The 72089-nt window shown below is 37.0% G+C and overlaps 1 protein-coding gene and 2 long non-coding RNA genes across 3 annotated transcripts; 1 reads left to right on the forward strand and 2 right to left on the reverse strand.

The window, feature by feature from the left end:
- The first annotated feature begins 691 nt into the window (after positions 1–691).
- LOC107796818 (uncharacterized) lies at positions 692–1507 on the forward strand. Its single transcript, XR_012705251.1, has 2 exons — positions 692–907; positions 1033–1507. It is a non-coding gene; the product is annotated as an uncharacterized LOC107796818 (long non-coding RNA).
- Positions 1508–32144: 30637 nt separating this feature from the next.
- Positions 32145–33225, reverse strand: LOC107821510 (uncharacterized). The gene is made up of 2 exons (XR_001656154.2): positions 32545–33225; positions 32145–32436 (listed from the first exon to the last, which is right to left on the reverse strand). It is a non-coding gene; the product is annotated as an uncharacterized LOC107821510 (long non-coding RNA).
- Positions 33226–41836: 8611 nt separating this feature from the next.
- Positions 41837–46550, reverse strand: LOC107821516 (receptor protein-tyrosine kinase CEPR2). The gene is made up of 3 exons (XM_016647951.2): positions 46156–46550; positions 42617–45284; positions 41837–42491 (listed from the first exon to the last, which is right to left on the reverse strand). The coding sequence occupies exons 2-3, from the start codon at positions 45204–45206 to the stop codon at positions 42118–42120; spliced, it is 2964 nt and encodes a 987-aa protein (XP_016503437.1). The 5' UTR covers positions 45207–45284; positions 46156–46550; the 3' UTR covers positions 41837–42117.
- Between the last annotated feature and the right edge of the window lie 25539 nt (positions 46551–72089).

Consider the following 72089-nt stretch of genomic DNA (forward strand, 5'->3'; position numbering starts at 1 on the left):
CTTAAAGTGAACTTGAGATATTATTATTTTGAGCCTTTTCTCAGCATAAATCATTTCAAATTTAGAAAGCACCAAGAGCAGTGGAGAAAATAGCTGAAGTTGATCTTTCTAGAAAACATCGACATCTATTATACTCTATTCTTTAACTTATTGTTGCAATTAATGGCTAAGTTCAATGTATTGATTATGGAACTTTCGCACGGCCAATAAATCTGAGAAGGAGAGAGATTTGCATATGTACATTACGTTGACAGTAAGGTCACTTGCTTTTGTTAATTGGGGAAAGTCTGCAATTGGAATATACTCTATTCTTTTAACTTATTGTTGCAATTAATGGCCAAGTTTAAGTATTGATTATGTAACTTTCGCATGGCCAATAAATATGAGAAGGAGAGAGAGATTTGCATATGTACAGTACGTTGACAACAAGGTCACTTGCTTTTGTTAATTGGGGAAAGTTTTGGTCTTCGCAATTGGATTATAGTATTTCAGGTACGCGTGACGTGTGAATGTGGCAAATGCTACGCAAGTGCAGGAGTTCTCGCCTCCTTTCGAGGTGGGGAGTTCTCGGAGGGAGAGAGCCGAGGGTCTATCGGAAACAGGTTCTCTGTCCTAGGATAGGGGTAAGGTATGCGTACAAACTACCCTCCCCATACTCCACTAATGAGATTATACTGGGTTGTTGTTGTTGTTGTTGTTATAATTAGTTACTACTACTAGTGATTAATTTAAACAAATTACGGATAAGTATCTTAGTCTATAAATTCAGCTTTTCATGATCAAGAGTGGAAATCACACCATTCTTCTACTCTTAGTTTAATTTGTGTGAAGTGAACCATGGCAGGAGGAGGACGTCCAACACTCATGCTCACTTTTTTCTTGATTGCTCTCTTTGTTATCACTACTGGTTGATATCTTTATATTCTTAAATACATACATATATATTACTATCATTTTATGCTAGTATATATATACTTACGTATTATTCTAGCTAGTACAAATATTTATTAGTATGTTTATGTGATTTTGCAGTTAATCTGACGAAGATGGAAGTGATGGCATTACGAGAAATACCGCAGCAGATTGCAGTGATAAAGAGAAATATGTTTTCACTAACAGGTGCATGTACAGATCATTGCAATAAAGATAGTGATTGCAGTGAAAGTTATTACTGTCGCCAATGTGTATATGGAGTAGTCTTTGCATATGGCGTATGCCTCTGACCATCTTACTACTTCTGGTCAATTAAGGTTATTATTGGACTATCCTTGGAACTTGAAATTACCCAACCATATATATATGGTTTGCTGAAAATAGCTGTTAAAACGCATGTTTGTGTGTCCTTTAAGCATTCCTTATGTTAGTTGTTTCTACTACTTGTTTTTCAACTTTGTATAATAAAAGTGACCAATCAGTTTTCTAGAAGAAAGCTACTATGATTGGTCACATTTGTGAGTTTGGCTTGTGACTGTATCTACTATGAAATGCATTAATTAGCTTGATCTAATTTTTATCCCCCCCTTCTTCATGTGTTCTTTTGGCCGCCAATATACTGATTTGGGGGTTATGCCTAACTAAACCCTGAAGGTGAGACTCAGTTCCCAGATTCAATTTAAACTGTCAATATATATTGTGGTTTTTGTTTCTACTACCACTTGTTTTTCAACTTTGTATAATAAAAGGCTAAAAAAGTGACCAATCAGTTCTCTAGAAGAAAACTACTAGTACATCATTTGAAAAGTATAACTTGAAAAATAGAGATAATCTTTCGTCCATATATATAATATATATCTCTTACAGTAATTTCGTGGTAGTGATTTCTTAAAAAACATAAAACATGCATTTTTTTTAAAGTCTTTCTTTTAGTTTTTCCTTTTTCTTATTCCGATGCAACAGTACAATATTTCAGGAGTGCATCATTTTCATTATCTCATTATGATGCTAGAATTCTTAATCTAAGAAATCCTTTACACTGACTCAGAATTCGTTCTTAACAATAATTCAAGGGATGCAAGGAGGTCACTGCCGTATCCCAGGATCTTTCAAAAGGGCAATTTCTTCTATGAACAGAATATTACGTTCTAGGTTTTAACTTCTAAGTGCTTGGAAAAATATGAGAAGAATTAATGGATTCAATTTAAGGGAATAGATTATAGATTAGTAACAGAGAGCTTCATTAATTGATTCATTATGACATATTAAGTGTTTGTGAATAATGGGAAGAACAAAACATTTAAGGGGAGAAAAAAAAACGAAAAGAAGGAAGTTGCCCAAAAGAAATCCAAAAAAGGAGATAAAAAGATAAATACCAATGCTTGGCAAAGAGAAGTGATAACTCATCTCTTATTATCCCACTTTATATATAAATATATATAGAGAGAGATTTCTCTGTGCGGTGATGGATCCTTTGCAAATACAACTTGGACTAACGATAATAGGAATTATCACAAAACGTATTAATCGATAATTAATTAATCCCTTAGTTTTCACAGCCTAAATATTCTTTAGAAGGTGCGAAAAATTTTCTATCTTCATAAAACCCTAGCCATAAAAGGCCTTCATTAACAAATTGCAACGTCCCCAACAACCTGCAATTTAAGAATTGCAAGTATTAGAAAGCCACTTAATATTTAACTTTGTGGATACAAAAGGTTGAAATTCTTGGGTTCTATACAAAAATTAAATGATAAAAAAGTATAAATAGACTTTAAAATTACTAATAAATGGGACATACACAAGACATATGTCTTCTCTTTTATAATGGTGGTGCTTAGGCTAGTTAACACACATCTCGACTACTTTGAATTCATGTTATGTTCTAGCGGCATATGTATCAAGTAATTTTGTTCTCCAATACTTAAAGAGATAACAAATAATTTTTTTCCTCTGATTAATTTGTCCCTTGTCTGGGTCATTTTCACCTTCGTGCCATGCTACCCACACCACTGATGTACAAGAAGATTCCTTTTTTTTTTCCAATCCAAAAAACAAAACCGTTGGGATGAAGTTCCACCATTCAGAAATAAAAAAAAGGAGGACAAATAGCGATCCCTAAAAAATAGGTTTCCAAAATATAATTGTAACAGCCCATCCCGCTAGTGATATTGTCCGTTTTGAGCCTAGGCCCTCACGGGTTTAAAACGCGTCACTAGAGTCTAAGACTTGTCTACTTATATACCCAGCATCTCTCATGTGTTTTGTCGATGTGGGATTCGCCTAGGGTTTCACATACACCCCCCCTTAGGGACTCAACGTCCTCGCTGAGGTTTGCTCCACCACCCTTCAAGGTTGCACGCGGAGTGGCTCTGATACCAACTTGTCGCGCTCCCAAACTAGGGTGGGACGTGATGACACTCGATCTACCTTACCTTATCGAGCAAGCCTTATTCTAATTAAAGTGTAAGTTGTACATAATATCTAAGAAATTCATACATAAGTCTTAAGATAATAATCATCTGAAAACTAAATTCTAATATTAATGTTAATATGCTTGACAACTGAACCCACTAGTAAAGTCATGAGCATCTAACTATAAGTCTGAATACATAAGTCTATGAGGCATTCCCCTAGAATGATATGAAAGTACATTAACACCACTGTAAAGAACCAACGAGCCCGCCAACTGAGTCTGCAAAATGTATCTCTAGCCACGTATCTCGTCACCTACAATCTTAACACCTGCTACATGACGTGGCAGACTCAAACAGGCTAAGTACCACCAAAGGATACCCAGTAAATCTCATAGGCTACCTCCTAAAAAGGCAGAGCCAAACCTTCTGGGAAAAATCATAATATGAAAGGAAGTGGTTACACATAATATCATATCAACAAAATTTATAAACAGGAAATGAGCTAAAACCTGAAACTATGAGCTGAACTATAAGCCGATAACTGAAAGCATGAAAACTGAGTCTATAACTGATAACTGAAATTTAAGGTGAAAACTAAGTATTTAAAAAATAAATAACTTTTCTGAAAATAGTTACACATAGTGGCCCTATGTACGTGAGATCTAGCAATACGCACGAGGGAGCGTCGGTCGATCTCCCCAGCAAACAATAGCCCCTACGAGCGTGGAGTAGCTAACCCTGGCCTCGTGGCACTCACGGAAGGGGAGGTCGGCTAGCTCTCCCTTTCTGAATGTGATCACATTAATGCATGAACGAATGCTGAACTGAATGGAAATATCATAAGAAAAGTCACATAACAATTGGTAATATACGTAAGCATATAAGACTATCACATTCTCATAGAGTCGTACCGAATAAGAATAAAGTAAACTAAGTACTGGAGCACAATAAGACATATCTTAGAATTTCATCGAATGCATATACCACGTGGGTTCTAATAGAATTTCCTATTAAGAGAGAAAGCCTTAAAACTTACCTTGAATCCAAACTTACAGATTTGATGCAAGTATCTTAATATTAAATCATCTTAGTCCACTGCCGACGTTTGATTGTTAATATGCCTCGACCTCACAATGTTTCTACTGAATCCTTCAAGCATTGCTGGGATTTTTGTTATTGAACACGTAAGTATCCAATCACTTCGTTCCCTTTGAAAAGTTGTCGTGGTGGCATTTAAATGACAAGCATTAGCTATTCTTGAAATCCCAATAATTCTCCATTTGATTGCTTCTGTAGACCAAAAGTTACAGGCATGATGTATATGTCTTCCCCTATGCTTCAAGTTTTGAGAATAACTTGCAGTGAAGCTATTTTGCCACCCTTATTTAATAATCTTTAAGTGGCTGTTAAAACCCTGTAGGGACGGTGGTCAAGGATAGTTTGGAAAGGAGACTGAAGAGGCTTTTATTTATTATTGAGTAGTCTTATAGTTTCATTATTTCTACTTTAGTCCCATAGTATTAAGTATTTCAATTAAGTCCTCTTGCCCTTAGTGGATTCTAGAAGTAGGACATGTGTCTTTTTTTTTTAGCACAAACCTTGATGTCACTATCCAGTAGCATATAATGCCAATCATTGTAATCATCCAAGAATATTCAGAAAATATGACAATTGCTATTTTTAATTAATTTCTTCATTCTATGTCTTATTGCTTTCTTACTTAAGTTTACATAGTAGCCGATTGCTACAAACTTGGTATCGGAGCCTTAGTTCTGGCAATCAAGGATGGTTGACAAGCAGAAAAATCAGTCTGATGAAGAAAATGGACTGAGAAGGGTTGAAGTTTAGCTGTAAAAATTCATTTAAAAAAATCAGAGAAAATCATGGATAGATTTGAGGGGAAGCAAGGGAGTTTTGAAGCAAAAATGGTGGAGTTTTCAGATTTTTCTAAGAGAATTGATGAGATGTTGCTACAAATGAGCAGCCAAAACAGGGCAGAACCCTCATCTTCTGTAAGAGCCTCAGTCACCGATGTTCATGGTGGATCCACTGAAAAAGCTGATTTATGTTCCGTCAGGAGTAACATACAAAACTATACCCCTCCATTTTCACCTCACAATACCACTGGACTTCGAGCCGTGCATTTATCTTCACCACCTCGGTTGGGTAGTACATCCGGCTCATTTACGAAACCAAGCTGAGACCATCACTAGCGCTCTCCTAAATCCTTCAGCGCTAGCTTTTAGACCCCCAATTCTTTCATACTCTCTGACCAGTCAACCTTATAACAATCATATAAGCTCGAACCAGATGAATACCCAAGTTGTAAACCCTCCAATTTACACATACCAAATGACCATCCAACCATTATTTCCACAAGCAAACCCTTATCCAATGTCTACTCAGCCATACTTACCCCAATCGTAGCCTCCTCCAGTTAATTACAGTATAACAAATCCCTCGGGGTAATTTTCTACTAGTCCTGTAACCCAACCCATTTCATACCCACTGACTATGAACCTAACATCACAACCTTTCTCTCTCCCATTTGGAACCCTTCAACCAGCTTCAGTGGGCTGGGCTTCACCCAACCATAATAGGCCTGACTCCCTTGGATCTATGTCCAAGCTACCAAAGGCCAAGCTATTATTCCCTAAGTTCGACGAGGTAAATCCCTGAAGCTGGTTGAGGCGGTGTGAAATATTTTTTGACTTATATCAAGTGATGGATGATGAAAAACTTAATTACGTGGCCATTAATTTGAAAGAATATATTGATCATTGGTTTGATGGTTATCTTGCTGGCCATGGGGGTATTTTTACTTGGGCTCAATCTTGCTATGACATATGTGAAAGATTTGGAGACAATGATCTTGTGGATATTGTTAAGAAATTTAATCGCCTTGAGCAAATTACTGACGTGGAAACATACCAAAGGAGGTTTGTTAAATTAAAGTGTTTAATGGTGATAATTAATCCTACATTGAAAGAACCTCATTTTGTATTGTGTTTCATTGGTGGACTTAAACCCGATATACTTCCACTTATACAATTTGCTCGACCCAGAGCCTTGTTGGTAGCCTACAAATGTGTCAAGTTACTTGAAAGATCTTTTACTGCATTGTATAAGCAAATAGATAAACAATGGTCTGCCAAGACTTACACAAAACACACTCAATCCACCCAGACTACTTATAAGTCCACAAACCCAAGAAATCTCACATACCAAAAAAATTCACCTGTTGTGAATACCAGAAATCTAAACTAAAGAAGCATGACTCGCGAAATGATGAGGGGGCAAAATTTGTGCTACAAGTGCCATGAAAAATATTTTCCTGGGCGTGTTTGTAAAAACAGAACTCTATATGCTTTAGAAGCCGAAGAGTTTGTTGATGTCATAGAAAAGATTGAAGAACCAAATACGGAGTGATGGATGAATTTGGCCAAGAACCGACAGAAGTAACATTGAATGTTATAATGGGCCGGAGCAAGGCCCTATCGACAATTAAGATTATAGACTGGGCCAAAGGCCAAAAAGTGGTGGTGTTGTTAGATAGTGGATCGACCCATCGCTTTGTGGATCCACAGTTAGCAAGAATTAGTTCATTTGGAGTAGAGGATTTAGGCTGACCAATGAGGGTTAAGGTCGCAAATGGTCAGTATCTTAAATGTAGACAAGTGAGCAGACGTTTTGAATGGAAAATGCAAGATAAGAAGTTTGCCTTTGATTTTGGGGTATTGAAGGTGGGAGGTTGTGCCATTGTGCTTGGAATGGATTGGGTAGTCAATACTGTTGCTCTAATAGTGTTTCACACAAAACCATTGGGGTATATTTTATTTACAAGTCGAAATTGGTAACATTCATGAGCACTCCTGATGATGAGAAAGTCTCTAGCGTGGACACCAAAGTTACTGCCAAGCTGATAAGTAAAGGGCAATGTAACTTTGTGGCCCAAATATTTTTGTTGAAAATGGATGAAAAGAAAGAGGTGGTTCCCCAGGAAGTGGAACTGTTATTGGATCAATTTGAGGAGAAGTTTCAAGAGCCCAAAGGATTGCCTCTTAGCCGTGATTATGATCATGCCATACAATTATTTCCAGGTACTAAACCTATTAATTTGAGTCCTTATCGATATTCTTTTGAACAACAAAATACCATTGAAGAGATCGTGGCAGAAATGTTAAAGGCCCAAAAGTGTTTCTCCATTTGCTTCACCGGTATTTTTAGTATAAAAGAAGGATTCTAGTTGGAGAATATGTGTTGATTATCGCCAAGTTAAATGATGCTATGGTAAAAAATAAGTACCCTATACCAGTAGTAGAAGATGTATTTGATGAATTACATGGGTCAAAAATTTATACCGAGTTGGATTTAAGATTCGGATATCACTAAATTCGGATGAAAGAGGGTGATGAGTACAAGATAGCTTTTCGCACTCATCATGGGCTTTGGGAATTTAAAGTTATGCCATTTGGACTAACTAATGCGCCCGCTACCTTTCAGGAACTTATGAATCAAATTTTTGCCCCTTACTTGAGGTAGTTTGTGCTTTTATTTTTTGAAGACATACTCGTGTATAGAGCATCTTTACCGAAACATCTAAAACATTTACAAGTTGTATTCAAGTTGTTAAAGGCAAATCCATTGTTTATCAAGAAGTCAAAGTGCAGTTTTGAACAAGGCAAGGTGGAATATTTGGGTCATGTTATCTCAAAAGTAGGGGTAAGCACATATGAATCCAAGGTGAAGGTTATGCTCAATTGGGGACATCCTAAGTCAATAAAAGATCTAAGGGGATTTTTGGGCCTCACAGGTTACTATCGAAGGTTTATAAAGAATTTTACTACAATTAGTAAACCTTTGACCAATCTACTGAAAAAGGGTAATTTTAGTTGGACTATAGAAGCAACTCAAGCCTTTGAGGAGCTGAAGCAGGCTATGGTCCAGGCCCCTGTACTAGCACTACCCATTTTTTTAATCTATTTCATTATTGAAGTAGATGCAAGTGGAAAAGGGATATTGACAGTTTTGATGCAAGGAGTAAGGCCCATTGCATTTATCAGTCAAGCATTGAGTTCAAGACATCTTGGTCTGTCAACCTACAAAAAAGAGCTGATTGCCTTATTGTTTGCCATGAAAAAATGACGACATTATCTATAACCCAACCACTTTATCATAAAGACAGATCATTTTAGCCTCAAGTTTCTTAAAGACCAAAAGATATGTACCTCATTACAACACAAAGGAATCACAAAATTATCATGACTTAGCTATGAAATCCAATACAGAAAGGGAAATGAAAATGTGGCTGCAGATGCACTCTCAAGAAAATTTGAGGAAGGAAACAGTTTTGGGCTCTCAGCAGTCCATCCTAAGTTGGCTGAAGATATAATTGAAAGCTATCAAAATGATGCAGGGGTTCAACACATGATTACACAACCGAGTGTGGATACTAATGCTGCTCCAGGAGCGCAACTTCAAGATGACATTCTCAGGCAAAATGGAAAAGTCTGGGTAGGTAGTCATGGATCTTTAAGGCAAAGACTAGTTAATGAGATGCATTCCTCTCCATGGGCTGGCCACTCAGGCATACATGCTACTCAACAAAGACTTAGATCTCTATTTTATTGGCCTACACTATTACAAGGCGTCAAAAACTAGGTGAAAGATTGTGAGATTTGTCAAACAAATAAGGGTAAAAGTGTTGCTTACCCAGGTATTCTACAACCACTACCAATTCCTTCAAGAGCCTGGGAACATGTAGCAATAGATTTCATCAGTGGTTTGCTTAAATCCCATGGTAAAGACTCAATAATTGTGGTAATTGATAGATACACAAATTTTGCTCATTTCTTTGCATTAACTCACCCTTACACTGACGAGCGCAAAATACATACTTAAATTATGCTCGCTAATCAAAGATAGTATAGTATAATATCGTATCCACAGAAATTTGATTTAAATAGTATTCTCGTAGTTTCTAGCTTGATTTCTATCCAAGAGGATCAACAATTGAGATTTATATGATTAATACTTAAATTTAACTAAGAATCTAAAGCTATTGACTAGTGACTATCGAGACAAGGAATAAGAAAATAAGGTTATCAGCGGAGAAGATAGGGTTTTGACAGGATAGATGCAAGATAAGTGTTCAGGATCTAACTCTAGATAATTCACTTCTAATGTTCAAGTGAGTCTCTCTAATTTACTCAATTATTGGTTCAAACGTTCAGCAAAAACTCCTCTCTTGATTAAGTCTTAACCTCACAAGATGAACCAAATTAAGCATTGTGAAGATATGCAAGAATGCGTAGTGGATTGGTCTTTAGGAAAACCTCTTTCGATTATTATCCTAATTAAATTTAATCAATGATTCAACTAACCTCTTTTGATTACTTAGAAGAATCTATGAACTCAACCAACAATATACTGCAAAGATATCCGTAGCACCCCGGAAAATTATGAAATACTTAAGCGCTATTAAGAAAATTAATGTGCGCTAATTATATTATTTTGTGTGCAGACGAGGACTATTAATATGATGGATATCAATTGGATATGATAATAAGTGTAAGAGTCATATTATAAGTGATGTGGGGTCTAAGGATAGCCCTAAGTCCAAGTAATTGACTAAAGTTCCAAATGAGTACGCACAAGACCAAACTTGCGATGAACATATTTACATATATATAAAATATTATGTGATGTACAGCCTATCAAATAAAAGATCTTTGAGTCTAGTTTCTAATTCTTTAAACCGTTTGTCATTTGTACATTCCTACAAGAAGTTATGACCAAATTACCAAAGGCTAGCAGAGACATATGCGGATGCGAAGCATCCGGGGCCGCGTCCGAAAGAAAGACTGGTAGTGAAGTGCTGCCATAGCGTCCAGGTCCGCATCCGAGCTTCAAAGAGGAGTGAAGTGGGTATGCGAAGAATCCAGGGCCGCATCCAAAATCCAGAAATCTAGGCTTATAAATACAAAATCAGGGGAAGAGAGTATTTTGTGTATTGGGGGTTAGGGTTCTTGATGGTGAAGAGACGATTTTGAGATCAAACCAAGTCCAATAAACTAAGGTAAGTTGTTAATGATATTGTGGGATGATTCTTACTCAATATACATGAGTTCTAACATTATTATTACATCCAAATACTAGATTTCATCATCAAATCCTCAAGAACACAAAAATCACCAAAGTTGTGATTTTTCAATATTGATCTACTAGAGGTAATTCCAATGCTTCAAACTCGTTTATTATGAGTAGTTAGAAGTATTTGAAGTAATTGTTACAAGTTTTAATTGTTGAAAGATTGGATTATAACTCTAGTTCATGACATGAATAGTACTTTTGAGAAAATAAGAACGAAGATGAATGGTAATCTTGGCGATGAAATTTATGAATACAATGAACCTATGGAATTATTTGTTAGCAAAAGATGAAAATGATCAACTAAGTAATCACCCGAATTATATATTTTGCAAGTGTTGATTATGGAAGATGATGAGTAGTATCATTAATGACTTCGAATGGGTATTAAAACATAAGAATGAAGTTGAATGCTCTAGCATGTAAAACTATTTGGCGATTTGAGTTGTTGGAGTCTTATAGCCAACTTATGAGCCATATATGGAGGTTGATCAATATCTTAGACCATATTTTGATGTAATAAAGATATCTAATTGTAGATATCGACTTGTTGGTGATGTTGAGCATTTTAATCAACATTGGAATGATGGAGGAGGATTGAAAGCTTGTGAATGTTAATAAAGCGAAAGCGAGGTAAGTTGGTTAAAACTTACTCTTCTTGAGGGACTTTCTCTAAAAGCATATTTCTAGTTAATACTTAAGTTGTTTGCAAATGTGCTTTCGTGCTTGTGGGGACAAACAAGTACAGATGTCTCCATGTATTAAAATATTATATTGCATATGTAGTGTCATGCTGTTTTATAAAATTTTATTTTAAATCTTGTTGGCAAAATGACACTCAAGGTAAGTGTTATAAGTTTTTATCAAAACTTACGTATTTACAAGAGTATACATATTTGAGTCCTAATGATAAGTTTTCGTAGAAAGTATTTCTTTTGGAAATTAACGAACAGAATGACACTTGTGGTATCTTTTAAAGATTAATGTTAAATTGCGAAAGGCTTTAGCATGAAAAAGGTTATTTATTTAAATTTTGTTCAAATGATTTAGATTTTCTATAAATGATATGATTTGATAAAAATAGATCATTTTATGCTACTATGCTATGAATCTATTTTTGAAGTATCAAATATTTTGGGAGTTACTTGTATTCACCGAGATTGGCTTCAGATATATCGTGTTCGTTGTCATGAAACTACACGTGCTGGTGTAGGCGTAGATGGTCACTTTGTGGTATAGACTACGACAGAGTGCTCTCCCTCGAGAGAGAACTATTTTGTGCTATTATTAGCATGGATGAGTCGATTCGTATGGCACTAGACAACCCGAGCAAGTAGGGTATATGATACTTGCTGCTAGGTACATAACCTAGTTGGCTTTCTTATGTCGGTGATGATATAGTACTCTAGTGAAAGGTAAGGATGATTTTCTTATGTTTAGGCCTAAGGAGCCGAAAGTGATTTCGATGACTTAAAACAAATGGAATAATTTTGTATGATTTTATCCAAAATCTTGGATTAATGTAAATATTTTAAAATTTTATATTGTGGGTTATATTTCACTTGGTTGTTATTTAAAATAACAAGGGTCGTGAATTGATAAAATTTCTTATCATTTTATATCAAATATTGGTGCATTGTTTTTATAAAGTCTATCCCAAGAACTTAAGTTAGAGAGAGTTTATGACACTTATTGAGTACCGTTGTGGTGTACTCAGCCCTTAGGGCCCCCCCTCCAGGGCTCTGCTTACTTTACATGTTTCAGGATGATGTATGATACGTGGCATACGGTCAGGCTAGGATGACTCTCTTTCTGAGATATTATGAAGCACCATTTTTATTTCGTGGTAGCTATCATGTTCTTTCTTATTTTATTTTGGTTGGAATTACTCCAACTGTTGGTTCTATTCATTGGTATAGAGGCTCTATAGATAGTTGTGAAAGGTTGTAGTAACCGGGTTGTACACGACATTCATAAAAGTATATTTACTTTACTTAGTCTGATTGTTATTATCATGAAAGGCGTCATGTGTGATTTTGAATTAGAAAATATTTTATCATTTAACTTGAAAATGTATATGATTTTTAAGGAGCTTCCGCAGTTAAATTGGTTTTCATGCATATGATTTGGGTGCATCACATGGTTTGGTTCGCTCGGGCCAGGTAGTTTGCCGGGTGCCGGTCACGTAGTTTTGGATTGTGACAAACTTGGTATCAGAGCACTAGGTTCTAAGTTGAGTCCTAGGAAGTCTTTGGAGCCGTGTCAAGTAGAGTCCCTCTTATCGGTGTGTTGTCGGCCACACTTATATCGGGGAGGCTACAATGACATCTAGGGTGTTTCACTTTCTTCATACTCCGGATCGTGCGTTTGTGCCTGAAGTGAGAGTACGGATTCTTGATCGTATTAATTACCTATTGTGGAAGATATAGAAGTGATGAGAATAAAGCTCAAGGTTCAAGTTATAATACAATATGTTTAGGCTAATAGCTAGGAAGTGTCAGATTTTTTTCAAAATGGAAGGATAAGTTGAGAATAGATTGGGACTGATACAGTCAACACGTATAACTTTGGTGAATAAAAATTATCAGTCGAATACTGAGAAATCAGGGAAGAAAATAAGGTGATAATGTCAGCTAGTACTGCCAGGATGGTGTCCTGACTTATAAAGAATTTTACTAAAGGATGCGAATAAGGGCACATATGTTAGGCCCTAGATTTCAATTCAAGATCGTTGGTCAAGATATTGGAGGGACTGTTTACTATGGTAATCACCATTAATGAGTTTAGCAAAGGTACAAAAAAAAATATTGTAAATGAAGATGTTGTATCTTAAATTATCATGACAAGATATAGAGAGGTGATATGGATCTAATTTATAAGTGAATGTGAATCAGTCAAGTTTGTGGTAAATATAGTATGACTCATAATAAGTAAGGCATAGTTAAGACAGTGTCAATAATGACCAAAGACACCTTCCCAAAACAAAAGGGACTTCTTGATCATCCAAAAAGGGAATGTTATAAGACGAGAGAGATGACCCTTAATTGTACTTGAGATCGGGTTTTCCCTAAGCATGATAGGTTATCGTCATGATGGTGTCATATATAATAAAGGTGGCACACAAGAAATAAAGTGCCACGTGTAAGTACGAGTTGAGGATAGACGAAGCATGCTAATATGTAAAAGATGGGCATGACAACCTTGAGTTACTCCAGATATACAAATAAAAGTCAATCTTTAATTATGTATACCAAGGTATGCGAGGATAAAGTATGTAAACTTAATTGGGTAAGCGTAAAAATATTAAGGCATGAGATGCACAAATGGTGTAAGATTGGAGGTTATAAGAAACAATATAGGTTGTTAGAGAAGAAGAAACAAAATGACATGGAATAATAATCTTGGGTTGCTCTGATGGTAAGCACCCTCCACTTCCAACCAAGAGGTTGTGAGTTCGAGTTACCCCAAGAGCAAGGTGGGGAGTTCTTGGAGGGAAGGATGCCGAGGGTCATTTGGAAACAGCCTCTCTACCCCAGGGTAGGGGTAAGGTCTGCGTACACACTACCCTCCCCAGACCCCACTAGTGGGATTATACTGGGTTGTTGTTGTTGTTGTTGTTGAAATGATGAAAAATTAAGAATTTTCAAGAATGATCTCAAAGAAACTCTACATGTGCCCAATATTGAAATGGCTCATGGGCTAAGTTAAAGTTGTTGGAAATTTATACATATAAGGTGTACGACGTAAAGCTCAAAACAAAGATTAAAAACGGTTATGGTACAGATTTGGAGATTGAGAAGTACAAGAATTCTAAGACTACATGATACTATGTCATAAATCCCTACATGAATGTGTATGGACGTGGTCAACGATATGTTGAAGAATGGAAAAATATGCGAGTATATATTTATCATATGAAACGTGTTGATGTAAATATGTGGTAGTAGCTATGGCTAAAATAGTTTGCATTATGATAAATACATGAGGTAATAAGACCTTATGATAGTAGGCTATATTAATGCAGTTTAGACACTACTTACACTCTAATTTAGCCTCACTTTATTGATATTTGAATGCTAAAAGATAACAAAATGCTCTAATTAAGAATTTGATGCTTTGCAGGAGCTACTCCGAGCTAGAAGGGAGCTAACGAGTGTTTTGGAGTCAACATGGAGTGTGAAAGACCAATCGAAGGTTAGCTCGGTCGAAAAGGAGTGAGAAAAGCAAGCGAGACGACTCCTCCGGGTGCGCGGTCGCGAAGTGGGCCACGAATTGGTCCGTGAACTCAAGGCAGTGAGGCAGTGGAAATCCGCGGCCGGATCCGAGGTCGAATCCGCGGCCGCGGACGGGCGGACGAAAGCCAAACATGCAAGGTTAATTATGTAATTTTCTAGGCGACTAACCTAAACCTATATGAAACCTAAACTCGCCCAGAAGTGGGATATAGCTATTTTTAGAAGATTTTAGAGGCAAGAACGAGGGAGAGAAGACGGATAATTTCCTAAGAGTTTTCATCTTCTTCTTCATACTTCTATTTGTTGATTATGAATTATTTTAGTGATTTGTTTTCCATTAGTATGAGTAGCTAAATCTATTATCTAGGGTTGATGGAACCAATTGTTGGATGAAGTCTTGACTCTATTTTGTTATAATTGAGTCTTGTTTGTTCTATGATTGTTCAACTACGTATTATATTGTGGTTAATTGGAAGGGCCCTCGATTAATCGTGTCTAGTTACCTTGTGTTGCTTGAGAAAGAACACTTGGTTAGGTTGTTGTTGAACAACACCACTTTTGGGTAAGGTAAGAGATTAATTACTTGAATTTAAAAGTGGGGTTAGAAATAACGAAGCGTTGGTGGGATAAGTCTGAGTTAATAAATTGTTAACTAGAGTAGTTCGAGAGAATGCTTCTAGTAAATTATCATAATTGATCGAGAGGTAATTACGGTAGCCCGAAACTCATAATCCTCATAGAGTATTACAGCGAGATTATAGCTAAAGAGTTAAGAATTAATCCGGCAATTGGGGAAATCAATAGCCCCTAGATCCTTTTACCCTTGAATTCGATTTTAGTCTTGATTATTGCTAATTTTATTGTCATTTTTTCTTAGCTAAATAAATTCTACTGATTATTCATAAAACTTTTGTATCCGGAAGTTGTCTGAGCTTATCATTAGTATTATTTAAAGTTGTAGTAAATAGGTTAGTTCCCTATGGGATTCGACTCCGGACTTGAACCGGGTTATATTTGCAGTGACCGCTTAGTCCTTTTTATAAGGCATAGTTGGGCGTGATCAAATTTTGGCATCGTTGCCGGGGAACTAACGGTGTTAATTATTACAACTTAGAAGAATTGCTAGGATTCTTAGTTTAGATCAATTTCTTACGGTGTTTAAATTTTTCCATCGAAATTCTCACGTTTGAATTCTCCTGTGACTCAGGTGTATTCCTAGAAGCTCTTCGAGGACTGATGAACTTTTTGAAGGACTCTCAGACACCGAGAAAGCATTCAGGGCATTAAATCGAGCCAACAAGAAGAACAAACAGTTACAACACCAACACACACTCAAAATTGAAATGGACAACGTGGACGATGTCAACCAAAATAATCGAAATAATCGGGTTGACCCGAACAATGGAGTAGTGGCACCTCTTGTGCCAGAAGCTATTTTTTATGATTGGGCACAACCAACTACTGATAACTTAGCCACCGCCATTGCTATACCTCAGATACAAGCGGAGACATTCTAGATCACCAATAACATGTTGCATCTGTTGCAAAATAAGAGACTGTTCTCCGGGTCATACATTGTAGACCCATAACAACATTTGAAGAATTTCCTATTAATATGTGTGACCCAAAGACAACCGAATGTGACTCCTGAAGCCATCAAGCTATTACTGTTTCCATTCTCTGTGACTGGAGAGGCTCAAACTTGGCTGAATTTGCTCCCAATAAACTCCATTGCCACTTAGGAAGAATTAGTCAAACAGTTCTTAAACAAGTTTTATCCTCCTAACAAGACTGCAAGGCAGATTGATGAGATATTGCAGTTCAGGCAGAAACCAACTGAGACCTTGCAAGAAACCGGGGAGAGGTTCAAGGGTATGCTAGTGAAGTGTCCGCAGCATGGCATTCCAGATCAGATGTCGGGACATAGATTCTACATGGGATTAGCAGATAGTTTGAAGACCAATGTAGATGCTTCAGCTGGGGGTGCATTTTTGAGCAAGACATTCACAGAGTGCAAGATTCTTCTTGACAAGATGGCTCAAAATTCAGGCTGGATGGATAGAGGTACGACACTTACACTAATAGTGTATTATGTTGCTCTTGACCCAAACAATTCCCATGCAGAGAACATAGCCACTCACATGACTCAGATGAGCATACTGACAAAGAAAATTGATGAGATGGGTACAAAGCAAGTGCACATTGTTGATACAATGAATGGAGGATTGTGCACTCCTTGCATAAACCAGTCATATGTGTGCTCGTGGAGTGGAGAGAATAACAATCAGGGCTTCAGAGAAGACATGAATTACGTCAATAATTTTGGAGGTCAGAGGCAAGGTAGGCAACAATGGGGACCAGCACCAAACCAACAGTACAGACCCAACCTGCCACAACACAACCCCAATTCTGGAGGCGCACAACCACAAGGTCAAGTTGTGCCTTATCAAAGGCAGTAGGGTTATAATCAGCAGCACCAGCAACAATTGGCCTACCAACCACCTCATCAACAACAGGACAACAACATGGTATAAATCAGGGTATGTTGCAATAACTCATTGGAACAAATGGTAAGATGCAAGAAAAATTAGCAGCACATGATTCAGCAATCAAAGGCATTGAAACTCAACCGGGACAGCTATCTATGGCTTCGAACAATCGCCCCCAAGGAACATTACCTATAGATACAAATATTAACCCAAAGGAACAGAACCCAAATCAGCTAATGGCAGTGAGTCTCAGGAATATAAGAGATTTAGACAGAGAACAAGAAGTTTCTCAATTTACGAGAGAGACTACGCCAACTACGCCAGTTATATTAGAGGCAGATGAGTTAGCAAAGCCCACCGAGGTTGTAATTGAATAAGCACAGGTTGACAAGGGTAAGGAGAAGGACGGTGAACAAGTCTCATAACATGTGGCACCTCTTGTTCCATAAGTTTCCAACAAAGAAAAGACATCAAGTAGTGGATAGAGGTTGACTCCTACACCATTCCCTCAGAGATTGGCAAAACAAAAGAAAGATGATCAATACAGGAAATTTATGAAAATGCTTCGACATATTCAATTGTATATTCCACTGATGGATGCTTTGAGGGAAATGCGAGGGTATGCAAAAATGATGAAGGACCTGATGTCGCAAAAATTTGACTCCCAGGACCTGTCCACTGTAACTCTGACATAGACCTGCAGCGCGGTAGTGACAAGACATATGGCCTAAAAGGTATCTGATCCAGGTAGCTTCACTATCCCATGCATTATTGGGAGGTATGTTTTTGCTAAAGCATTGTGTGACTTGAGAGCCAGCATAAACTTGATGCCCTTGGCAATCTATACAAAATTGGGCATTGGCAGAGCTAGACCGACTTCAATGTTGCTGCAAATGGACGATCGCACAGTCAAAATACCGACAGGAATTCTTGATGATGTGCTTGTGCAAGTGGGGAAATTTGTATTTCCTGCAGACTTTGTTATTCTTGACTGTCAGGTGGATGAAGAGATACCCATCATTCTGGAAAGGCCATTCTTAACCACTGGGAGAGCATTAATTGATTGTGAGACTGGAGAGTTGAAAATGAGGTTGAGCAATGAAGAAATAATATTGAACGTTCAACAATCCATAAGGAGACCCAGTGAATTTGCAAACTGCTTACTAGTGGAGGCCGTGGATGTGATACTGCAAGAAGAGGATGAGACCCTTAATGTCAAGGATCCACTAGAAGCCTGCTTGATTAATTTGGAAGAGATGGACGGTGAAGGGTTGGCAGAGTGGGTCATGGCTCTCGAAGGTCAAGGATTCTGGAAAAGGGAACCTCAGTTCGAGCCCCTACGCTTAGAAGAGAGAGCAACACCACCTGCAAAACCATCAATAGAGGATCCACCACAGTTGGACTTGAAACCGCTTCCAGCCCACCTCAGGTACGCTTTCTTGGGGCCTAATTCTACTTTGCATGTTATTATATCATCTGGTTTGCTAGCTTTGCAGGTAGAGCAACTATTGCAGGTATTGAAAGAATGTAAGACTGCCATTGGTTGGACCATGGTAGACATAAAGGGTATCAGCCCATCCTTTTACGTGCACAAGATTCTTCTGGAAGAGGGACACAAACCTTCCAGGGAGCATCAACGACGTCTGAACCTGAATATGAAGGAAGTAGTAAAGAAGAGGGACACAAACCTTCCAGGGAGCATCAACGACGGCTGAACCCAAATATGAAGGAAGTAGAAAAGAAGGAAGTGATCAAGTGGATGGATGCGGGTATCATCTTCCCCATCTCTGACAGTAACTGGGTCAGTCCTGTACAATGTGTGCCAAAAAAGGGAGGAATGACGGTCATACAAAATGAGAATAACGAGTTGATCTTGACTCATACAGTCACGGGGTGGCGGATTTGCATGGACTATCGGAAACTGAACACATCCACTCGAAAGGACCATTTCCTATTGCCTTTCATTGACCAAATGTTGGACAAGTTAGCTGGGCGGTCCCACTTCTGTTTCTTGGATGGATACTCGGGGTATAACCAGATCTCAATAGCCCCGGAAGACAGAGAGAAAACATCATTCACTTGTCCATATGGCATCTTTGCCTTTCAGAGAATGCCCTTTGGACTTTGCAATGCACCGACTACATTCCAGCGGTACATGTTAGATATTTTCACTGACATGGTGGAGGATATTATAGAGGTGTTTATGGATGATTTCTCCGTTGTGGGTGATTCATTTGAAGATTGTCTTCACAACTTAAGAAGAGTGCTCAAAAGATGTGTAGAGACAAATCTGGTGCTGAATTGGGAAAAGTGCCATTTTATGGTACAAGAAGGAATAGTGTTGGGGTATTGAGTGTCCAGCAAGGGCATTGAAGTTGACCATGCTAAGGTTGATGTGATTGAGAAGCTGCCACCGCCCACTTCGGTAAAGGCAATGAGAAGTTTCCTTGGGCACGCCGGGTTCTATAGGCGATTCATTAAAGATTTTTCCAAAATTGCTAACCCCTTATGTAAGCTGCTTAAAAAGGATCAGCCTTTTGTGTTTTCTATTGATTGCAAGTTGATTTTTGAGGAGCTGAAGAAAAGATTGGTGACTGCACCCATCATAGTGGCACCCAACTGGGAGCAACCATTCGAGCTCATGTGCGATGCCAGTGATTATGTTATAGGAGCAGTCTTGGGGCAATGCAAAGACAAAATGATGCACCCGATTTACTATACAAGCAGGACGCTCAGCGGTGCACAGCTCAATTACACTGTAACGGAAAAAGAAATGCTGGTTGTAGAGTTTGCCTTCGATAAATTCAGGTCGTACTTAATTAATTAAAAAGTTATTGTGTATACTAACCATGCAACAATTAGGTACTTGATTGCAAAGAAGGAGTCAAAGCCACGCTTGATTCGCTGGGTTCTGTTGCTATAAGAATTCGATCTGGAAATCTGTGACAGAAAGGGACAAACAATCAAGTGGTAGACCACCTCTCAAGATTGGAAGGAGCTGAAAAGAGAATGGAGGTTGAAGACATAACAGAGACATTCCCGGATGAACAGTTACTTGCTGTGATAATGGAGGAGACGCCATGGTATGCTGATATTGCTAACTATTTAGCAAGCGGTATTGTACCTTATGAACTCTCCTCAATTCAAAAGAAAAAGTTCTTCCGTGATTGTCGAGCCTATTATTGGGACGAACCTCTATTGCTTAAAATATGTGTAGATAACATGATCCAGAGGTGTATCCCCAAGAAAGATCAACCTTCTATTTTGCAGGCTTGCCATGCTTCACCATATGGTGGACACTTTGGAGGAATCCGAACAGCAGTAAAAGTGTTGGATTCGGGATTGTATTGGCCTACACTATTCAAGGATGCCCATTCTTGGGTCAAAAGTTGCGATGAATGCCAAAGGATAGGCAACATATCTCGCCGTCATGAGATGCCGATGACCACAATTCAAGAGGTGGAGGTTTTTGACATGTGGGGGATCGACTTTATGGGGCCGTTTGTCAGCTCGTATGGTAACAAATATATATTGGTAGCGGTTGACTATGTCTCCAAGTGGGTCGAAGCGGTGGCTCTCCCAACCAATGATGCAAAAGGGGTAACAAGTTCCTAAAGAAAAACATCTTTATACGTTTTGGCACCCCGAGAGCTATAATCAGTGATGGTGGAACCCATTTTTACAATAGAGCATTCGCACGTCTGTTGGAAAAGTATGGAGTTCTCCACAAAGTAGCCACACCGTACCACCCACAGATGAGCGGGCAAGTTGAAGTGTCTAATAGAGAAATTAAAAGTGTTCTGACAAAGACAGTGAATGCAACAAGGACTGATTGGGCGAAGAAGCTGGATGATGCATTATGGGCGTACCGCACAACATTCAAAACTCCAATTGGTATGTCACCGTACAAGTTGGTGTTTGGAAAGGCATGCCACCTTCCGGTAGAGCTCGAACATAAAGCACTTTGGGTACTGCGGCAGTTGAATCTGGATATAGAGACCGCAGGCACTAGCAGAGTCACTAAGTTACATGAGCTCGAGGAATTCAGGTTCCATGCATTTGAGAATGCTAGATTATACAAAGAAAAGATGAAAATGATCCATGATAAGCACATCTTAGATCGGAACTTCAAGCCCGGAGATCTAGTATTGTTATACAACTCGAGATTGAGATTGTTTCCGGGTAAGTTGAAGTCCCGATGGCCAGGACCCTTCAGAGTGGTGCAAGTGCTCTCAAGTGGAGCTGTAGAGATTGAATCCGAAGATGGGACAAACAAGTTCACGGTAAATGGGAAAAGGCTGAAACATTACCTTGGAATGGTCAAAGAGAAAGGGGATAGAGTGGTGATAACTTTGGAAGAGCCCTAGTACGCGAACGAGGAGTGATAATGAAAGCCTGCATCGTGCCGCGATGTTAAATCAAGCGCTTCCTAGGAGGCAACCCATGGTTTGTTGTAAATTGTCAGGCCGCGATGTTAACTTAGGCGCTTTTTGGGAGGCAACCCATTATTTTCTTACTTTGGTTGTTGTAATTGATTTTGAACAACTTTAACCGATCTACTAGTGTGCAGGGCAAAAATAATGCGCATCGGAAGGATTCGGGGGTCGAAAATAACTCGAGAATAGGTAAAAATACGGCAAAGACAAAAATTAGCTGGAGACGGAAATCTGCGGCCACGAATTGGACCGCGGATATGGCCGCAAATTTTGGCCTGTGTTCTGCCCCCCTTCTGCGGCCACAGATTGGACCGCGGATTGGGGCACAGATTTTTGGGCCCCCTCTGCCCAGAATTCGTGATCGTAGATTGGACCGCGGATATGGCCGCGGATTTGAGGCGTGTCCAGGTAACATGCAACCTTCAGGGAAGAGACGCGCTATCGGGGCCTCATCAAGTGGTCATTGAGGCTCATCTCGGGGATGGGCACCGGCCAGTGCAACTCAGTTTGATCGTACCAGGTTTGTCTCCAGAGCTGACTAAGACCATTTCAGTTTGAAAGCCACTAAAAACCTGTACCGAAAAGGGGTATTGATAGGACGTCCCTCCAGGATGAGTGCCCTAATATGTATCAGGAGTTGATCAGGCGCAGACTGGACAACTTTTTCGAAGAGCCGGAAGAGGGTAACTTGATGCTTGTTCGGGAGTTCTATGCCAACTTCCCCGAACATGAAGATAATATATGCACTGTACGACACACGAAGGTGAATGCCTCGATAGAATCCATCGGGAGAGTGTATCGATTGCCTGAATTCAATGGGGAGGAGGATTTCTATGATACTTACAGGAGAGAACCCATCAAATGGAACAGGTTTTTCAGAACTATCTGTGCACCAGACAAAGAGGTAGTGTGGGTTGTGCCGGGATCGAAGCTACACTCTTCCTCACTCACTTTTGAAGGAAAATGCTGGTTGTATATCATTAACAGTCGCTTGCTGCTGTCCCACAACACCATGGAGGTAAATGGCCTGAGAGCTGCCTTGATATGGTGCTCCGTGAATGGCCACGACTTCGATGTAGCCAAGGTTATTCAGTCTAAGATGTTCGTCCATTCACCATAAAAGAGGTATGGGTTCTTTTTCCCCTCTCTGATCACTAGATTATGCCGGGTAGCAAGGGTGCCTGAGAACCCAAATGCGGATGGCATGGTAAAGAAAGAAGCAAAGTTTCGGGCAGACAAAGTGACTATCGGGAAAGACCCGGTGGCACCAGGGGCAACTCATAGTGAAAATTCTAATGCGTCGGAGGAGGGCGATGAAGGGCAGGAGGAGGTTAAACCCAACTCACCCCCACATGAACAAGCTGCAGTGGCTGAAGGACAATCCCAGGGCAGACGGAGCACGCGAATGATAGCCCTAGAATAAGACATGGTAGGATTGCGCACTTCCCTCACGGAATTGGGGACCAGAGTTGATGCTTTGGCCACCCAAAATGCGAAGTCAGAAAAGAAAATCATGGGTTGGTTGCGTGTGGGGAGAGCATGTCATCTCGACCCTGGCATTGTCTCCGATCAAGACTGATCCACCAGGGAAGTTCCTTTACCTTACATTACTTTATTTTGTATGACATGGGGACATGCAATCTTTTTAAGTGTGGGTTGGGGGATACTTTATTGTATGTTGTATGCAGATAGTTTCGTAGTTTATTTGTATAAATCAATTTCGACTTGGTCCGACGATGGATATCATTTGATGGGTTTCTTGAGGGACTAAAGTCAAAAAAAAATAAAAATTCTTTTGTAGTAGTGTATCAATTCCCCCTTGGTTTTTCTTCAAACCACGGTTTTTTCTAAGGGTTTTGTTTGAACCGGGTGTAGTTAGCTTTTTATTTTTAGTTAGGAACTTATGGGCTATGGGAAGAATTAGAATAGGATCCCATAATTTCGTAATGCCTTGATATAGCGGTTACTTTTGTATGATGCTTAGGCTCATTTGTTGACTCTTGTAAGAAGACCTTAAAATGTATGTTCTTAATTTGGCTTAAGTACCCTGATCTGAGTATTTGATGATCTAATCTGGAATGAGTCATGTGCCATGTGTGTGTGAGGCTTATTATATTCTGTGCACGACATTTAACGCCTAGAACTTGCCCCGTGTGTCTGCAAAGCGAAATGGTAGTCTTGTTTAGTCTGGGAAGTGATATAGGCATTTTTTTGTTTAACCATATATATACATACTCCACCTCACCTATTTGCTATGTACCATAGTTAACCTCGTTGAGCTTGTAATCCTGTTTCCTTGGCAAATACATTACAAGCCCTATCCCTTGTTTGAATTGACCATCTTTTTGAACCATTTACCTCTCGTAAGCACTTAAAATACTATGAATTTATAAAGGATAAAGTGTGGGGTAGTTGGTGGAGCTTTTGAGTGGAACTAGGGAAATAAGAAGAAAGGTATATCTTGTTAGAAAAGCCACTTGTGAAAAAAAAAATTATTAATAGTGTATCATGTTGATTGGTAATAATTCTTTGGTGGCTTTTAGGGTGATTGTGCTCAAAGAAGAAGTGTGGGGTGGTATATGTGATATTAAAGATGAAAATATTGGTTTAACTTAGGTGTGGACTTGATTAAAATAAATGTATTAAAGTGCTTAGGGAGGTGTAGTCACTATCATATCCAAATATATCCTACCCAACATGTAGCCTACATTACATCCAAATAAAGTCCTACTTGATCTTAGACTGAGTGAGCTCAATTAGTAGAGTCGTACACTACGGGCAAGCCTATGGTGCGTTTTCTGTGGCACAAGAATGTCATTTCTGAGGGTGAGTGAATTCTGTTCCTTTTTAAAGTTCCTCAGTGTGTGAATTTTACTGATTGTGAAATGAGCCTCTTTAGTTGTGAGCAGGCATATGATTCATGAAGGAGAGGTAAGTCTGGACCTATGAATTAGAGTAAGTAAGCCGGTTATGAACATTGCGTGGCTAGAGGGAGTCAACTCTTGAGGTGTAGATGTTGCACTAATGTCCTCAATTTATGTGAAATATTCTTGGTGTGACGAGTAGGGAAGTCGCCTAGTGAAGTTAGGCCTCTTAGAGTGTGGTTTGATTGCTCGGGGACGAGCAATGGTTTAAGTCTGGGGTGTTAATAGTAGGCTATATTTGTGCAATTTAGACACTACTTATACTCTAATTTAGCCGCACTTTATTGATATTTGAATGCTAAAAGATAACAAAATGCTCTAATTAAGAATTTGATGCTTTGCGGGAGCTACTCCAAGCAAAGAGGGAGATAACGAGTGTTTTGGAGTCAACATGGAGTGTGAAAGGCCAATTGAAGGTTGGCCCGGTCGAAAAGGAGCGAGAAAAGCAAGCGAGACGACCTCTCCAGGTGCGCGGCCGCGAATTAGTCTGCGAACTCAAGGCAGTGAGGCAGTGGAAATCCGCGGTCGGATCGGCGGTCGAATCCGCTGCCGCGGACGGGCGGACGAAAGCCAAACACACAGGGTTAATTATGTAATTTCTTAGGCGACTAACCTAAACCTATATGAAACCTAAACTCGCCCAGAAGTGGGATATAGCTGGTTTTAGAAGATTTTAGAGGAAAGAACGAGGGAAAGAAGATGGATAATTTCCTAAGAGTTTTCATCTTCTTCATACTTCTATTTGTTGATTATGAATTATTTTAGTGATTTGTTTTCCATTAGTATGAGTAGCTAAATCTATTATCTAGGGTTGATGGAACCAATTGTTGGGATGAAGTCTTGACTCTATTTTGTTATAATTGAGCCGTGTTTGTTCTATGATTGTTCAACTACGTATTGTATTGTGGTTAATTGGAAGGGCCCTCGATTAATCGTGTCTAGTTACCTTGTGTTGCTTGAGAAAGAACACTTGGTTAGGCTGTTGTTGAACAATACCACTTTTGGGTAAGTTAAGAGATTAATTACTTGAATTTAAAAATGGGGTTAGAAATAACGAAGCGTTGGTGGGATAAGTCTGAGCTACATAAATTGTTAACTAGAGTAGTTCGAGAGAATGCTTCTAGTAAATTATCGTAATTGATTGAGAGGTAATTATGGTAGCCCGAAACTCATAATCCTCATAGAGTATTACAGCGAGATTATAGCTAAAGAGTTAAGAATTAATCCGGCAATTGGGGAAATCAATAGCCCCTAGATCCTTTTACCCTTGAATTCGATTTTAGTCTTGATTATTGCTAATTTTATTGTCATTTTTCCTTAGCTAAATAAATTTCACTGATTATTCATAAAACTCTTGCATCCGGAAGTTGTCTGAATTTATCATTAGCATTATTTAAAGTTGCAGTAAATATCATATGAAACGTGTTGATGTAAATATATGGTAGTAGCTATGGCTAAAAGAGTTCGCATTATGATAAAGACATGAGGTGATAAGGCCCTACAAGCATGACATCTTTATCATAAGTATTAGCCTACTCGGTGGGATACCATCAAAATAAAGTTTCATGAAAGGACTTAAGAGCAAGAAATATAATTTAGAGTTTAATGAAAGGACTTAAGAGCAAGAAATATAATTTCAGAGATATATACTACAGAATCTCATCTATATATGCGGCTTGAGAACATGATGGTGGCATAAAGATAGGATGTGTAATTCTTACATATAGCATTGTGAAGATGGTATATGTTGTGAAAAGTTATATAATGATATGTGGATTTAGCCTAAGGGAGTCACACTTGTTCAGCATATTTAAGCATGAGATGAGAGGTGCAAAGTAGTCGTACTTGCCAGAATTGTATTAGATCATGGATTGAAGAGTGAAATATTAGAAGAGATTTCAACGGTAGGGTGAACATGAAAGAGTGAAGTGCTAACTATAAAGATGTCGTAAGGGCAGAAAATAATGGCCCTTAACAATATATGTTGCAGCTAGTAGCGACGTGATACTTGGATATGAAAATGAACAAAGAAAGTTCCTATGAGTATAACCAATATATCATATTTTCAGAATAATAAGCATATCGGTATAATGATGAAACAAAAGACAATGTACGATAAAAGAAAGAAGCGGTAAAATAGAGATTTCTAATTGGGGGATAAATAGCCCGTAAAAGCAGGTGAGCATGTAAATGGTTTGAGAAAATTTATCTGAAATTTCAGTTAATTCTTTGAGTGGTAGATAAGAGTTTCGAATTTCATTTGCTCCTAAGTGGGGGAGCGTCTGAGTAAGAAGATGTCACCTTTAAAGTGATGGTTTATTAAAAAAAAAAAAAAGAAGAGGAAAGGTTATAGTTACTAAAAATAAGACGAATGAGGTATTATCAGTAACCTTTATGATAAGAAGGGTACAAGTTTCATGAAGTGCTTGTATGACAATTACAAACTCATTACGAGCAATAGTTATGATGTTCTGTATCAGAGATGTTGAAAGTTATGTCTGATAGTCAAGGATTTAATAGGCAACTTGAATGTATTCCTACAACTTGGGGACATGTGCGATTTGAATTAAATTCAAGTATTGTAGAGAACGAGGGAGTACTTTGAATTATACGTGGAATTTTATGGAATATGTGAGTCCTTTTAATATGTGCACACTTTGCACGGAATAAAATAGAAAGAGGTAATGCAATACTTATTCTTAAATGAGAAGAGACTTCTATACAAAAATAAAGTATGTCAGTAAAAAGCACTAGTTCAAAGAAGAGCACTAATATTAAGGGTGTAAGTACCATCGTGGTAATGATGACTCTTGACTGTTGAAAGTTTACGGGCTACGGTAGCATGTCTATGGTGCACATGAAAATAAATGCAATCCCAAATTTTTGGTAGAAAAATATCACAAGATACTCAATAGTGTCAAGGAATTGGTAAAAGTTAAAAAATAAAACTAGAACACGGATGTCCTCGAGTAGGTGGCAAACTAGTGTCATGAACTCAAACGAAGTGAGTTGAATTATTTTTAGAGCAAACCTGTTGTTAACAATAGTTATCAAGTTATGGATCTAACATGAGCTCTAAAGGTATGAGCGAAAGTGGGGTTATGAAATTATCAAATGATGGATAAATATGAGGCAAATATCTTATTAATCTTTGGAAAAAATAAAAGAACATTCCAAAAATAATTTTGATGATTAGTGAATATTAAAAGTTTTAAGTGAAAAAACTTTTCCTGGAAACAGGATTCATAAAGGACAACAGACTAATTTGACAGTATTCGTTATAAGGAAATTTTGAGACTACGAGTCGGAATGAACAAGTTTTGCAGATACCAAGTGGACAATATAACTTCGATCTCATAAACTATGAGATATTGCCTGAGCAAGTTAAGAAATTAAGGGAGCATGATAATCAGTTATTCTTTATCTCAAGACCAAAAACAATATTTATTAAGGACGTCCAATCACAAAGAAATTTTTGGTTTATTTGAAGATACTTTTCAGGTACAACTTGACGTATGCATGACTAAAGAAAATGCATGCATGTATAATAATGATGTGGGAGCTATGTGTAGTAGCTATTATTGATATTGAATGGTATTCATATATGTCACTAGTTAAAAGTTTTAAAGATTTACATTTAATGCACTTATGGTATATGTACGACCGATTGGGGTCAAGATGGTACATTATATTATGTATTGTTGGTTGTTGAGCGATATTGTTATTAGTGCCCATGTGGGGGCTTGTTCTGGACAGGTTAAAGTTTTTGAATAGTCCAAGTTATAGGAGAAACTCTGCTGAAAATTTTAAGAATTTGTAAAGATAGCCAAATTTTGAGGGCCATAAGTAAGTTTGAGATTTTGGAAAGAAAGTATAAGACCCATGTAGTCATAAGTGCCTATGAATAATGGTTCGAGGTAAAAGGATGGTAACTCTATTCTTAAAAGTGACTTGTAAAATATTCGAGGACGAATGTTCTTAAGTGGGGGAGAATGTAGCACCCCGTAAAATTTTGAAGTACTTAAGCACTATTAAAAAAGTTGATGTGCGCTAATTATATTATTTTGTATGCAGACGAGGACTATTAATATGATATCAATTGGATATGATAATAAGTGTACGAGGCATATTATAAATGATGTGGGGTCTAAGGATAGCCTTATGTTCAAGTCAAGTTGAAAATTTCATGATAGACTAAAGTTTCAAATGAGTACGCACAAAACCTAAAACATTGGACAAGCATATATATATATATATATATATATATATATATATATATATATATATATATATATATATATATAGGGATTATGTGATGGACAACCAATCAAATGAAAGATATTTGAGTCTAGTTTCTAACGCTTCAAATCTTTTATCATTTGGACATTCCTACAAGAAGTTATGACCAAATTACCAAAGGATGACAGAGGAGTATGTGGATGCGAAGCATCCGAGGTCGCGCCTGAAAGAAAGGCTGGCAGTAAAGTGCTGCCATAGTGTCCAGATCCGCATCCGAGCTTCAAAGAGGAGTGAAGCGGGGATGCGAAGCATCCAGGACCGCATCCGAAACCCAAAAATCTGGGCTTATAAATAAAAAATCGGGGGAAGAGAGTATTTTGTGTATTGGGGGTTAGGGTTTTTGATGGTAAAGAGACGATTTTGAGCTCAAATCAAGTCCAATCAGCTAAGGTAAGTTGCTAATGATATTTTGGGATGATTCTTACTCAATATACATGAGTTCTAACATCATTCTTACATCCAAATACTAAATTTCATCATCAAATCCTCAAGAACACAAAAATCACCAAAGTTGTGATTTTTCAAGATTGATCTACTAGAGGTAATTCCAATGCTTCAAACTCGTTTATTATGAGTAGTTAGAAGTATTTGAAGCAATTGTTACTAAGTTTTAATTGTTGAAAGATTGGATTATAAAACTCTAGTTCATGGCATGAATAGTACTTTTGAGAAAATAAAAGAGAAGATGAATGGTAATCTTGGCGATGAAATTTATGAATACAATGAACCTATGAAATTATTTGTAAGCAAAAGATGGAAGTGATCATCTAAGTAATCACCCGAATTATATATTTTGCAAGTGTTGATTATGGAAGATGATGAGTAGTATCATTAATGACTTCGAATGGGTATTAAAACATAAGAATAAAGTTGAATGGTCTAGCATGTAAAACTATTTGACGATTTGAGTTGTTGGAGGCTTGTAGCCAACTTATGAGCAATATATGGAGGTTGATCAATATCTTAGGCCATATTTTGATGTAATTAGGATATCTAATTGTAGATATCGTCAGGTAGTTATGTTCCATATTTAGTCATACCGAATCGTCTTCCAGATGTCATCTTACAGGATTTCCAGGGAAAGAGCATTTAGGTGAAAACATGATCTTTCACCTCTGTTATTAGTTGCCTTGGATTTCATTAATCATTCGCTGTATGTTTCTTGCTATCTTTGTTCCCAAGTTTGGATAAAACATATTAGCAACAAGTATCTTTTTCTGAAAAAGGAACTTGAGAACATCACCCGTCCTCAAACCTTTTTTTTGAAAGGTTACAATAACTGTTACATTGTGTTAATTTCTCTTTTTAGTTATGTTTCAAATCGGAATTTTTTTGGTCCTTAAGACTTTGTTTCCACATTCTTCCAAGTAAGTAAACTTAATAACTTTCGGAACCTTAATATGGTTCAATAATAACAATGTATATGAAAACATATGACGTATTTATTGGATTATTGTAAACATGTGTACGGATAAGTTTTTAATAATATTACTTGCTTATAATTAGGACAGAAAAGTCACGTGCTTGATAATGGGGGAATTTCTTCGTAATGTGATATTTCAATCAGTAGTTTTGTGAATCTTCTTTTAATTTGTCCTCATAAATCACTGCAGTTTTAGATCCCGACACATTTATTATTGTTTTTATCGATGTTAAAAAAGACTAAAAAGAGATTAAGAATATGTGGAGCTTTATTGTTTAGTTTAGTGAAGGAAAAGGAAAGAAAAACAAGGGGAGAATAGAACGGTAAGGATAAAGCTGGAAAAAACAAATTAAATAGTTTGTGTACTTGGCTTTTTATTAGTTGGAGAAGAAAAAATGAGAAGATTAAAAAAAGGAGAAATCGAAATAATTTTACCAATTTATTCTTTGTGAAAAGTAAAAAAAAATAATTTACTATTCCCTTCGCCCCAATTTATGTTTCACAATTCGGGTTTTGAGTGTCAAGTTTCTTAATTTTAATCGTGAATTCGGACGTGTTTTGAAAAAAAAATTTATTGAAAAACTATCTAAAAAGTACTATAAGTCATAATAATTAACAATTCAAAATATTTAAAATACATATGAAAAATCACCATCAACGAAAAAAATCCTTTGGTAATTGGAGTGGAGGGAGTAAACTTCATGGGTCACACTTGCATAATTAGAAGTCAAGTATATCGGACAAAATTTTAATAGCATTTTCAGAGTTAAATTAAGTATATATAAACCAATCTTCTAACCATTTTTTGCACTAACACTTACTACCTTTTTTCAAAACCAATATTTATCATGAAAAATTATTTATAATTTTTTAAGATGAGCAATTTTTATAAGTACTTTTTTTAACATCGTCAATATAAAACGTGATAGGGAGAAGAAAAAAAAAACATTAGTGGCATGTGATAAAAGCAGAAAGAAAGTGCGAATGTGCCAAATGCTACGCCGCTGCAGGAGCTTTCGCCTACTTTGGTGCTATTCTTTCTTCTTTCATTTTTTTAAAAAATAATAATAATTAGTGTTGTCACACCTCCTTTTTTTCGAGGGAATATGAGATAAGGGAGTTTTTCCAATTAAAGTGACGTTTTTCGAAATGAGATTGTATATTTATCAGAGTCGTCACTTGGAATAATTTATGGTGTCCCAAGTCACCCGTTTATTTTAAATCCCAAATCGAAAAAATTTGACTCTATTTGTAGTCCGCGAACACAGAAGACCGGGTAAGGAATTCTGTTAACCCGAGAGAAGGTGTGAGGCACTCCCGAGTTTCGTGGTTTTAGCACGGTCGCTTAACAATTAATACTTAGCCTAATTATCTGATTTATTACATATTTAAAACCTATTGTGCATTTTTACTTTTTAACTGCTTTTAATACTTATGAAATTTAGTTGAACAAGTCGCGATATTGTGCACTTGTCATTTGGTACATGTTGCAAACCGCGCCACATGAAATGCATCCACGATTTACGACATGTTTATTTTTTATTATTATTAGAAGTTGTGGTCGGGTCACATGAAATGCACACCCGAATGGGATTTACGTATCGTGACCATGCCACGGGAACCGTACTCGTGGCCACGATGATTCATTAATTGTGCCTAAAACAAACTACAGTATTCAAGAGTGATTATTTATTCTATACTAATATGAGATTATTGTAAAGGCCCGTAGTTATGGAAACTAGAATTATTTCAATAGTTATCTGTGGCCACCCTTGATTTTTCATATTCACACTTAAGTTAATGAATTAGGAAAATAAAAATAAATACTAGTAGTTACACTAAAGAAAACGAGATAAGCCATTTTTGATCTAAAACAAAATCTCATATCTTAACCAAAAAACAAGATAAGCCACATATACAACCACTATATCAATCACTAATAACTAACTTTGAAGTCCCCTGCTCCGAATTTTATTTTTTGATCTAATGTACAATAGTTTTTAAAAACGAAGCGAGCAACAGAGGTTTAATTCCATCAATATAATTCAGCCAACCTTCCAAATTTCATGAGCCAAGATGGACTGACTAGTTAATCACCAACCGGTATTCACTCAAATCAAATAAAACAAACCTAGAACAATGAATCATTGAAGGTAGACAATCAAAATATGATATACAAATCAGAAGGAAACATGGTGAAAGAGCAGCAATGTAAACAACGGTTAAGAAAATGATGAACCTTTTATAGATGAAGATCTTCTATTGCTGAAATTTTTCAATGTTTACAACGAAGAGGAGCTTCAAATTAGCATACGAAATCAATCGTGACCAGGACCTATACCACGAACCTTCACCGATGAATTTCAACCACAACCTCGACTCGAACGGACCTCTCAAGTATAGTATAATCTGGTTTGAGCCAAAAGAAGATGGAAACGGAATTTCTCCCCAGATCTCCTCTCTTTGTTCTCTCGTGCTATTTCCCTATCGTATGTGGGGGGTGGGGGGTGGGTGGGTTGAAGATCTCAAAATGAGGGGGACGACTGCTGCCTTGGAACTAGGCTGGTGGACTTTCGTTCTTGATGAAGGGAGATGCGGTCAGCTTTCTTTATCTTAGGATCTTTGGATTTTACCTTGAAGAGATTTTTAATTTTTTTTTGAAGATCTGAAGGGGGAGGGGTGAGTCTTGGAGATTGTTTTTTCAGAGGTGTGTGCGGCCGTTCTAACCTTAGGAATTAGGTTAGCTCCTCTTGTGTTATATTGGGGTGTTAGAATTAATAGTGGCCCTTAGATGAAAGTCGATCAATGGCTATGATTAAGGGAGGGGTTTTATGGGTGAGAAAAGGATTTGGGCTAAAATCAATCGGGAAGAATGACATTTGTCTTACTGGGCCACTAAAATCAGAAAATGAGCTCCCAATTGGCCCAAATTCAATTCTTTCTCATTGAACAAAAAATAAAAAAAATAAAAAATAAAAAATAAAAATACTACCAAAATATACTAATTAATAGGAGAAGAGGGGTTTCTCTGATAATAAGCAACCTCCACTTTCGACCAAGAGGTTGTGAGTTCGAGTCACCCCAAGAGCAAGGTGGGGAGTTCTTGGAGGGAAGGATGCCGATGGTCTATTGGAAACAGCCTCTCGACCTCATGGTAGGGGTAAGGTTTGCGTACACACTACCCTCCCCAGACCCCACTAGTGAGATTATACTGGGTTGTTGTTGTTGTTGTATAGGAGAAGAAGTATTATAAAATTATTTTTTTTTGTATTTTTAAACTTATGTTTTTTTTAAAATTAAAATTAAAAGTTGACTGAAATCCTATTAAACTGAAAATAATAAATACTACTTTTAAACATTGCGCTAGTCAAAAATTACGTACTTACAAGTGTAATTAGTTATTAACAATTTAAACTAATTAAGGATACAGGAATATAAATTCAGCTTTCATTAAGAATGGAAAGCACCATTAACACACTCTTGATTATCTCTAAACCAAGTTTAATTTGTGTGAACATGGCAGCAGGAGGACGTCTACCACTCAGCCTCGCATTTTTTCTTAATTGCGCTCTTTGTTACAAACTTACAACTAATGGTTCATGACATTACTATATATTTTTCTCTTTTTTGAAAATCAAATGCATGTATGCATGTGTATAATTCTACTATTTGTTATGTTTGCGATGTGCAGTTAATTTCACTTGGTTGCTAAAAATACAAGTGATGGCGTTACGAGAAGTACCCCAGGAGATTGCAGTGGTCATCAAAAGAAAATTGATTTCACTAAACTTGCACTTAATAACTTGTTTAACCCGTTGTTCCACCGATAATGATTGCAGTGATGGTTGGCTTTGTACGGATTGCGTCCCTTCTAAGTATTTGGGAATCGGGATATTGGAATGCGCGATACTGTGGCTGTTTAAAAAATAAAGCATTCCGATTACCTTTCCATTTTTGTATAATCAAGATATTCAAAATTTAATATTTACCATTTCCAAACTCGAAATCAATTCCTCTACCCCTCCCCAACTTAAATACCAAATTTGGTTCAAAGTATGATCCGAACTCGTGACATGCATCTACCCCAAATCCCGCTTTCCACTATATTTCTGACAGCATACTTTAAAATTCTGGAGCAGGGTTATTTTTCAGAAATTTTCTTAATAAGGTCAAAATATAAACGTTGGTTCTAAAAAGATTCATCTAGCATTATTTCTTGATCTTTACTGCTAAATCACAAGCTAAGGAAAAAAAAAACTCGGAGGCCATTAACGACCAAGATGCCTACTAAAGAACTATGGTTATGGAGAGCTTTGCAGTTTCCATTCGCATCTTCAATATTTTTGTGTAAAGAATATCTCATCAGGAATAGCGGCAAATGCACCCTTTAAAAAAAATAATACAAGCGATTATGTGTTGATTTTATCCTTTGGTTTATCAATAATTAGAGAAAAAGAGAAGTGGCAATGTTATAAGAGAGACACACCCATCTCTATAGCAGCAATTAACACCAAGGCAAGCAATGTAAAATGCACATGTTTCTGTACTGGTTCCAGAAATGCAAAAACAGCATTCACGGGAAGGGTCTGTGTTTCATTTGGCAGCATTATAACTTTCGCCAACCCCAAAACCAGTTTCAGAATTTAGACAGGATGCCCAGATATGAAGAAAAATACAGTAGTATTTTCATCAATTGGATATTGATCAAGTCTTTCATTTCAAAGATAAAAAACCACCTCTATCTTACACAACAGTACAAGTTGCAGCAAAACAATTCACCTCTTGGGTGGAGATTCAGGCACAAGTACTTCCCCATGTAGAAACCATAGAATGAGGCAAACGTTCATGCTATTACACCAGGTATGTAACGATGTAACGAGTAACTCTACCCACTAAGGCGAGCTAAAACATACTTTTATGTACCTGAGCAAACAAACAAGGTATACCCTTTCATTGGTCATTTGAAGTTCCAGTTGCACAGAGATTTTGACTATCAAGCTGATCCATCAGCCATAAAACTTCTTTCATGGGATACAACTGAAGCAGTAGGTTGCTGCTATGTTACCATAACCAAAGGTTGATCCACACAGCCACTTTCTGCTGTTACCAGAAGCAAATATAGGACGAAAAGGGAAAATTTTATCTACGGGTGAGGAAGCATTTCTTTAATCTTGGTAAGCATCGCCCAAATTAATACCATAAGCAAAAATATAGGATGAGAAGAGAAAATTTTATCTATAGGAGACGGAACTGTTTATTAATCTCAGTAAGCATCGTCTAATGCTAATTAGATAACCTAAGAAGCCTCAATCATATACAAATATACTAATTAGCTAATGATCTGATCAAAAGCTTCTTGACAAATGGTCAAGGCTGTTTGGAACTATCTTATCTCATCAAGATTGGTCCACCAACATCAGAGATTCTTTATATAGGTTCTTGAGCAACATTCCGTAAACAGTCTGCTTTTTATCAAATTAGCATCTCCACTGCGGTTGCTGAATTAGGATACCCTCAGTAATTAAATCTCGATTTCTAAAATCAAGAACCAAATTGGAAAAATTGGATGAGATTGCAACATTTATCTTTTACTTTAGTAAATAAAAATATTTTAATTGATCAACAGAAGCACCAAGGACGTGCATTCATGTTGACAATAATGATCACAGAACACACATAAAAAGTAAGAACGCCTATACTATCTGAACAAGATGATGAAATCAAATAAGGTGTGTACATCTTTCAGAATTCCATATAATTCTTGAACATCTACCAAATTCCTTTGGCATATCATTGAGATGCCTGTAAAGTTTGAAAGAGAGTACTTTTATAATCTTCCTATGAAGCACGTATATTGTAGTTTACAAATTTTTGCACAAACCATAGGAAAACTTATGATCTCTAAGTAAACAAGAAAACACGAAAAACATGAGATACCCTTTACTCATACTGAATACACACACCAGCAATCCTTAAGGATAAATTGAAAAAAGTTCTAGCAAGTTGGAAGCAAAATGCAAAATCCTTTTAAAAAAAAAAAAAATAGTGTTACTGTGATTTGCAGAATTTTCCGCAAGTTTCTTTATCTTTCCTTCCTTTTTCTTTTACCTTTCTTATAGGGGATGTGCTAGCTTTGCACTAAATAGTGAATGGTAAAGTTCAAACTCTTCAGCACAGAGTTCTCTTATCAAGCTCCATGACAGTGCTTTAGCTCCAAAGAGTCATCAACTTCTTTGTAGTGCTTAATACTGCAAGTCCAGATATCAACACTAATTAGGAAGATTCACTAACAATATTTTCTGGTCTTGACTGCTGATTTAAGAAAACATCTATCTAAGAACACTAACACACACACACACACACACACACCCACCCACCCCCCCCCAACCCCCATATCAATCAACTAACCTCAATCCCAAATTAGATGGCATAGCTATATGAATCCATTGTAACAGTTCCACTCAATACATTTCTGCATGCTTAGATGGGAACATCCCAATGTAGAGTATTCAAACGACTCCATCTTTACACCAGCTATCAACCTACTGCAACCCTCTGGCCATCAAAACCACAACCCTCCATCTTTATGCGGGTTTACACAAAGTTACTACCATTTTTAAAAAGATCCCTTTTATCATTTTTTTATTTTAAGACAATCAGCGGAGAACACAAAAAATTAACGTGGATAAGAAAGAAAATAATATTCTTCCAATATAACCTTAACAAACTTCAAGCATAATGCAGAAATATAAATTCTTCATTTCCATAGAAACATAAATCCCAATCAAATCCCTCAAAATTCCAACTTTGAACACAAAACATCTCCAATTCTACCAAATAATCAAAATCGCCCCCAAAAAACAACATTCTTCTTCCTTCTTAACAACCAAAAAAATACTACTATAACAGAATATCAATTCTTCAATTTCATGTCCATTGAAACCTAAAATGACAATCACTTTCGAAATCCAAACAGAACAACTCCAATAATACCAATTTACCCCAAAAATGTATTTTTCCTTCTTAATAAAAAGTTAAAACAGAACTTACAAGTGAAAATAAATTAATGATGTTCAGAATAACTGGTACTTGCTTCTCCACCATGATCCTGTTTAGAACAACAATGATCATGATGATGACTCTTCTTAGATGGGTCATTTTCTTCGTCATCATCATCGCTATCGTCTTCATCAAAAGGCTTTTCTTTGTGGAAAATGCAACATTTTTTGGAACTTTTCTTGTTGAGGAATTCATTGTCCACTGTCCCAGCTTTCCATGATACTCTCTTCTTTGGCTTCAGTTTCAATGTTAGGGTTTCGATTGGTCGTTGCGGTACTTGTGATGATGATGATGATGATGATGATGACGAGGGTGCGGATTCTGATTGGTTTTCTAGGGTTAGGGTTATCGTCCCCGTTCCGGTCGCCGGCGGTGCAATATGTCTCGTCCGTGTGGCCATTGTTCCGATTCTAGCCCCTTCTCTCTCTCTCTCCTCTCTCTCTTTTATTTCCCTTTCTCAGTCTTTGTTCTTTTATGGAGTACATAAAAATCTAAATAAATTGGTTGTAACTATAAAACTGATTTTCCTTATAACTTGTTTAGATAGTTGTCACTCATAGTTTTATAATGTATTATATTATATTATTTGATAAATATAATGTTTGGATACATCGTATTATTTGTTGTTATTAAATAATATTTTTCTGTTTGGTTAACTGATAAGTTTACTACCCTCAATTGTTTAAATATTAAATTTATCAAAAATTACGCATAAAAATAATTTTAAAAAATCCTTTTCTACCAATTTATCACTAAAAATATGTTTTATAAATAGATTAAGCAATTAAATTCATGCAAATTCTAGAAAATTAATGGAACAAAATTAGCAATTTTACGTTTGAGTTGGAAGCGGCATAAGTTTTGGAAAAAAAGGGACAAAGACAAAGTAAGTTATAGGTGGGAGATTTGAAGTTAAATTAAATAAAGATAAAGGGTAAAATAAAATTATGGAGTAATAAGTTAGGGCATAATTGGAAAGAAAAATGTAAACAATTCCACCACACCAAATCGGTTGTTTAAAAAATTGGACTTTTCATTATTCCGAAATATTGGATTTAACAATACAATACAACCAACTTTAATGAATCAATCAAAACAAATATTATTTTGGGATAACAGTACAATACGATACAATAAATAACAACAATCCAAACAAGTTGTTACTGGTATATACTCTTTTTGTTTCGTACAATTATTATTTAGGGCATAAAATAAGTTATTTTTTGACCAATTTTTGCAAATAACTTAAAAAAATAAAATTATTAATTATTATGATTTCGAATGGAAGCTTTGGCGTAACTGATAAAGTTGCTCTCATGTGACCAGGAGGTTATAGGTTCGAACCGTGGAAATAGCTTCTTGCAAAAATGCAGGGTAAGACTGCATACAATAGATCCTTGTGGTCCGGCCCTTTCCCGGACCCCACACATAGCGTGAACTTAGTGCATTGAGCTGCCCTTTTTTTAATTATTGTGACTTGTAATACTTTTAAGATTATTTTAAAATATATAAAAAAAATTAAAAATCATTGGTTTTAAATGTTTATAAAACTATTTTTAGTTTAGATAAGTCCACTATCTCACGATGTACAACGTACAAATAATTTAAATTTAGATGAAAAAGAAGATGTAAATTTTCTTTAATTTTTAAAAGTAAATTTTAGTAATAAAAGGTATTCAGAAATTGCATTTTTGGGGGAAAATTGCATAATAGCTCGTAATTAAAGAAATTGTTAACGATTTCATATAAAATTTAATTAAAGAGAGTACCATTATTAGACTAAAGGAGCAAGAATAAACGATAGGTGAAAAGAGTAAGGGAGAGAGTTACAAAGATCATTCGTGGAGGAAGAGTTATAAGGCCCTTCGGCCAGAAACATATATATATATATATATATACTCGGAGATTATGGCAGAGGAAAAGCTAAATACCTCATTTCTATATGTTCTTCAATTCTTGTTCTAAAGCAAACTTATTTATTGTTTGATTATATTTTTTGTATCACACTAACTTGTGACAATGAACCTCAACTGATATAAAAAGTGTCAAAATATTGAGTTGGAGAAGAAAATGTACTTTGAAATTTCTTTATACATTGGAAATGATAAAATTGTTGAACAATCTAAGGGGGAAAAAAAAGGGAGGCTCAGAAGCGCTATTCTATCGTCTGATATCAGACTTAGTGAAGACCCAAAGTTCTCACCTGTGGCGCAATTATCATCATAGCACTCTCTATGTGCACCAGCCGGGAATCGAACCCGGGTCTGTACCGTGGCAGGGTACTATTCTACCACTGGTGCTTGATGCTCTAAGTCTTCCTTTTAATTATATCAACGATTAAGCTACTACTAGAATGCATTGATAAAATGAAAATGTAAGTTATCATTTCAATAAAAACAATGTAGAATGGAATGAGTACTTGGTTGAAGAAGAAAGAAGTGTCATTTTCTAATTGACAAAGAGTAATAATTAGGTTATAAAATGTCTAATGTTACTGATTTACCGGTTCATCCAGGTTGATCCATCCCTATCAGTTGTATGAGTCGTTTGGTAGGAGGTATTAGAAAAAAACAATATAAGTATTAGTTTTGTACATTACTAATCCCTTGGTATTGAAAAGAATAATGCAAGTATAATTAATACATAGCAAATCATGGTATTAGTAACGGAAGAGTTTTTACTTTTTAGTACTTACATAAATATGGTTACATACATAATTGTCCTTCAAATCCATCAAAACCTATTCCAAATACTTTCTGCCATATATTGTATATTTTTATATTGTGATATTTTAATTAGCTTTTCCCCTTTAGCATTATAATCAAAATTATATCATATTTAATACTAAATTTGATTTTGAATTCGTTCAAAGTATATGTATTTTGTATTATATGTTATATCAATTAAATTTTTCTTCTCTTTTAACTTTAATATTTCAACTAGTTTTCTCTTTTAATTTTGCACACCCATAAAAAAAAGGTTTGCTTTGTAGAGAATAAAGAATGTGGAGGGTAATAAAACTATTGCAATAAAAATAGTGTACAAAGTTAAATGAACGTGGAGGATATTTTTGTAAACAATCAATTTTTTTTAGCAATTATGTAATGTTTTAATACACATTACTAGAAAACTGCCTAAAACCGTCTAGAAATACATACCAATATCGGTCGAAAAATTGGAAAAACCGACCGATTTTCGACCGACTTTAATCCGTCAAAATTAGACTGGTTGGTAATAAATAGCGACCGAAGTCGGTCGCAATTTCCGACCGATTTCGGTCGGTCAACTAAATTTCACAAACGACCCAAAAAGAAAAAACCTGCCGAAAAAACCGACCGAAGTTGGTCGGTTATGTAAAAAAAATAAAAAAAAAAAAATTTAAAAAACCGACTGACTTCGGTCGTTTTTTTGACTGACCGAAGTTGGTCGGTTGGCCGCGGTCGATTTTGACCGAATTTCTAGTAGTGACACCAAACCAAACAGTGGATAAGAAGTAATCTCAGCATAACTAATACTAGCATTACTAATACCAACATTACTAATACACCTTATTCAACACTATTCTTTGGTTTCCTCAATTGGACGAAAGGAAGAGTAAATCTTTTTTTGTTCTCCATTCATGCCAAACAAAGTGAAAGCAAATGTACTTAATCAAGGAGATCTTTTTTCTTCACTGAACAAGGGTACTGTATGTCCTTTCTTTTTATCATTTCTCAATGTTAAACTTCTACCTTCTTTCTTTCTGTCCAGAGCAGTGAAGGATGTAGATAAGATATATATGTGGATTCGTACTAAAATTTCAAAATAAGTTTGAAATCATAATCCAAAAATTACAATGGATTAATCGGTAAGAACATAAAGATTGCATCTGTCATGTTTAAATCCTGGATCCGCTTCTGGTTCTGAGTTATTTCAATATCAGGTGGATGGGATCGTAACCAAGCAGGAGGTATTTGCTCAGATTGATGGTATATTTACACAACTTCTTGTAGCAAAGCAAGGAAAAATTGGAACCGCGGCAGCATAGAAAGCAGGAAAAATCTGTATGATTAAACACTAGAAATACTGAGGATCACATTAAACATAGTAATGGATATTTTTTTAATTGAATGGATTTTGTATTATTGATTGCCCTCCTCGTATATAAGTCTGTCGAGATGTTCAGGTATAGACAAGTAGTAGTAAAAGGAAAACTACATCAAGTTTTTGCCAGACCATTTATTTGTAATGTGTCTTTTTCAATGAGGGTTTTATCTTCAATGTTAAAGATAGACTTATTAACCTTGTTTTTCCTTCCTTAATTGAAGCTGTAACATGGCATTATTATAACTTCTTGGATCTCTCAATATTCATGCTTTGTTTCTTGTTTTCCTCTCCCTCCCTCTCTATTAAGGCAGAGGAGGAAAGTTATCTTCATCCTTTAGTAGATTATATAGAAGTAACAGTAAGAAAATAATTAATATGGACCAATGTTAAGAATTATAAAAACTTCACTTTCAAAGTTAAAACAAAAGTTCCTTAACCATGTACATTTTAACTTCCACAGTACAGATCAATTGAACCTCTCAACTTTCCAGCCACAACAGCAAAAGATACATTTCATTTTACACAATTCAACTTTTACTTTTACACAAAGAAAGTGGAATATCATTTCAGATAGGATAATTTTATGTATATCAGATACCTAAAACTAACTTGAGAATTATAGTACTACATAGCAACTATCAACAGGGAAAAAAACCACAGAGGGAAACTAGACCTCAGAAAAATTGTGCCCCTTTTTTTCAGATTTGCTTGAAGACCTAAATGTCCAAGGTTCAGCATCAACAAGCAACTTGACAACTTCTTTCATGTTGGGGCGCAAATTAGGAAGCTTCGTTGTACAAAGTGTGGCGATTCTCAACACTTTGATCATGTCTTCCTGAACAAGTTCAGAAACCACCTTCTGATCAAGAACTTTCACAATGCTTTCCTTGTCATTTAAATGAGTTGAGGTCCAGTAGACCAAGTCTTTTCCTTCTCCAAATGTATCTTCTATTGGTTTTCTTCCAGTTACTAGTTCCAATAGCACGACGCCAAAGCTGTAAATGTCGCTCTTTTCTGTTACTCTGAGAGTATATGCCATTTCTGTCAGGCAAACAAATAAAAAGGTTAATGTTAGAAGGTTATCAACATGCATGCAAATTCACAAATGAATAAGTAACAAGAAAAGCAAAAATGGTCATTCAACTTCTGGTTTTCTTGAAACTTACCAGGAGCCATGTAACCATGAGTGCCTGCAAAACAACTGAGCTCGGATCCCCTAGAAGAAATTTCGGAGACTTTTGCAACCCCAAAATCTGAAATTTTTGCTTCATAATCCTCATCAAGTAGAATGTTGGTTGATTTAATATCTCTATGAATAATAGGAGGGCAACAATCATGGTGCAGATAAGCAATTCCCTTTGCAGCTCCGAGTGCTATTTTATATCTCTGGTACCAATCTAATTCCGGCTTGCCAGCCTTGATCTCTCGGTGTAGTGCCTCGAAAAGATTACCATTTGGCATGTACTCGAAAACCAAGAAATTTGAACCTTCTTTCATTAGACTTGCATACAACTTTACTATATTTCTGTGCCTGATTTTCCCCAAAATTTCCATTTCCCTTGTCAATACTTTCACACCATTCCCTTTCCACAGCTGCTTCACAGCTACTGTTCCACAACCTTTCTTCAAGTCTAACCGATAAACTTTTCCTGTACCTCCACTTCCAATCAAATTGTCCTCGTCGAAACCACAAACATCATCTGCATCAAATTCCACATGGTGGAAGTTCTCTAGCTTCCATTTTGGATTTGTTCCCTTGGCTTCCTCCTGTTGTTCTTCAGGATCTGTTTCATGACTATGCTTGTAGTTTAGGTAACTGACGAGCAATAAACCGCCCATTAAAACAGATAAGGAAAGCAACACAATGCAAAACACAACTAGTTTGTTTAACTTGTGTTGAGCAGCCTTTCCGCCACAACCCCCCAAGCCTGAGTTCATTGAGAATTTGATGCTTTCGTCAACACAAAGTCCCTTGTTATCAGCAAATGCCTTATCTCCTCCCATTGTTAAAAGATCCAATAAAACTTCTCCTGATAGCTGGTTGTCAGAGAGATCTAACGACGACAGCTTCAGATTGTCCAAGCTAGTTGGTATTTTACCGGTGAGTCTGTTGTGTGAAAGATTCAGAGAGTTCAAAGATGTCATTGTTGATAAGGAATTGGGAATGCTACCTGTAAGAAGATTTGAAGCAAGATTCAGGTCTGCAAGTCTACGAAATTCAGCCAATTCCGATGGGATTGCCCCTGAGAACGAGTTCTTCTCCAAATGCAAAGATGAAAGTTGCTTAAGTTTACCAAGTTCAGAAGGTATTGCGCCCGAGAATTCATTGTTATCCAAGTACATTCTTTCCAATTGTGTGAGTTTTCCAAGTTCTTTTGGAATCTCACCTGAAAATCTGTTATTTGATAACACCAACTGATTCAAGCTAGTAGCAGCCCCAATTTCAGGAGATACAGTTCCACTGAACTTATTGTCACTGAAATCCAGCATCAACACATTTGGAAGTCCCCATACACCATCAGATATTTTCCCAGAAAGTTGATTATTATTGACCCTCAATCTCTGTAAAGGCTTGCAGGAGGAATAAGTACTTGGAAACTCTCCTGAGAAACTGTTTTCGACAGCTAGCAAAAACTGCAAGTTGCCATTTTGGCACAAGTATTTTGGGAATGCACCACTAAATTTGTTTTCAGATATGTCTATGCTATTCAGGGGCGAAAACCGACCAAGATTTGCTGGAAATGCCCCAGAAAAACTGTTCCTGTACACAGAAAAGGCATCAAGATGCTGCATTTCTCCAAAACCAGAAGGAATTTCACCAGAGAAGTTATTCTTGAACATTTGAAACACTGTTAACTTCTTCAGGTTCCCGATTCCCGGGGGCAGCTTCCCGTACATCTGGTTGCTGGAAATATCAAATTCCTGCAAAAGAGAGAGGTCTGCAAGTTCTACAGGAAGTTCACCTGTCAACTTATTTTGAAACAGCTCAATTTTCCATAAATTTTTCAGCTTGTTTATAGACTTGGGGAAATTCCCAGAAATCTGATTTCTTGAAATATCCAATGTTCCTAGTGCCTCCATTTCAAAAATGGATTCTGGGATTTCTCCTGTCAAGTTTGAGCCTGCCAAGTAAAGCCAATATACTTTCTTTAAATTCCCAAGAGTCTCAGGAATTTTACCTTCAACAAAGTCATTATCCCCTAGGCCTAGTGCAACCAAACTAGTCAAATTTCCAACCCAAGATGGGAATTCTCCTGAAAAGTAGTTTATAGACAAGTCCAAAACTTCTAAGTTAGTCAACTTAGATAAATCAGGTATGGTTCCATTCATGTTATTTCCAGTGACATTCAAGATTTTGAGATTGGTGCAGTTGGTTATTTCACTTGGAAGGACCCCAGATAAAGAATTTGAAGGTAGCACTAAAGAAGTGAGGCTTTGAAGTGAAAATATTGAAGGGGAAATCACCCCAGAAATGGATTTGTTGTCAAGGGAAATTGCAGTAACAAGACCAGTCTTTTGATCACATGTAATTCCATTGAATTTACAAGGAGATTCTGAGTCTTTCCAAGAATCCAAGTAATTCAAAGGGTCATTGAGTTGCTCTTTGAAATGTAAAAGGGCCTGAGTTTCAGCAGTTAAGGACTTGGATGGCTGAAAAAACAAAACCAAAAACAAGAAAATAGCAAGAATTTGGAGGGAGTTTTGGAGTTTTGGAATTCTGGCCATTGTTGAAATTGGAAAGGGCAAAAGGGTCATTTCATAAGGGGGAGACAAATCCAATCAGGAGCTCCATTATTGCCATGATGGGTGTCCATCACTCCATCCTAGAAGTAGCTGAAAGGAGGACAGTGGAAAATCAGAAACCAAAAATTAAGGTAAATGGTATATAAAAATATGAATAAAGCAATAATATATCCAATTCAAAAAAAGCTGTCTTTTATCAGAAGTGGTGTATACCTAACCAAATGTTTGTCATATACTTTTATACTTTTTCCAATAGGAAGATAAAAATTGCAGTTCAAGAAAAAGAAAGCTTACAAATACAGGAAGTCCAAATTACAAGATAGAACCAAATACATACACATACACATATTGGTTGTTGTTGGGTGGTGGTGGGAAGGAAATAAACTGATGTTAAGATGTCAATTTCTCATTTAGTTGTGAATTACACTATAAAAATAAAATTATCTCCCTTTAACGTGACTCAAAATGTATAGTTTCACCTTATTTACAGACTGTCTAGGCTATGAGAAAAGATACTGATTTACCCCAAAAAAATTGACAGTAATATAACCAAGAAGATTGAAATCTTGGATTCAATAGCTGTAATTAATAACAATCTTTTAGAAACTTATTTTTAAATGAACAATAACATAGAAACTTCTTTCCTAGAAAATTAGCGTACTAAAATAGCCAAACAAGAAACAGGGGAATGAACTGATTGCAGAAAATAAACAGCTCATAATTCAATCATAAGTACCATAACAGAAATATAGATATCCAGAAAACAAAAATAATTAAGAAAAAATCACAAGTAACATGCATCTTAGTTGTTAAGAATAATCTCAAGCACACAAATACTTTGATGGACATTTATGTAGTTATTAGAACATAATAATGAAGAGCAAAAACTTAGGAAAAAACATATATAATGATGGAATTTAAGACTAATAAATGAACAAGACTTAAAGGGAACATGAGTTACCTCAAATAATAATGATGGTTTCTACGAAGCTGAAGTTTTAATCTCAGAGCCAGAAAGTTTTTCTTTCTCACAAAATCATGCAGCTTCAAATATTGGCCTCTTCAAACTTTTCATTTTCTTTGATACCCAAAAAGAATTCAAAAGTTGAAAAAGAGAAAAAGAAGTTTCTGAAAGGAAAGAGTTTGTTAGTTTTAGTCCAGTAAGTAAGAGGAAAAAGGTATTAGTAGGAAGGCAAAAAAAGACTAGAGAAAAGACAAGAAAAATAAGGAGAAGGAAGAAGAGAAGAGGAGATAAGGCAAAAGACAGGGGATGATGGTGTTTGGTTTGTTTGGGGTGGGGGTGGGGGGTGGGGGAGGGGGGGTTTAGTGCATTGATTAATGAAAGAAACAATGTCTGAAGGTGAAGGCTGAGCTATGCAAAGAAGAAGGTGACAAAAAATGGATAAAGAAGCTTTTCTAAAGGAGAGTTTTAAGAACCTCTAAAACTGCCAAAAAACACATATTCTACTTTGATTGAGATTAACACCTACTATCATTTTGGTGAGAATTTTAACTCTTATATATTAAAACAATCAGTCCCGTGTACAAGTAATCCCATCTTCATGCATAATACTACCCAAAGGGTATAATGAAGAGATACTATCCTAAAGTATTAGCGGCTGTTTTCATACCGCGAATCCCGTAACACATAGTTCTATAGGTCACATGAAAATAATTTTAACCATTAAATATTGACAAGTGTAAAAGCACTCGAGTCAGCAACAAAGATATGAATGAGATCTTTCCATAGTAATAAAAGGTATGAGATTCAAAATCTTGTTGTAAGGAGTGTTTCCTCCTTTTAAGGGATCATATGTGGTTCTAATATGAATTAATCGGACAGTGATCCTATATACCGGATGATTATAAGAAATAACTATATACATTACAAATGAGATTATTGTATTAACTTAGAAAATAAGGCAGACAACTTTCTATAACAAATTAAGTTACACGGATTATATACAAATTAATTTTCATTATTATTGGATATAAGATATACTAAGATTTTCTTAAAAATAACTAATTAATTTATATCAACATATACAATCATTGATCCCAAAAATCTCTAAATGATATGAGAGATATTCTTATCAAATTGCAAAACCAATTGTAGTAGTATCACGGAAAAATAGAGCACCAATGCTTTATATGGTCGATACTCATTTAAGTTTTTTCCACATTATTTTAAACGGGTCGAATGGCTATATTACCATTTACAGTACAGTATACTCAATTGGTCGCATTAATTGTGAGAGTATTTCGTAATAAGTTTTATATTAAGAAATTAATTTTTCTTTTCTATTCCTTCTATCCCTCTTCTACTACTTTTCTTATAGTACAATATATTATTTTGTCCATTTTATTGGGTTGCTAGTGGTGGTAGATTTGGTGGGGAATGGGGACCATATATGCAATATATCTAGCTGTGGAGGGTTGACTCAAAGTCAAACCAAATTATTGAGATATGAATACTGCAGTTCTGTATTTGTCTGAAACAAATTCAACACCATACAATTTTTTGATATGATTGCTCTCACTTCATAAACTTTCTAGTACAGAATTTCTCGCATTAATTCATCTCACCTTTCGTTTAGCCAATTGCTAGTAGCTTCAAATTTTCACAAAATAAAAAAAAAAAAAACATAAAAGGAAAAAAGAAAAAAAAGAAAACGAATAATACGATAAAATCAAAACTCTTGCTAATCTTTTTAGAATTTCAGCTGCCTACGCTATTTTTAACAATACGAGCCTCAGCAAAGGACCTAATATTCTAAAACTTTATTCCTTTTCGTTTATTTTTTCATTTTTTGAGAATTTACTTTGGAGAGATATTGTTATTTATAACTATTTAGACTTCAAAACGACTCTTTTGTCCTATTTATATCGTATTCCTTTGTCGATGAAATGTGCTTTGGCCTAAATAGTCTTTATGCTTATCTTCCTTTCACAACTGGGAAATAGGGGTTCTTCTAGATGTATATATGTAATGTTTTATTCTTTCCTTTTATAAATCTCGTCACAAAGCTTCTCTTTCTCTTCTTCAACTTCAGGTTTTATTACTTGGAAAGAAACATAATCAAATGAGGAAAAAAACAAGGATAAAAATATTTAAATTGAAGCCATTTATTCTATTACCTATTGCTACTAAACTCGAACTGTTCAAACAAGGCGTGAGTAATACTGACATATGTCTTGATATAGCTTTAAAACACTTGGACTTTTGTCCACTTTCAAAATTTGAGATATTTTTTTTTTGAAAATAGATATTATTATAAGAGTGTAGTCCCAATGAATTTGACCTAAGCTTGATTTCTTATATATCCAATAATTTTTTTGTGTTTTCTCGATATAAAATTCACCTTAAAAGGAACTCAACGTGTTAATATCACTATCGCCCAAGATGTTGCATGCAAAGTGACTTCAATACTAACTGTGAAAACTTAGCTCACAAGTGATATTATCTGTTTCGGGTCGTATAATTTTAAAACACATCCAATATCTCTCCCTATTTTATTAATGTAGAATTTGCCTAGACTCTTGCAGAATTATATAATCGTATATTAGCTAATGTTTTAATCTTGTTTTGTTTGTCGCTAATAATATCAAAATCCTCGAGCTGGTTTTGGTTTTTTGTCCACATTATACTCAATACAATTATTTCTATTTGCGTCTTGTGAGTCTAATTATTGAAGCTAATTCTTTCTTCTGTTTCATAAATACAAACAGATTCCACTGAAGTAATGAAAGTATTTATCTGGAAATAGCATTGACTAACTTATTCCCCGACTTCAATTTATTTACTATATAAGCTTATTCAGTGTCGTTTTTATTCAACCACAAACTCAACTGATTGATTTTGACGCAAAGTAGTTTAACAAATGCAATTAAAAACTATATAAGAAATGATTAAAATTATGAACTCTCTGATGATGTTACTCTAACTAAATGAGAGTTTATGATATAAATAGAATAAAGTAAGTAGACCGTAAGCTAATTAAAGTCGTATTAGTAGGTAAATAATCGAACGTTAGAGTAATTCATTTGCAGTTACAAAAAATATTAAGTTTTGTTACTAATTTATATATAGTAAGAGAGAGTTGAGTTGCTTGGCTTTGATTGGCCGTTTGACCTTCTTAGTGAAGATGCTCTTATTTGGTTCAGTATCTCTGTCGTTTAAACTGATCCTTTCTTTCAACCTTTATTTTCAATAATAAAAGGAAGAATATAAATAAAATGGAGTGAGTGATCGATCGCAGCCTCTTTCTTTCTTACTTGTTAATTTTTTGATTCTATGCATATAAATAAAAACGTTTACTTTGTTTAACTAATTGGCAATAGTTCAATTTTTTTTTGTTTATTTCTAACAAATTCAGTCAAAGATATTAGCTTAACTAACATGATTACATAAATCGTCCCATATAAATATGTTAAAAGGAAGTAAGGCAAGACGAAAAAAAAAAAAAGAAGAAAGAAGTAGGGCAAGGATAAGGCATATTAGTTGGAAGAGTAAATTAAAAGTATATGGATGTTTAACAAAACCTTATAATAACATGGATATATACCAATCTAGATTGAATTTTGTTGGTTCAATTGAACTCACTGCTTTCAATTCGAAATATATATATATATATATATATATATATATATATATGAAAAATAAGAACAATACATATAATAAAATTATATTTTCTCGGAGTTCATTAACTTGAAATCATCATGGAATCCAATATCATGTTAAGGAAAGTTATGGTTCTTTTTTTCTTTTCTTTTCCTTTGTTTTTTTTTTCTATTTTCTAAAACCAAATCAACGTACAAAAACTATTTTAAAACGATTAAATTCACATCAAAAGACTGTCAATAGCAGTTGGATGCTAATTTGATCAATTGATTCAATAGTTTTGCTCGGCTCGACAGTTTGTCAAGATATTGATGTATTGTTATCGTTGAATAATTGGTCAAACAAGAGTCCGTTGCTTTCCTTTTTGTTTATGGTGTAATTATGGTTACAATAATATTTCATGTCGACGATATTTTTAATTCTCTGCAGTACTTTCCCTGCTCGTTGTAATACCAATTTCTCGACATCGATGAAGTGTAATAATAATAATAATAATAATAATAATAATAATAATAATAATAATAATAATAATAATAATAATAATAATAATTTAATTCTATAATTAGCGTGTCTCGAAACTGGACGTGGAAGGGTTGGAAAATGAATGTTGATCAGGACAGCCACAAATGTCACGAGATAAGAGTACTGTATTAAGAAAGAAAACTAATGATTACTAGAATTTTGTTTTATGTGTTGTTGTGGCCAGTAGGAACACTTAGCTTTGTGGAAGTCATTTTCATTTTCCCAAATATCAATTACTAGTTACTAGAGAATTTATGGATAGCATAATACATAACGTGATTCTACAACAACTTATTTTAAGATAATCCGCGATTTATATTTTTCATCGCTTCTAAATTAGGCAAACTTTCTCTAGAACATCTACACAGCTATCTTAACAGCTGTGCTCCAGTTGGAAATGTTAGAAGAACTTTAAATTATAAATATATATTGTCGCAAGTATGTATGTTTTCTTTAGAAAAAATCATTTGGGTGCAGTGAGCCAGTGAGTTGTACTGCGGAAAGAGTACTCAAAAGAGTATAGACTTTTGATGAGATTTGAACGTTGCACCTAAATGATGTAAAGACAAATCGAGGTCTTGTAACAGAGTTATTATATATCATTGAAATGATTCTTAGGGACGAAGATATATGGGGCAAGGTAGAGTAGGGTGTGTGGTGGACAATAATAGCGATACGAGTAGTGAAGCTGATATGGTCCGGGCATGTAAAGAGGAAGAGCACAGATGCCCTAGTGAGCAGGTATAAAAGGTTGGCAGTGAACAATGATAGGTCTATAAGGAGAGGTAAAGGGAGACTGAGAAAAAATTGGGAAGAGGTGATTAGGTAAGTATTTACCTTCTAAAGCGGATAACAATTAAATTTATAAGTGATTTTAAGGATATGCGGATTAATTCAATACAAATGATAAATGACGTTAGATTAAATAGATAAAGGACGTAATAAATTGTCAAACCAATAAGGAGGGTGATCACAGACTCAGTAACGTCTTAACAAAGTGCCTGACTTCGATCCCAGGCTCACCCTAAGTACAATTCTAAAAAAGGATAAATTTTTTCTTTATGCTAATCACTAATTCAGTGCTGATACGGGCCGAGATTATGCTGTGATATCCGGTTAGGCACAGACATCACAACCCATTGTTAGTCATGTGCAGCTGCTTGGTAATGCTCTCCGAAGTCTCAATCCTTAAATCGAACCTCGAGGATATGGCTCGATATCTCCTAGGGCAGGTGTTTGCCCGAGTCGTGATATGAGGGGTTCTTCGTTCTGACTCTGATACATTACGGTCACCTTCCTGCTCCGCTTGGCTCACCGGGAAGTCGAACCGTGCAGCGGGCTCAGTTTTACCTATATACAGATAATTCACTCGTTTCTCAGAGAGTAGGCTAGCCGAAATGTTGGGAAACGACAAATGACTCTGGTTCTTTCCTTCGTAAGTTACGACGGGGAGCCAAAACGTCCCATCAATCGCATCGTTCTGACTTCGGACACGTGTTGCTCACCGGAAGGTTGCCCCCGAATTCGAAGCGTCGGTTGTTTCTCTATAAAAGCCTCATTCCTTTGTCATTTTTCTACTTTCCGATCAAACCGCTATCTTCAAGCCTTCCAACCATTACCAAAAAATTCTTCAAATCTTCATATCTCCATCCTTGTTCTTCAATCTCCATAGCAATCTCCAGATTTCTACCCAAAATTTCTTCAAATCTTCATACCCTGTTCTCGTCTTCAAAACTCATTTTTCCAAAACTTCGTGTGTATTTCTCAAATATTCGAGCTCTCTCCCAGATAACAATGGCAAAAATATTAAAAATCGTTCCTCAACAAGTTGCCTCTTCATCTTCTCAACTGACCGATGGTACTGAAGCAGCCGTCCAAGAGGTGGTGGTCCTCGAAACGGCTTGCCCTACTGTGGCTGTTAACGAATCGGACCCCGAGCTTCCTTTGTCAGCGTTTATCCCCGGGGGTTGCTCAATTGCAGACGATTTCAAGGTCGAGAAACCTTCGCACAAACAGGATCAGGGCGAAAGAGTCTCGAGATATATATGTTCCGTGACCGAGGACGTTCTTCCCATAGTTCGTAAGGACTGCGATTAGGAAGGCAAGGACATAGTAGTCCCCGAGCCCGAGGACGCCGTTACTACCCACGTGGAAGGGTACTTAAGTGTTTACACTTATCCTTTCACGTTGTGCCTGATGGACCCGATCATACTGGATTTTTGCAAGAGGTACGAAGTGTACCTCGGGAAAATCTATCCATCATTGTGGAGGATCGTGACTCTCCTCCATTATTTCGTGAACAAGATCGAATCTCATTGGTTCACGATCAACCACCTGCTTCGATTATACAGTCCCCGGATGTTCCGAGGGGGGCCTAATCAAACTTACACACCGGACCAACAAGGCCCCCTTCTCCAGTATCGACAAAGATCGAAACCGGGGCTGGCAGGGACTCTTCATCCGAGTGAAGACCGAGGATTTGATCCCCTCAGAATACATGCCATTACCTGAGAAATGGAATACGTCTCGTAAGTGCAACTCCTTCTTTTAACAACAAAATTTTTTTTTTTTAATTTCGATCTTCTCATTCGTGTTTGTGGTTGTGCAGTTGTTGCCCAGGCTCCGAATGCGGTCCCCCGGTTATACTAACCCCTCTTCTTTATCATTGCATGTTTGCCTAAGACCACCAAACTTAGGCCTTTGGAAGGGGATGAAGATATGCCCCCGCCTGTTGATCCCTCTGCTGCTGCCACGGAGGGAAAGAAGAAGAGGAAAAGAAAACCCTCAGGCTCCCCGAGCTCCGAGGCGAAGAAATTGAAGAAACGGGTGCTCCGCAATCCCATGAGGAGCTCCAGTTCCCGTGTGCCTGCCTCTGACTCTCTCCTACGGCTTAGGGACGAACCAGAGGATGAATCTGTCTTTGTGACTCACGAGATGACCTATCCCGGGGATTGGGATGCATCCGAGGGGGAGACTCGCGAGGTAACCCCCCTCCAACTCAAAAAGATGATACGGATCCCCGGGATGAAACTTCTCAAGATGCCGACTCTGCACCAAAGGAAGTCCCTGGAGTAATTGAGATCTCGGGGATGCCCTCCTACACCGAGTCTATGCTCAAGGAGGCCCAAGAGAGGAAGGATAAATCTAACGAAGGGGCTCATGGCATGGACGATCCCCTTCGTTCCTTTTTCGATGGCGTGGACTTGTCCGTCTTGGAAGACTTTTTCGGGATGGGCGACCTGGAAGTGCCGAGAAAAGATCTATCTTCAGAAGTCATCGGGATAAATTCGAGCCCAAAGTTAATCATCAATTCCCCGCCCCGAGTGTTGATCCCGGCCGTAAGAGGTCGATCATCATCACGGTCCTGGAGGATGCCCAGGTTCTTTTTGCTCCTGTAGGAGTAGCGAGCTACCTCCGATGCCTGGTGACTGGCAAAAATGAATGAGGTGGACGTGTCGTGCCTGTTCATTGAGGCGTAAAAGGCGCTAAATCGGGTAAGGCATCATTACGCTCTTCCAAACTTTGACTTAGTTCTTGATATTTCTCATGTCTTCTTTCTTTTACCCTTTTGCAGGCCTCGGTACTTCATCACGAAATCTTTTTTCGCTTTCGGACTGAGGTTAACCGGCTCGAACTTGAGGTCAAAGAGATTCCCGAGAAATGAGATATGTACAAGCTACTCAGCGAGCAATACGAAGGGGACATCAAGGGCCTTCAGGCCGAGCTAGATGAGGCTCAAATGAAGGCTTCGAATCTGAGGCGGGAACATACCGATTTGGTCGAAAAGATAAAGGTTTTTGAAGTTAGCAATGAAGACTTAGCCATGGCGACTAACAACCAACACTCGCAGGTTCAGCAGAAGATTGACCAGATCGACCAACTACGAGCTGAAATGAATGAGGTCCAAGCCATGGCTGATGGTTGGAAGAGCAAACTCCGAAGCCAGCCTGCCCAGGCACAGCTAGCATCGGTAGAGGTTTAACTCCGAGTGGCGAAAGAAAAAGTCGACAAGTGGTCCCAGTTGAATGATGAACTCCGATCACAATTGAGCTCGGCTCTGGCAGAGCGGGATGCCCTCGGTAACGAATGTGAAGCTATAAAGTCTCATCTTCGCACAACCTCCGCCGATGCTGAAGATATGGTGGCCCAGTATAGGGCCGATGTCTAGGCAGCCAAGGCTCGCCTGAAGACTACTGCTGAGTACGTGAAGCGGTAATCCCGGAGGGAGACCCTCGAAGAGATCCATGCCTGAGGCTTTGACCTATCGGCCAATACCGAGAAGGCAAAAAGGCTTGAGGTCGAGGCCAAAAAGCTAGTTGAACCCGAAGATGAAGAAGGCTCTGAGGGCTCCAAAGAACCCGAAGGCCCCGACGGTTTTGGTGACGAGTCGGGTTCCGGTGAAGACCGGGCGGAGATTCCTTAGGATTTTTTGTTTTTATTTTTGTATCTTGTACATTTATTTTGTTGAGGTCGTTTTCATTAGCCTTTGTAAATAAATTCCCGAATGTATAAAGTTTTTTTTTTCTTTTGGAAATTTCGGCAATTTTCAAGTCTATTAGCATCTTTTTACAATTGCAAGCATTTATAATGCATTAGCACATAATCAAGCGTAGTAATAAGTCATTTTCGGAGGTCCGAACAAGACCTGTCCTCGATGTAATTTTTGCTCGAACTTGTGTAAGCTCGGAGTAAACGAAAATTTCCCCAAGATGCTTCTTTAAATATTGTTAGACTGTATATTTGCCGAAGGTAACCTTTGAACAATCTTACAATTTTGTTGAAGGCCTTATGTTTTGATTACGGGCTTCGGACATCTCCGAACCGTTTTTGGGGTGGTCGTAACCTTTTAGATTTGGGTAGTGCCTAATAGGTTTTGTGCCTCCGGATTTTGATAACCCGAGCTGCCCGAGCTTATCTCGGATGGCAGTCCCCGAGTGGGGGTAGCCCTTTGGGCTTGGATGAGGGTGGCCCTTGGGCTCGATAGTTCCCGGGTAGGAATAGCCCTTAGGCTCGATACTTTTAAGAAGCAAAAATATTTTGTTAGCAAGGTAAAAACTTTCTTTCATTTTTGTGTGTAACGTACAAGATTGTAAGCGTGTAAAGGCTCGAATTATGGCCGAGGTGACCTACGTGGGAACAGTTTATTCTACCGTTTGGCCCTTACAATAAATCCTAACCATCGAGCCTAGACTGTTCGAGCACAGAGTTTCCTTGCTAAAAGTCATGACCCGAGGGTGATGGCCCCAGTATTCGAGGTCAATTTTTGAGTGGGCTCGGATACTGTTGATGCGACCATTGACTCCGATTTAAAACCGGTCTTCGACTCTAAGTTAGCACAGTTTATTGTTGCCTTATTAAAAACCTTGCCAGAAAACTCATTTGGGACAAAACCGGTTCAAGGGAAAAAGAGTGCAACGCGTGCTTTCAGACCTAACAACTACATTCTCCTTTGGTTTTTGCCTACAAGTGTTAGCCCAATTTGTAATATAAAAAATAAAGAAAGTGAATGAGGTCGTACCTTAGTAGTAGTATCGTTTTAAGTGAGTCACGTTCCATTTGTTTGGTAGTTGTGCACCATTTTCTGCTTCGAGTTTATACGAACCTTTATCGGTAATCCCGATGACTCGGTATAGACCTTCCCAATTCGGTCCTAGCTTCCTTTCATTCGGGTTCCGAGTGTTTTGTGTTACTCTTCTTAATACCAAGTCCTCGATGTTGAAGTCTCGGAGGTTAGCTCTTCAGTAGTAATATCTTTCTATCCTCTGCTTTTGGGCGACCAACCGGACTAGAGCGGCCTCGTGCCTCTCATCCAAAAGTTCTAGGCTCATACTCATGGCCTCACCGTTTGATTCTTCGATTGCATATCGGAACACGAGGTTCGGTTCTCCCACCTCGACCGGTAGTAGTGCTTCGGCACCGTTGAACAACGAAAATGGAGTGGCCTCGGTACTGGATTTTTAGGTCGTGCGGTATGCCCACAAGACTTCGGGCAGGATTTCCTTCCATTTTCCTTTGGCGCCGGTCAACCTTTTCTTAAGGTTTTGAAGGATTGTTTTGCTCGTCGACTCCGCCTGTCTGTTCCCACTAGGGTGATAGGATGTTGACAAAATCTTTTTGATCTTATGGTCCTCGAAAAGTTTTCTTACCTTACTTCCAATGAAATGCTTCCTGTTATCACACACTATCTCGGCCGGTATACCGAACCGGCATATTATGTGGTCCCAAATAAAGTCGATGACTTCTTTTTCCTGGACCTTCTCAAACGCTTGAGCTTAGACCCATTTAGAGAAATAGTCGGTCATAAATAGTATAAATTGAGCCTTATTGGGTGCCCATGGTAGGGGACTGACGATGTCCAATCCCCATTTCATGAACGGCTAGGGCGACAGGATCGAGTGTAGTAACTCCCTGGGTTGGTGGATCATTGGTGCGTACCTCTGACAGCCGTCGCATTTTGGCACAAAGTCCTTCGCATCTTTCTCCATATTGATCCAGTAATAGCCGGCTCTGATTATCTTACGAACCAACGATTCTGCCCCCGAATGTTTTTCGCATGTGCCCTCGTGAACTTCCCTCAAAACATATCAGGTGTCTCCCATACCCAAGCATATAGCGAGTGGGCCATCGAACGTTCTTCTGAACAGAGTATCTTCGGACAGGCTAAACCTGGCTGCCTTCGTGCGTACAGTTCTCGATTCTTTGGGATCCGAGAGCAACTTCCCAATCTTCAAATAGCCTATACACTTGTTTCTTCAGTCACAAGTTAAACTTGTTGAGTTTATCTCGGCATGGCCTTCTTTCACTACTGATTTCATAAGTTGTACGACCGTTCCTGAGCTGAATTCATCATCATTAACCGGCGATCCCAAGTTAGCCAGAGCATCGTCTTCGCTGTTTTGATCCCCGGGCACGTGCTGTAGGGTCCATTCCTTGAATCGATGTAGCGGTACCTGTAGTTTATCCAAGTATCTTCGCATTCGTTCCTCTTTTACTTCGAATGACTTGATTTACCACAAGGAGGGAGTTGCATATAGCTTCGACCACTTCGGCCCCCAGACTTTTAGCCAATTCGAGACCTGCAATCATGGCCTCATACTCGGCCTCATTGTTAGTCAATTTCACATTTCTAATAGATTGTCTAACTACGTTACCCATAGGCGAATTCAACACAATGTCGAGTCCGGACCCCTTTGCGTTCGAGGCACCGTCCGTAAAGAGGGTCCATATTCCCGAGGAGGTCCCCGAGGTTAACAACAATTCCTTTTCGACTTCGAGTATTAAGGCCGGCGTGAAGTCGGCCACGAAGTCTACCAAAATTTGAGATTTGATGGCGGTTCGGGATCGATATTCGATATTATACCCGCTAATTTTCATGACCATTTGGCCAATCATCCCGAGTGCTCGGTTTTTTGCATTATGTTCTTCAATGGGTAAGTAGTTACGACACATGTGATGGCATTGAAAATATGGCTTTAACTTCCTGGAGGCGCTTAGCAAAGTGAGCGCCAATTTCTCCATGTGAGGGTACCTTGTTTCGGCCTCTCCTCGAGTCCTGCTAACATAGTAGATAGGAAATTGTGTACCTTCCTCTTCCCGGACTAAGACTCCACTTACCGCTATCTCGGATACCGCCAAGTATAGGTACAACTGCTCGTCCGCCTTCGGAGTATGAAGCAAAGGTGGACTTGAAAGGTACCGTTTAAGTTCTTCCAAAGTTTGTTGGCACTCCGGGGTCCACGAGAAGTTATTCTTATTCTTCAATAATGAGAAGTACCAATGACTCTTATCGGAGGACCTTGATATGAACTGACCCAAGGCGGCTATGCGCCCGGTTAACCTTTGAACGACCTTGATATTGTCCACCACGGTGATGTCCTCTATAACTTTGATTTTGTTAGGATTGATCTCGATCCCCGGTTGGACACCATGAATCCAAGGAACTTCCCGGACCCGACCCCGAATGTGCATTTCTCGAGGTTCAACTTCATATCATATTTCTTCAGTATGTTGAAGGTTTCATGAAAATGTTCCAAATGGTCCTCTTCTCACAGGGACTTAACTAATATGTCGTCAATGTAAACCTCCATTGATTTTCCTATTTGCTCTACGAACATCCGGTTTACAAGGCGTTGGTAAGTGGCACCAGTATTTTTTAGTTCGAACGTCATTACGTTATAACAATAGGTGCCATATTTAGTGATGAAGGAAGTTTTTTCTTGATCGCCCGGGTCCATTCGAGTCTGATTGTACCCGGAATAGGCATCGAGAAAGCTAAGTATCTTGTGTCCGGCCGTCGCATCGATCATGCGATCGATGTTCGGCAAAGGAAAAGAGTCCTTAGGGCATGCCTTGTTCATGTCTTTGTAGTCTACAGACATTCTTAATTTATTTCCCTTTTTAGGCACTACCACTACGTTAGCTAACCAATCCGGGTACTTAACTTCCCGAATGAAACCTATTTTAAGGAGTTTGGATACCTCATCTTTGATGAACGCATGCTTGACTTCGGATTGAGGCCTCCTCTTCTGTTTAACCGGGAGGAACTTCGGATCCAAGCTTAGCTTATGAGTAGTTATTTCCGGTGGGATCCCTGTCATATCAAGATCGGACCAAGCGAAATAATCTATGTTAGCTATAAGGAATTTAATGAGTTTTTTTCTAAGCTCGGGAGTTAATCCCGTGCCTAGTTACACATTCTGATCGGGCAAGTGTTCGATCAATATGACTTTCTCTAGCTCCTCAATCGTTGACTTGGTGGAATCGGAATCGTCAGGGGCGATGAACGACCTGGGAACTCCAAAAACATCATCCTCGCCTGCCTTTTGCTTTTTCGGTTCGGTCGGGGCCGGTGTCGGTGATTGCTATTTAGTTTCTTCTTTCCTAACTGACTTCGGGTCCTTTAATGTCAAGAGGGCGGACACCGGGATCACCTCATCGACCGCGAATATTTCTTTTACAGCCGACTGCTCTCCGTAAACTATTTAAATCCCTCATGGTGTGGGGGAATTTCAATGCCTGGTGCAGAGTCGAGAGTATTGCCCTCATGTTGTGAATCCATGGCCTTTCGAACAGAGTGTTATACCTCATATCTCCCTCGATGATGTAGAACTACGTTTCCTAAATGGTTCTAGCGGTGTTCACCAGCAGGGTTTTCTCCCCTTTAGTAGTTTTACACTCCATGTTGAATCCGTTTAAAACTCGGACTGCGGGCACTATTTGGTCTTGTAAACCCAGCTGTTCCACGACCCTTAATCTGATGATATTGGCCGAGCTACCTGGATCAATCAATACACGCTTAACTCGAGATTTATTTATGAGTACAGAAAGTACTAGGGCATCGTTATGTGGCTGCACGATGCCTTAGGTCTTCATCGTTCAAAGAGATAGTTCCTTCCGGCATGTAATCTCAGGTTCGCTTTTCCCTTGTAATGTACACCTTAGTATGCTTCAGCATTGGCCCATGTGGGATGTCGACTCCATAGATGATCATGTTGATGACATGATAAGGTTCCTCTTGCTCAGTCTGCTTGTTGGAGTCCATATTCCTGAAGTGATATTTAGCTCGATCACTTAGAAACTCCCGGAGGTGTCCGTTTTTTAATAATCGGGCTACTTCTTCTCTCAATTGTCAGTAGTCTTCGGTCCTGTGACCGTGGGTACCATGATACTTACACATCAGGTTGGGGTCTCTTTGGGCAGGATCAGACTGTAATGGCCGAGGCCAATAAGTATCTTTGATGCGTCCGATGGATGATACGATGGAGGCAACATCGACACTGAAGGTGTACTCCGATAACCTCGGTGCCTCCCTAGACCCGATTGGTCTGTCGAAACCATTTTTGCTCATGAGTCCCTAGTTATTATGACCTCGATCGCTTCTTTTATCACTCATTGCTGGGTTACATCCGAATCCACTACCCTTTCGATCTCTGCTATACAGTTGGTACCATCTCTGCTCGATCTTGGTGCATGATCGACGACTCTTTTAGACCTGTCGTTAGTTCTGATGGGATACACGGACCCAGAGAGGGCCCAGATCTGATCATCCTCTACTCTGATTTTCGATTGGTACCTATTATGGACGTCAGCCCAAGTTACCGTCGGATACTCTATCAAATTTTGTTTTAATTGCTATGAAGCCAAAGAGCTTCAAGGGTTAAGTCCTTGAGTGAATGCTTGAACAGCCCAATCGTCCGCAACCGGGGGAAAATCCATCTTTTCCATTTGAAACCTCTACACGAACTCCCCGAGTATTTCGTTATCTCTTTGCTTGACTTTAAAGAGGTCTGATTTTCTGGTCTCGACTTTGATGGCCCCGGCATGAGCTTTTACGAAGGCATCTGCAACCATGGCAAACAAATCAATGGAATTAGGGGGCAGGTTGTGATACTATATTATTGCTCCTTTTGACAGGGTTTCCCCGAACCTTTTCAGGAGAACCGATTCAATTTCATCATCTTCCAAGTCATTTCCCTTGATGGAACACGTGTATGAGGTCACGTGTTCATTCGGATCCGTGGTCCCGTTATACTTTGGAATTTCGGGCATATGTAACTTCTTCGAGATCGGTTTTGGAGTTGCGCTTGGAGGGAAAGGTTTTTGGACGAACTTCTTGGAATCCAGGCCTTTCAATATCGGGAGTGCTCCTGGGATTTGATCAACCTTGGAGTTATAGGTCTCCACATTTTTGTCGATGGCTTCGATTTTCTTTTCTTCTGATTCCACCCATTTTGTTAGTTCCTCAAGCATCTTTATTATCTCGGGGTTGGTTCCGGGCTTAACTTCACCCGGCCTTTTTGTGGCCAGTTCATTTCTACGAGTGTTTTCCCGGGATGGCTCGGGCGCGACTTTGTTGGGGGCAAGACTTTGGTTTTGCAACTGGGTTATCGCTACCTGTTGAGCCTATAACATTTCGAAGATCACCCGCAAATTGATCTCATCACTTTCACTGTTGTGTGTACTCCGGGCCATCGATCGGCCTCCCCCGCGAATGCTATTTTTGGGGTCGGTAGTTAAGTTTGAGCCGATAGCTACATGCGAGTTAGCATCGTTCGGGTTCGCGACTGGAACTCCATTAGGGGGCACCTTATTGCTGGGTACTACATTATTGTTCTTGCCCTGGTGGCCAGACTCAGCACTAACGTTCAAAGGAGCAGATTGAGAGTTCGACATTTTTAATTTGACCTGAAATTAAAATCTCAAAGAACAAGTATAAAATAGAGTATGTTATAGAAATTTGTATCAAATTACCACTATTATCCCTAGTCCCACGGTGGGCGCCAAATAGTTTACCCTCTAAAACGGATAACAATTAAATTTATATGTGGTTTTAAGGATATGCGGATTAATTCGATACAAATGATAAATGGCGTTAGATAAACAGATAATGGACGAAACAAATTGCCAAACCAATAAGGAGAGTGATCACAGACTCAGTAACGTCTTAACAAAGTGCCTAACTTCGATCCTGGGCTCACACTAATGAAGAATTGATGAACAAAAGTAAGAACTTTTAATAACAGAGAGAATAAGAGTATATTGCCTTGATATGCGTGTTACAATATGTTTAACGAACAATTAGTTTCTCCTTTATATAGTTGGGGAGTTTCACCCTAAGTACAATTCTAAAAAGAATAAAAATCTTTATTTATGCTAATAATTGATTCACTGTTGATACGGGCCGAGATTTACACTGTGATATCCAGTTAGGCGCGGACATCACGGCCCATTATTATTCATGTGCAGCTGCTTGGTAATGCTTTCCGAAATCTCAATCTTTAAATCAGACATCGAGAATATGGCCCCGATATCTCCGAGGGTAGGTATTTGCTCGAGCCCTGATACGAGGGGTTCTTCGTTCTGATTGTGATACATTACAGTCACCTTCATGCTCCGTTTGGATCACCGGGAAGTCGAGTCGGGCAGCGGGCTCGGTTTTACCCGTATACTGCAAGACATGGCACACCTTCAGTTCACCAAGTACATGATCCTAAATAAGAGAGTATATTGGTCGAGGATTAAAGTAGAAGGTTAATAGCTAGATAGTCGAGCGATTTTTCTCTTTTTTGTAAGAGAACATGATTCTAGTTTAAAGCACCTTATCTGCTTTCTCTCCTCCTTATTAGCATAATTATTATTACTCTATTATTATATTTTTTTAAATTTTATCACGTTGTTTCTTTTATTTTGGTTATCTTTACTATTTATGTTGTCAATACTTTCCTTCTCTTTCAGTATTTTCATGAAAGTTTTTTTAACTCTTGTATTTTTTTCAAATATGTTTTGAAAATATTTTTCTTGAGCTGAGGGTCTATCGAAAACAACATTTCTATCTCACGCAAGGTAGGGGTAAGGTTTGCATATACCACACCCTCCCCAAATCCCACTTATGGAATCATATTAATTATGTTATTGTTGTTGTTGAAATTACTTACCCATGCAAAGTTATTATTTGGTCAAAAAATATCACTAGTACTAGATTACACAAGAACCGCTAATCTTGCTTTTATATGTCAATGAACCCTTTTGAATTGGCTTATTTTAAGTGCTTTTAAGCCAAAATCGCTTTTAAGATATTTTGTAGTGTTTGGTTAAAGTAAAAAAAGTATTTTTAAGCACAAAAAGTGCTTTTAAGCACTTGTTTTTAAGCTAAAATGACAAAAACAAATCAAAAGCTAGAATTCCTAACTTATAGCTTAAAAATTATTTTGGCTTAAAATTCACTTAAAATAAGCTCATCCAAACGGGTTCAATATATTAGAAACTTAATTTACTCTAAACTCGCTTTTAAAAATATTTCGAATTTATGGGCGCGCACAAAAAAAAAAAAAAAAAGACCATGAAAAAAGCCACAAATTTCAACTTGGATATACTTTAAAGTACTTCTCCCACTTTTAGAATGGGCTAGTATTTTATAGAAGAAAGCACCATTTTCTATAATTAAAAAAAAAAAAAACACGGACTACCCAGTTTTCGGATTGGTAATTGAAAAATAGTCACCGTTTGCAAAGTTATTAAAAAATAGCCACTATTTTGCTGCAACACGGAAAGTTCCAGCATAATATACTGGAGAGGTGCACCTATGTATGAACTTCCAGCATATTATGCTGGAACTCCAGCACACAGAAAGTTCCAGCATAATATACTGGAGATTGGACCACCTGTGTATGAACTTCCAGCATATTATGCTGCACCAGTATATTATGCTGGAACAAGTATATTATAATAGAGTTCCAGTATATTTATATTGAAACTCCATCATAATGTACTGGAGTTCCAGCATAATATACTGGAACTCCATTATATTATGCTGGAAGTTCACATATAAAAAATTCGAACTCCAGTATATTATGCTGGAATAATTTTCGGATTTTGAACAATATTTTTTGTCTAGATTTATCTTTACATGAAAAGTGGTTAAATTTCGATTACTTTTGAAATTGTGACTATTTTTCAATTACCACTTGTAAATCTGGTTATTTTTTGAATTTCACACCCATTTTCTATATTGAATTTATAAATAATTCAAGACATAGAACGAGGCCCCATATAGCTATTTACAATGATTAAGGTCATCTCCAACCCTTGCCGTCATTTTCTCCTCCAAAATGGAGTAAAGTTACTCCAACCATTACTCCATTTTTTACTCCAAAAAAGAATATTCTAGTTTATATTCTTCTCTCTCTTCCATATTATATTATTAACTTTTATTTAAATTTTATTTACTTATTTCTATTAAAACAATTCTATCTTTTTTTTCTTTATTACATATTCATCACATATAATTTATATTCCTTTCTTATATAACCATTTAATATAAAATTATTTTATACCATAAATTTTTAAATAATATAATTTAAAAACAAATATTATAGATTATTTATATTAACGGATAATTCAAATAAAAGTGAAATCATTGAGATGTATGTTCAATTTTAATGTATTTTTAATTTTAATATATTTTCATTTAATGTATTTTCAATTTTAGCAACATTTAATATTTTATATTTGCACCATTCATTTTTTGAGATGATTATATATGTTTTGTACAATTATAACTTATAATAAAATTAACTTATAATTTTACATAAAAATAATAAATGCACGAAAATTAATTTATCAAAATTATACGCCAAAGTTAAGATGTAAAAATTAATATTATAAAGATATTACATAAACATAATTAGGTATATATAAAGAGATCAATTAAAAGAGTTAAATAATAAAAATAATAATAAAGTAATAGGGAATAGTAATGGATGAGATGAATAGTGTCACTTCAAATTTGGAGTGACACTATTTATCCCCATTTTGCAACCAAATCAAATTTCTCCAAAAATTGATTGCATTGTGGCAAATGAAGGCAGCGTCAGAGATAGCCTAATATTTAGCCTAAGAGGACATAAGTCCTTCCAACAACTAAAATAAATGAGTGTATCCTAAGTGGTTATGAATTTAGATCTCAAGGAATACAAATAGAGTAGATGTTTCTATTCTCGAGTCCGGAACCAAAATATTGGGTTTTTGGACTCAAAGTACCAAAATAAGTGAAAAAAATAATTGGTTACCTTTTTATATATAGCGCATGTAATTCATGCGCGATACCTTAACAGAACGTTTGTCCGTTAAGGTATAACACATCAATTTCATGCGCTATACCTGATTTTAAAAGGTGGTCAATCGCATCGAGTCCTGGTATATCGTATATATTAGATGCGCTATACCTGAATGTGAAAGACAGTCAGGTATAGCGCAGCTATTTAAAAAAGGGCAGCGTCTTCTTCCTAGACCGAACTCCAAAAATGGTCCCCCTTATTTTTAAAAGCTAAAAACTTCATTGGAGCTCACCCCTCCCCCGAAATCTTGTCACGTGATTATTTTAGTGATCTAACATTCGATCCAAGGCGTTGTCGTGCAATGAAATTCTTTTATTACCCGGTTCGGTGGTCAAATCTTCATTCTTTCTCCATTCAAAAAACTCGAAAAGAGGTATTTCGAATAACTTTTGTAGTATAACTCATGTATATGATTGAGTAATTAGTCGTTTTTACTGTATTGTATGCTTTTTGTGATTGTTTTTGATTTTTTTGTTCTTTTAAATTATAAAAATTGTATATTGTTCCTTTGTTGAATAATAAGTATTATTTGTTTATTATTTTTATAGTTGTACATACAATAATATGTGACTTTAGTGTTATTTAGTGCCCTTTAGTGTTATGTAGTGCCTTTTAGTGTTATATAGTGTGCTTTAGCGCAATAGAACTGATAATAAATTTTAATTTATGTTAGTTGATGCTGTTTATGGCCATATAGAATAGTGTGACTTTAGTGCTCTTTAGGATTCTTTAGTGTAGAATAAAAACTATGTATCCTCATTGACTAACCTGGTTAGAGTACTCAATTATGGATCAATTTTTAAATAATTATTAAGTGTATAGTAAATGTATTATTAGATAAGAATAAAAAATTAGATATGAATCATAAAATAATTAGTTGGCAGTATAAAAGAGAGGCTGCCGGATTTTGTGTAAAATATAAAAATTAACATACAAATCGTTATAAATGAAATAAATACTTAATAGTAAAGTTTTAAAAATAATATCAAATAGTTAAACAAATTAAGTATTTAGTATTATTTTAATCAGGAATAAAATTGTTAAAAAATTGACAGTACGTAAAAGAGATTGTGCCATTTTTGTTTGTTTAAAAGTATTAAATTAAGACATAAATCATTGTGAACGCTAAAAGAACTTAACCCAAAAAATATCTGGAGAAAAGTTGACAGTTCAAACAAAACCCTGCCGAAGTTTAGTTGAAAAATCTAAAAAAGTAACATATAAATAAATATTTTATTTATCTACCTACATAATAATATAGAAAATCTATCGATTAAATATCAATATAAAAAATATCGCAATATATTTAAAGATGTTAAACGATTAAAGAAAAATACTTTAATTAATAATATTCAATTTACAGACGTCGTCATGGATCCTCCATCAATGTATCCTGAACCTGCTGTTCCAGAGCTATTGTTTCTCCAGGGTGGCCATAGGTCTTCACACATGTGGGATGGACAGTTGTTGTCCCAGACCTTCCACCCTAGACATATAAACGATCTTTGGGAGTTTATTAGGGACCATCCACTTCATCCGCATACAGTTACATGCCTTCAGCAAACGGGGTTTTACCGGATTATAGAGATCGGCTGGTTACAGTTCGACTAGCCCCTAATCACGGCTATGATCGAGCGGTTGAGACCAGAGACTCACACATTTCATCTACCTATCGACGAGGCTACCATCACGCTACCGGACGTGGAGGTTCAATTCGGGTTGCCAGTTGATGGTATGATTGTCAACTACCCGCAGGCTCTTAGGGATTATCAACGTACCTCGTCGCAGCAAACCCAACATGTTGAAAGCACTTCATGTCATGTGAGCATGGCAAGTGATAAATCGATCATTTTCCACACGAATATAATCGCATGGATTCATTGATGGTGTGGGTATTATTACCGCGGTTTTGATGCAAACCGGTCCCACTGTGCTCGCTTCCTATATTTCTCAAATCGTTTAATCGGCTGTAGCATAAATTAAACACCCCTTTTCAATAAGGATGATGCGATTCAGGATCTTTCAACAAACCTCTCCGCCATCTGCTTGAATGACATCCGCACCATGGCAGTGACAGGCAATCCTCGACCAGACTTCAACAACCCGTTGAAAGACTCTGAAACGTTTGTAGTCAAAATTCCCCATCTTATGCCACTATCCTTATGCAAAGTCAACTTATCAAGCTCATGTTGCATCAACCAACGATACGCTCTTGGGTCTTGCTGCCTAATCAATTCCAGTCTCATTCTGAATTTGCACTCTTGATGGTTTGTTGCAGCCATCCACATTAAATCATGTAAGCTCTTGGTCAGATAAGCCCGCTGAAAGTTGGCCTTCAAGTGCCTAATACAGTAACGATGGTAGGCATACAATTCCTTCCATGCATCCAAAGTCTGCATAGAACTTACAATCCCACCATACTGATCAGATATTAGACAAATACATTAAACATGTCTCATTACTTACTCCTTTAAGTGGTTCAAAAATCATGTCCAAGTCTCTTGACTTTCATTGGCACAAATAGCAAATGCGAGGGAAAATATGCTTTCATTAGCATTTATTGCAACGACAATCAACATCTTAATATCATACTTTCCATAGACATATGTGCCGTCTATGGAGATTACCGACCGACAATGCACAAAACCATCAATGACTGGTTTAAATGCCCAGAACACGTATCTAAATATGTATTCTGATATTTTCGAACTCCGCTCAAGCAACAATAATCCCGGGGTTAAAGTATTGCAAAACAGTCATGTACCTGGGTAGAGCGGCAAATGACTTATCCCAATTACCATAAACAATGTCAAGCGCACGTTTACACCCGAAAAATGCCTTTCTTTTGGTAATGGTACAACCATATACCTGGTGGACAGATGTTATACACTCTTTAATCTTGTACCTTATGGACGATTTAATGTGTGGGATCAAGACAAAAGAAATCAAGTCAACATTCAAGTTAAAATGATTTTCATTGAATGTGTCCATATCACAAGTGTGATTGCCAATGTATTTCCCCACCATCCACATATTTGTTTTCAACTTTCACGCACGCAGCATCCACTTACAACCTTGAAACCATCTATGACAAATAACCTTATATACTTGTGTAGATGACTCATGAGCCTCGATCTCACGATAATATTTTATGCTGTAAATTCGTACCGCCCTATTAAGGCGCGCTTTATCTGCAAAAAACATATTCTTTGACGGCTCCGTTGGTCTAGATTCATCCCACATTGCTGTACGAATGTCATCAAGATCCCTTATGAGGGTATCCACATCCGGCATATTGGGCAACTGATCAAGACAGGGAATCTCCCTTGAATGAAAGGGCACATGGGACTCGTACACTCTAGGTCTAACAGTAGGTGGAGTCTTCATATATGGAGCATGCTTATTTGTGGCATCATGCTCCCTCGTCAAATTAGGTTGCTCATTCTCATTCTCATTAGCAAAGCGCGTTTCCTCATCATCGTCGCCCTCATCAGGGAAGGGTGTATCATCTCTAGACTCATCAGCATTGTTGTCATAATCACTATCATCTTCATGACTCTGTGCATCTGCCAGATCCTGATTAAATATATCGTCTTCGGGCAATTGAGTAAGAACATGACCATCATGTTGCTCGTTTTTATTGCACAACCAATAAAATAATGAGTTTGTCAAAGTCATCCCAATATTATATATTAACTTTATCTCTTAACATACAATTCATAATCTATTGATAGCCCATGATGCATATTATCGAGTTGCTGATGACTCGCGGATGGACCAACATAATCCAAACCACCAAAATTGGGCATATTTTAACTGTTGGTTGGTTCATAATTTATAAAATTCATATCTGGCTGGTACCCCCTTTGGAAGATATGAATGTTAGTACGAATATGATACATAAAAATAAATCATACTACAACAAGGAAAGTTAAAATTTACCACTCGGCGTGTGAATTATGTAAACTTGAGGAGAAATTATGTCCTCGCTCTTTATTCGCCCTGGAGATAAGTTTAAATCTGGCCAAACTCTTTCAAATGGAACCTATTCGGATAAAACGACTCCAAAAACACCACCAGATGATTGAGGGTTATCCCTATTTTGCGGAACTTCAATATTACGGACGTCTTCAGACTTGACATACATTTCCAGCATTTTTATCACAAGAAGTTCCCGGTATTCATCCGAAGTCCTCAAAAAATCTTTCAAAGTTTCATCGTCTTCGATGTTAAACTCAGTATTACAAGCAATCCCTTGTGGAGTAAGCGAATATGGATATCTTCCGGTTACTATTAACCGAACGTTTAGTCACGCTCATTCTTTTACAAATCAAAGATACCAATCTATCGTACTCCAATTTGAGTGGCAACTTAACAATATATTGTGGAGAACAACTATAGTGTAAGGAGTTATTCTCCACGACAACCTCACACCCCAATATAATGCAACCCTAATTTTTCGCTCTTCAGACATTATGGAAAAATGCTAAAAAAAAATAAGTAAACAAATATTTCGGAATGAGTAAGAAAAATACAAAGGATGCTGAAGAATGAATTTTTCGGAATGAATTTTTGAAGAAGGAATGCAGCTCCTTAAGTAAGTAAATATTCAGTGAGAGGGGTAATAATGGTGGGTATAACACATTTATTAAATACGCTATAAGTATAGCATATAAATTACATGCGCTATACCCACTAATTATTGTGGGTCAGACAATTAACAGATATAGCGCATGAAATTCATGCGCTATACCTTAACGGACAAACGTATCATTAAGATATAATACATGTATTTCATGCGCTATATATAAAAAGGTTACCGTTATTTTTTTTCACCTATTTTTATGCTGAGTCCAAAAAGACATCATTTTGGTTCGGGACTCTCTATTCTCTTGGCAAACACATTACTGCATTTATGGTACATGCTATGTGCTTTTTTATTTTCTTAAATTAATAGTACAAAACTTAATATCATATGGCACGTGTGGCTTTTTACTTTAATGACTTTACGTTGAATATCTTATGTATAGCTGTATTTTTTCACTTCTGTCACATGAATTTTGCTTCTCGTTTGCGCCTTTTGCTGTAGTACTACATCTGTAGATTTTTATGTGTTGCCTCACATTTTTTACAGCAGCCATGAGAATTCTTTATATATTATGGTTTATAAAACTTAAATTCGTAATATTAGATTGGCTTATATACATTCATAATATAAATAATTTTACATTGTTTAAGTAAATTAATATGTTATAATAGGTTATTAGTCTTATTTTTTAAATAACTAAATTCAACTATTATAAATTATTATCTATAATTACCTTATAGATGACATAGTAACTATAGTATATAAAAATTAAATTCAATGTCATTCTACTATACTAAAAGAACCTTTTTTTTAAATGAATGTGGGACACCTAATGCCTTAAATTATAGAATGGAGCCTATGTACGACTTGCTTCGTTGGAGTCTTGTGAACTTGTTCATTTGGTACGATTGTCATTTTCAAAAGTAATGGAATTATTTGACATTGCAATAACAATTGTGGGGTGTGTGTGTGTTGGGGGGGGGGGGGCTTGAATGATACTAATAGATACAATAAAGAGTCATTTGGTTCGAGGGATTTAGATGAAAAATTTGATATTGCTTTATTCAATATATGGTTTGTATTCTAAATCTTGCATAACTAATCTTGGTATTGATTTAATATAGCAATTGATGTATTACTCTATACCTAATATAGCATGGGATAACAATACATAAATTAAATACTAAAAGACAAATTTATACTATTTTTTTCTTCTTCTCAAACACATCATCGACACTCTATCTATCTCTTGTTCGTACAAAAAATCAAACACCCGATAAAAAATAATTTATCTATATTACTAATCTATACATTTCTAATTGTTTACTGGAATCTCTATTCAAAACGCCATCACATATATGTGTACAATTTTGAATCAAGTGAAGACCTATTTATTACAGTGGTAAACAAGATTAAGAACTCTATCTTTTATATGGATGTAATGTAATGACTTTTCCGGTGGTGCTTTAGTTGGCCCCTCTATTTTGTAATTTTGTAAATGGTGGTAGGAGACCACTTGATTAAGCAACATCAACGACCGGACCTCTCTCATAGTTCAAAAGGAAAAAGGAAGAAGAAGAAACAAAGAAAAAAAAAAAGTTTATGACTTACTTTAATATTAATATTAATAGGTCTATTGCCGGTTTGATAATTACTTCTCACTAATAAGTCGACAAAATTCACAACTATGACTTGAACAGACTAGAAATGATCATTTTGTTGTTTTCTATAAAAAAGAAATTTGTTAATAGTGGTGTACGGATCCCTTTGTATGCATACTCACTATTGTGAAAATAATATCATGGAAAAGAAAGTATTTGATATATAATAGTCATTGTAATTCGTTTGACCACTATGCCAATAGTCTTTTTTATAAATAAACTTGATATTCTTCAAAGCATCACAAAAAAATCACTCCTATATATCGATTTTCTATTACAAATGTTCGTTTGATATATCGCACTCTCAAATAGAGAATTAATAAATAAAACACTTGAGATCTATTTAGGATTATTTTCTTATACAATCAGACCTCTCTATAACAATCTTGTTTGTTCCGAATATTTTTGGATGTTATAGCGAAGTGCTGTTATAGAGAACATATATTATAACATAACATAAAAATTAGTTACGAAAAAACTTGGATTTTATAGTGAAGTCTTGTTATATAAGAATATTGTTATAGAAAGGTCTGACTATATTGTAACGGGTCTTTAGCGATCATTTTATCGCTAATTCAGCTTGATGTGTAATTAATTGATTGATTGATTGATGGTCTTAAGGGGGTGGGGGTGGGGGTGGGGGGGTTACAAAAGCTCAAAAAAGGGAATCCAGGTAAGATACACTAAAATTTTAAAAAAGATAAGGAAACCAAACAAAAAGCATTTGATTAATTTCTCCTTAATGGCATAATGGAAGGCTTTGTCTTTTCTAATAAACTTAGCTGGCCAGGGTCTATTGTGGATTAATGATATACTAAGATATTGCACACGATTGTTTAATGATTTGTGTGGTTGGAGGCCAAGTATGTCACACTTTAATCCAAGTGA

The sequence above is a fragment of the Nicotiana tabacum genome, chromosome 22, assembly GCF_000715075.1.
Source record: "Nicotiana tabacum cultivar K326 chromosome 22, ASM71507v2, whole genome shotgun sequence".
Classification (NCBI taxonomy): Eukaryota; Viridiplantae; Streptophyta; class Magnoliopsida; order Solanales; family Solanaceae; genus Nicotiana; species Nicotiana tabacum.

Coding starts and splice junctions, on each gene's coding strand:
- LOC107821516 (XM_016647951.2), bottom strand. CDS start 45,206: ATGACCCTTTTGCCCTTTCCAATTTCAACAATGGCCAGAATTCCAAAA. Junction 42,492..42,616: donor TCATGGTTACATGGCTCCTG/GTAAGTTTCAAG, acceptor TTTGCCTGACAG/AAATGGCATATACTCTCAGA.